This window comes from Quercus suber, unplaced genomic scaffold, assembly GCF_002906115.3.
Source record: "Quercus suber isolate HL8 unplaced genomic scaffold, Cork oak 2.0 scaffold_240, whole genome shotgun sequence".
Taxonomy (NCBI): domain Eukaryota; kingdom Viridiplantae; phylum Streptophyta; class Magnoliopsida; order Fagales; family Fagaceae; genus Quercus; species Quercus suber.
Window position 1 is genome coordinate 136357 of NW_027069697.1, and position 72089 is coordinate 208445.

The 72089-nt window shown below is 36.9% G+C and overlaps 2 protein-coding genes, 1 long non-coding RNA gene and 1 pseudogene across 14 annotated transcripts; 3 read left to right on the top strand and 1 right to left on the bottom strand.

Annotated features, from left to right (window-relative positions):
- The first annotated feature begins 9389 nt into the window (after nt 1-9389).
- On the top strand, nt 9390-13123 carry LOC112006902 (cysteine-rich receptor-like protein kinase 44). Its single transcript, XM_024039215.2, has 7 exons — nt 9390-10215; nt 10509-10631; nt 11103-11230; nt 11419-11629; nt 11756-11993; nt 12124-12274; nt 12713-13123. The coding sequence occupies exons 1-7, from the start codon at nt 9390-9392 to the stop codon at nt 13058-13060; spliced, it is 2025 nt and encodes a 674-aa protein (XP_023894983.1). The 3' UTR covers nt 13061-13123.
- A 9450-nt stretch (nt 13124-22573) lies between these two features.
- On the top strand, nt 22574-31576 carry LOC112006905 (uncharacterized). Of its 10 annotated transcripts, none has more exons than XM_065780580.1 (11): nt 23135-23403; nt 24690-24946; nt 25035-25219; nt 25311-25406; nt 25827-25926; nt 26839-26906; nt 28651-28821; nt 28905-28961; nt 29057-29125; nt 31011-31073; nt 31207-31576. In XM_065780580.1, the coding sequence occupies exons 5-11, from the start codon at nt 25866-25868 to the stop codon at nt 31276-31278; spliced, it is 561 nt and encodes a 186-aa protein (XP_065636652.1). In that variant the 5' UTR covers nt 23135-23403; nt 24690-24946; nt 25035-25219; nt 25311-25406; nt 25827-25865; the 3' UTR covers nt 31279-31576. The 10 variants fall into 10 exon arrangements, 8 of the variants coding, with proteins under 8 accessions (XP_065636650.1, XP_065636651.1, XP_065636649.1 ...); XM_065780581.1 differs by having other exon boundaries at nt 25035-25196; XR_010631757.1 differs by lacking the exon at nt 25827-25926 and adding an exon at nt 30090-30238 and having other exon boundaries at nt 22574-23403; nt 25035-25406; nt 29060-29125; nt 31207-31228.
- Nucleotides 31577-35554: 3978 nt separating this feature from the next.
- Nucleotides 35555-36361, top strand: LOC112006912 (cysteine-rich receptor-like protein kinase 29; annotated as a pseudogene).
- A 15283-nt stretch (nt 36362-51644) lies between these two features.
- On the bottom strand, nt 51645-55615 carry LOC136070537 (uncharacterized). 3 transcript variants are annotated; one of them, XR_010631759.1, is made up of 4 exons: nt 54341-55615; nt 53979-54188; nt 53419-53563; nt 51645-52317 (listed from the first exon to the last, which is right to left on the bottom strand). It is a non-coding gene; the product is annotated as an uncharacterized LOC136070537 (long non-coding RNA). The 3 variants fall into 3 exon arrangements; XR_010631760.1 differs by lacking the exon at nt 54341-55615 and having other exon boundaries at nt 54051-54332; XR_010631758.1 differs by lacking the exon at nt 54341-55615 and having other exon boundaries at nt 53979-54332.
- Nucleotides 55616-72089: the final 16474 nt, after the last annotated feature.

The following is a 72089-nucleotide window of genomic DNA, read 5'->3' on the forward strand; positions in this document are numbered from 1 at the left end:
ATATAGAGTTAAAGAGAAATGACAAAATTATATTGCATAATAAGCATGGAGAAAGATCGTATAGTTCAGAGAATCAGCATTGTAGTTCTTATAGGCCTGGTACCCCAGGGAACCATGATAGTACGCCCGGTGTCCCACGACAGTACGCCCAAAGTACCAAGTGAAGGAACCCTTTTAAATGTTTATACAATAAAAGATAAGGCTTAAATATTCTATTTCAATCTCCTTCTCATTGTGAATATTGTGAATACTTATTTTACTTATTTTGTAAGAGTAAATGGTCATTTTATGACACTAAAACACTTATAATGGTATTTTATTGCTTAGGAGGAATCGCATTTTTTGCCTTGAGGAGATTTATGTGACTTGCGCACAACTTGGTTTGTAATCAGCCCCCATTTAGCTAAGGTGAACCAAGCCCAGTCCACCAAAACAACAAGTATTTGGCTTGGGATCCTTGTCTCTACTCGGGCCTGTGTGCTAAGAAAAAAAGCACTCTCACAATCTTTTTGATGAACTGCATGATGGACAAGATCCATTGTCCAAGAAAAAAAGCACTCTCTACTCGGGTCTAGGCTTTGCTTGGTATTGGGCTTCGCATTTCTTTCAGCCCACTTCTTAATTACCCTGGCTTCCGGCCACATTACTTATCATTCCTGCCGTGACAATTTACTCTTGCTAGGCCTCTTTTCAGGCCTGCCATTCCATTCTTTCCCCCAGTGGCTTAACATGGCCACTGGTGTTCTTACTTATGGGCTCCAGTGTCCCTTTCGTTTTCCCTTGGGCCTCTCTGGCCCATTTACTTCCTTTGGACTTCCTCGACCCACTTACTAACTCTACATTCCCATGGGCTTTTACTATTTTGATTGGGCTTCCCCGGCCCAATTTCCTTATTCTCATTCTTGGGGTTCATGGGCTTGCCATTAACCCCTTACTCTCTTTGTTTACATTGCTTTAGGCCTGCCGCGACCCATTCTCACTTTTTCATACCATATACTGCCCATGGGTGCCATTTCTCTCTTTCCGGGCCTTTTAGGCCCATTTGCTTCCTCAAGACCCATTTGTTTATATTATGGGCCTGCAATCCATTATTCCTGCCACTTGGGCCTAATGGTTTTACTTTGTTTGCCATTTCTCTGTTGCCCGTATTGCTGGGTTGGGCTGCCTTCTCTCTATTCGAATCCTAAAAAATGACCCTCAACAGTCGTATTGGGTTCACAGGTCATGTCGGATTTTGTCACCCCTGCTTAAAACCAAATAAGTCGAACTACAACCTCCCCAACTCTATTTGTTACAAGAATTTCACATCAGAAACTAGCAAATTGGATATCAAGGTTTTTTCTTCATTAGAAACTAACTTGTAATCTTTGTGTAATTATAAATATTATAATTAAATAACCAAATCATATTTGTAATGAGAGATTTTATATTATTTTAATAGGATAAAAATGTTGGGCCTTTAAAAGTTTAATGGTGTGCATTGACCATCAGGCCTAGTTGCCTGAGTGGTACTCGGTACCTTATGCATCCGCTAACTTGGGAGTTCGATTCCCCGCAAAAACAAATTATCGAAAAAAAAAAAAAAAAAAAAGGTGTGCATTGAAAAGATAATAAATAGTTTAGTTTTATGAATTGTATTCGTCAAGATATAGATATTGTTGACTACCACTTTCAAAGTTTGCGTAAAACTAAGGTATTGTTAACTGCCACTTACTGTGGCACAAGTGAGACTTCACTTCCACTTTCAAAGTTTGCGTAAAACTAAGGTATTGTTGACTGCCACTTACTGTGGTGCAAGTGAGATTGTTGACTGCCACTTACTGTGGTGCAAGCGAGACTTGACTTCCCAAAACGTGTAATAAACAGATAATAAATAGTTTAGTTTTATTGCATCCGTCAAGATATAGATATTGTTGACTACCACTTTCAAAGTTTGCGTAAAACTAAGGTATTGTTGACTGCCACTTACTGTGGTGCAAGCGGGACTTCACTTCCCAAAAGGTGTAATAAACAGATAATAAATAGTTTAGTTTTATTGCATCCGTCAAGAAATAGATATTGGGTCCATTTGGATTGAACTTATTGTTGCTGAAACTGAAAACTGAAAACTGAAAACACTGTAGTAAAATAATTTTTAAATGTGTAAATAGTACCGTGGGACTCATTTTTAATGAAAAAGTTAATAAAAAATGAAATTTGTGGGTCCGTAAACAGTGCACAAATGCACTGTTCAAGGACAGAAGTCAACAAATGCGGCTACTGTTCATGTGAACAGTAGCCGCACAGTAGCGCACAGTTCCGCTTTACTCCCTCTCACGCCTGAAAAAAAGAAAAAAAAGAAAAAAAAGAAAAAAAAAAGGGTCAAAACGTGAAAATGAAAACGCGCCGTGAGAATAATCTTAATCCAAACGCCCTCATTGTTGACTACCACTTTCAAAGTTTGTGTAAAACTAAGGTATTGTTGACTGCCACTTACTGTGGTGCAAGCGAGATTGTTGACTGCCACTTACTGTGGTGCAAGCGAGACTTCACTTCCCAAAAGGTGTAATAAACAGATAATAAATAGTTTAGTTTTATTGCATTTGTCAAGTTATAGATATTGTTGACTACCACTTTCAAAGTTTGCGTAAAACTAAGGTATTGTTGACTGCCACTTACTGTGGTGCAAGCGAGACTTCACTTCCCAAAAGGTGTAATAAACAGATAATAAATAGTTTAGTTTTATTAAGGATTTTGCTAATGTTTATTTTTAGGGCACAAAATAATTTTTATTTTTGAGAAAAAAAATTTCAAGAACTAAAAAAGTATTAACAATTTTTTTAATTTTTGAAAAAATATTTTTAAAAATAAATGACTTAAAGGGTACACATTAACCAATTTTTTTTTTATTAATTACATCGGTTAACTGGACCTTTTTATTAATTGCATCTGTCAAGATATGGATATTGTTGACTGCCACTTTCAAAGTTTGCGTAAAAATAAGGTATTGTTGACTGCCACTTACTATGGTGCAAGTGAGACCTCACTTTTCTTGCAATAATACTCTCCCTCGTAGGAGCCCTTCTTTCTCGCTATAGCACGAGTGCTCTCTCCCCTCACGGGATCCACCTGGGTCTTGGTAACCCAAACTCACAAAATCTCTTCACAGTCATGGATCAAGAAGTCTTAGACGGCATCCAACATCTCAAACTCACCAAGGATGAAGAAGAAGACATTGCCATCTCAGCAATCAACAGATTGGACTTGCTTGAAGAATGTGTGTTAAGTTTATTTGGTAGACTACTAGCTGAACGACATCAGAACCTATGAGCCCTGAAAAGCACGCTCCGTTCTGCCTGGAAAATGGGCTCTGATCTACGAATTGTGGAAGTTGGGCAAAACATCCTTCAGTTTAAGTTTAACTCATTGTACCAAATGGAGTGGGTTGAGCGGAATGGCCCTTGGAATTTTGATAACAATCTCTTGCTTTTTACCAGATGGAGAAAAGGGCTGTCTGTGGCCACCATTTCCTTCACCCATTCTCCATTTTGGTCCAAGTTTGGGGTTGCATGTCAGAGGAAGTGGGAAGAGAACTAGGCAGCAAATTAGGTAAATACATCGAGTCAGACAAGCGATCTTGGTTTTTGGAGCAAGCTAAGTTTATTAGAATTCGTGTGGATTTGCCCATTGATAAACCACTGTGAAGGGGTGGTAACATAGTCAACGCAGAGGGTGAAAAATTTTGGGTTTCTTTCAAATATGAAAGATTACCCAACTTTTGCTTCCACTGTGGTCATTTTGGACATGATGAGAAACACTGTTAGGCGCCACCAATGGACTCAGGCAACACAAACCAATATGGAGACTGGCTACGGGCAAACGGTTCTGCTAAACTCAGTTCGAAAAAATCAAAAGTTACCTTCAGTGGCAGACCCGAAGGAAGAAAGGAAGATAGTTCAGATGGTAGGCACAATTTAGCTCAGGCAGCCTCCAACTCTACAGACATGGAGTCAGAACAAGTTGAGCTTCCAACCACTCCGAGAAGCTATACGCTGCCCAACGATAACACAGTGCCAGGAAACTCTGACACGTCAAATCACCTTACTGCAGACAAACAGCTGAAAAACGGGAAAGTCCCTTGAACCCTGCGCCTCAATCTTTGAAATCTCAATTTGAATTTCAAAATTACTTAGAAACGGGAAAGGATATTGGGGATGTCTCCTCCACTGTGGGCCTTCTTAAACCCTCCCCACCCGAAGCCCAAGAAGTATCAAGTCCCTTAAGACCCCCCAAAGAGGCCCACTACACTAATCACCATGCACCCCACGAGGCCCAAGTAAAGGGAATTTGAAGAAAATAGCCAGAGCCCAAAGGCAGCAAGCCTCAAATCCCAACACATATGCACAAAACCTTAGTGGGCTCTCAGGTTCTAAAAGACCATGCAAGCTGGTTTTATCAGATGAAGATGAAGAAAAGGCCCACAAGAAAATCCGTGACACACCCCTCTCAAGTGCAAACAGTGCTCAAATTGGATCGGTGGTGACTGCAAAGCAGCACCGCCGGAAGCCATGAATTCACTATGTTGGAACCGTCGGGGAATTGGGAACCCTTGGACAATTTTCACGCTTTGTGATTACGTGAAGCGCTGGAATCCCAAACTTGTCTTCCTACTGGAGACTAAGCTAAAAAATAAGCGTATGGAGAAGGTGAAGTACAAACTGGGCTTCTCAAATGGCCTGATAGTTCCTAGTAGAGGCCAAAGTGGTGGCCTAGCTCTTTTGTGGTCTAGTAATATAAATCTAGAAATCAAAAGCTACTCTAATTTCCATATTGATGCCATAATCACAGAACCAGAGAATGGCTTTTCTTGGAGGTACACTGGATTTTATGGGCACCCTGAAACTCACCTCAGGGAAGAATCTTGGAAACTCATTTCCTTTCTTAATAGTCAATATTGTTTACCTTGGTTTTGTTGTGGTGACTTTAATGAAATTCTCTCTATGAATGAAAAAGCAGGTGGTGCCCTGCGATCCTAACGCCAAATGGAGGGGTTCCGTCAAGTGGTAAATAATTGTTGCTTTTAGGATTTGGGATATTGTGGGCCAGACTTCACTTGGAGTAACATGAAGGAACGTAATCAAAGAATTTCTCTCTGTCTTGACAGGGCTTTTGCCACGTCAGAGTGGCTGGAATTTTTCAGGAACCCAAAAGTCCACCATATTGCTGAATCAACCTCTGACCATTGCATCCTTGCAATTTCTGATTCTTTCCCACAAGCTCACAGAGGAAAATGCAGATTTCATTTTGAGGCAATGTGGGCCAAAAGAGATGATTATCAAGAAATCATTGATTCGGCCTGGAGCTCGGGCTCTCTTTCCACCACCCCGGAGGACATATCATCCAATCTTCAAAAATGTGCTATGGCTTTAACTAGTTGGAACCAAAAAGTGGTGGGCAACATCACAAACAAAATTCAGGAGAAATGGAAACTTCTCAATGCCCTCACTTCTAATGATCAATAAGGAAACTTGGGGGCTGAGATCAATCAGCTCAAGAAGGAAATTAATGATCTTCTTGACAGTTAAGAAACCATGTGGCATCAACGTAGCAAAGTGCACTGGTACAGAGAGGGAGACAAAAACACCAAATTCTTCCATGCTCGGGTGTCTGACAGAAAGGAAAAGAACACTATCCTTGGTCTTTGGAATGATGATGGTCAGTGATGTGATGACAAAGCTGATATTGCAGCCACTGCTGTGGCTTATTTTGAGAAAATCTACACCACAACTAATACCACTAAAATCTATCCCCAGACACATGACAGATGACATGAACTCTGAGCTCACCAAGACCTTCACAAGAGAGGAGGTTCTCAAAGCTCTGCAACAAATTCACTCGACAAAAGCCCCAGGACCTGACGTTATGTCTGCTGTCTTTTTCCATAATTACTGGGACATAGTGGGCACTAATATTACAAATATGGTTCTGAATGTGCTAAATTCAAATGCTCCCATAGCAGAGATTAATAATACTAATATTTCCCTCATCCCAAAAACCAACCACCCCACAAGAATGACAGAATTCCGCCCTATTAGTCTATGTAATGTGACTTATAAACTCATATCAAAAGTCTTAGCTAATAGGCTTAAAACGGTTATGCCGAGCATCATCTTTGAAAACCAAAGTGCCTTCACTGCTGAACGTTTAATTTCTGACAATGTCCTAGTAGCTTATGAGTTCATGCACTATCTAAAAAATAAAAAGGGGGGGAAAAGAAAGCTTTATGTCAATTAAACTAGATATGAGTAAAGCCTTTGACCGGGTTGAATAGAATTTTATTAAGGGGATAATGATGAAGTTGGGTTTCAATAATAAGCTAATTGATCTTATTATGCATTGTGTCTCTTCTGTATCTTATTCAGTGATCATAAATGGTGAAACTTTTGGCCACATCACCCCAACCCGAGGCATTTGACAGGGTGACCCCCTCTCCCTATATCTATTCCTTCTTTGTGCAGAAGGTTTATCAGCCCTTATTAATGAAGTAGCCCGAAATCAGCAAATCTCAGGGGTCTCTATATGCAGGGGCTGCCCTGTAATCACCCATCTCTTTTTTGCCGATGACAGCCTCCTTTTTTGCAAAGCAAATGTGCAAGAATGTCAAAAACTTGTCAACATTCTCCAAAGCTATGAGGTGGCTTCTGGCCAAAAAATTAATGCAAACAAGTCCTCGGTGTTTTTCAGCCCGAATACCCCTCAACATACAAAAGAGAGCATACTGAGATTACTTGGGCCAATGCAAGATTCGAGGCATAACAAGTACTTGGGGCTTCCCTCCATCATTGGGAAATCAAAAACCCAAGTTTTTGCTGAAATCAAGGAACGAGTTGCAAAAAAGCTGGCTGGTTGGAAAGGTAAACTCCTTTCAATTGGTGGGAGGGAGATTCTCATCAAGGCAGTCGCACAAGCAGTCCCGACCTATACCATGAGCTGTTTTCAGCTCCCTAAGACTCTTTGTACTGATTTGGAAAATATGATGCGCAATTTTTGGTGGGGGCAGAAAGATAGAGAGCACAAAATTGCTTGGCTCAGTTGGAAGAAATTGTGCAAGTCAAAACTTCACGGTGGGATGGGTTTTCGGGACTTACAAGCCTTTATTCTAGCCATGTTAGCCAAACAGGGTTGGCGAATCCTTACTAACCCCGACTCCTTAGTGGCTCGAGTTTACAAAGCTAGGTACTTCCCATATGATGATATTCTCAACACCAAAAAAGGCTGCAGCCCGTCCTATGCCTGGAGAAGTATTCACAATAGTCTTAAGGTGATTCGAAAAGGAACTAGATGGAGAGTGGGAAATGGTCGTAAAATCCATATATGGGAAGATAAGTGGCTACCAACGCCTACAACGTTTAAAGTAATCTCCCCACCTTCCGACTTTGGAAACTTCCCAATGGTGTCATCTCTTATTGATGAGGACACTAAGTGGTGGAAAGTTGATGTAATCCACTCACTCTTCCTACCCTTCGAAGCCAGCACGATTTTGTCAATCCCATTGAGCTACAATCTTCCCGAAGATAGTCTAATTTGGACTGGTAATAAACATGGGACCTTTACAGTTAAAAGTGCCTACCACATTGCCTTAAGCATGGTGATACCTCCAGACGAAGGTGAATGCTCTTCAAACAGCTCTAAATCTCTGATTTGGAAAAGAATATGGCACCAAAAAGTCCCCCCAAAGCTCAAAGTTTTTGCTTGGAGATTATGTGTTAATGGCCTCCCCACCATGGAAAACTTAAGTCATAGAGGCATAGCGTGTTCTTGCTTCTACCCCATCTGTGACAAAGCAATAGAGACTACGGCCCATGCCCTTTTTCATTGTGATCATGCCAAGCTAACGTGGGCTCTTTGGTCTGGCTGCCCTATAGACCTCTCACGCCCAATCCATGATCCTATTGATATTGTTCTTGACATCATCAAGAGGGGCACTTTGCATGACATGGAGATTTTCTTTGCTACTGCCTGGTCTATTTGGTGGAATTGAAACCAAGTAGTGCATGAGGACTCAGGTTCTCCCCCAAGCCGAAGTTGGGAATTGGCCAATAGAACCCTCACTGATTTTAAGGATGCTTGTTCTCACCCCCCACTGCCCCATTCCCCTCCTGTCCTAAATTGGAAAGCTCCTCCCTCTGGTTTCTTCAAAATAAATGTTGATGGAGCCGCCTCTAATGATGGTACCAACGCTTGCATTGGGGTGATTGTTCGAGACTGCCATGGCCTTTCTATTGCAGCTTCTAGTGAAGTTCTTTAGTCCTCCTACTCAGCAAAAATTACTGAAGCCTTTGCTCTTCTACATGGTGTGTTACTTGCTTTGGAGCTGAAAATTTCCCATGCTATCTTTGAATCTGATGCCCTTTCTATTATTCAAGCTCTTAACTGTGGAGATGCTGTTGGTGAGATCGGTCTCATCCTCCGAGACATTAGAAGTTGTTCGGCCTCATTCAGTTGGTGCTCATTCCAGCACCTGAAAAGGGAAGGCAACAGAGTTGCCCATGAACTTGCAAAAGCTGCTAGACTATCAGGTTTTTCTCAATTTTGGAAGGGGGTTAATCCCAGCTGTGTAGAACACTTAACCCTAGATGATATCTGACTGGTTTTCAGCTTCTGTAATTTCCTTTCTCTGTTGTATTCCAATTTCAGCTTGATGAATGAAAGTTTATCTGATTTCCCATAAAAAATTAATTAAAAAAAAAGAAAAAAAGTGAGACCTCACTTCCCAAAAGTTGTAATAAACAGATAATAAAAAGTTTAGTTTTATTAATTGAATCTGTCAAGATATAGATATTGTTGACTGCCACTTACAGAGTTTGCAAAAAAAGCTTTCCCATGTTAATTTCAGAACATGCCGCGACAATCATAACAAGGAAGTCCCCACCAAGTTGCAATGCCGGTGCCAAGTGGTGCAAGCGAGACCTCACTTCCCAAAAGTTGTAATAAACTTATAATTTTTATTTTATTAAAGACTGACTATTTTATTAGAGCAAAGAAAACACGTACAATCATCATGTGATGTAAAGAAAACATGTAAAGTTTTACTAGAAATTATCCCCTATACCAAATCAAAGAAAAAAAAAGGGTTAAGCTGTGGAATATTGTTCATTGTAAACGTTCCCAAGAGCCAAGAGGACTTGCGCTGTTGGTCAATTCTTCTTATGCCCTTACAGTCTTGCACTCGTATTTACGTAGAAAAGTTGGACACGTTTGGCTGAAAAGTATCGAGAAACAAATGGTTGAATGTTTCAAAAAAATCAAGGACTTCCTTTTCTTCAAAGTCTTTATTCAGCCCACTAGTTTACCCCTCTCTCTAAAAGCTTAAATAATAAGTTTCTTAACCCGAGTCTTGCCTTAAATACATGGCAATGGTTTCTTCAAGACTTGTCTTCCTCGTTTCCATTTGCATACTGGTTTCTCAAGCCATTGCTCAGCCAGACTTCCAATACCATTTCTGTTTAGACGACAAGGGTAACTACACAAGCAACAGTACCTACAAAACAAACCTCAAACAAGTCCTCTCCTCCCTCTCCTCCAACACAGAAATTGACTATGGGTTCTACAATTTTTCTTATGGCAAAAGCCCTGACAAAGTATACTCACTTGGACTTTGTAGAGGAGATGCCAAGCCAGATATTTGCCGTAGCTGCCTCAATAACGCTACAAATCTTCTCACTCTGCTTTGTCCCAATCAGAAGGAAGCAATAGGATGGTATGACTATTGCATGTTACGCTACTCATTCCGTGACATATTTGGCATCATGGAAGAAATGCCTTCTTTCTATATGTGGAACCCATTTAACGTATCAGCTAATTATGATCAGTTCAGTCAGGACCTAAGGACCTTGTTGGATAGCCAAAGAGGTCAAGCTGCAAAAGGTGGTTCTCTTCGTAAGTTTGCAGCGGGAAATGCAACAGCGCCAAACTTCCAAACACTATATTCACTTGTGCAGTGCACGCCTGATTTGTCCGCACAAGATTGCAGTGATTGCTTGGCCGGGGCTATGGGAGATATACCAATGTGTTGTGATGGGAAGCGAGGTGGGAGAGTTATCAGACCCAGCTGTAATTTAAGGTTTGAGGTCTATCACTTCTATGATAATGCATCATCACCATCACTGTCTCCACCACCGCCACCAGTACCATCAGTATCTCCTCCAGCATCAAACAACACACCTGCTGCAAAAGGTACCAATGCCATTAAGCTTAAAATGTAATCCATTTGGATGCAACCTTTTGGTGAATACTTATTTGCTTTGCTGAATGTTGATTAAAGGAAAAAAAAAGACTTTAAAAAACTGTATAGAAGCAAATAAGGTCAAAAGCTTACTACTCTTTATAAAGGGATCCTTATTACTTTCCCTATAAATTCTCAAGTTTCGAAACTAATTTTAATTTTGTGACTTTCCATGTATCCATTTGAAACTTTTAACATACATCTGTCAGAATTTTTTAAGTAAACATATTTCTGGTTTTTGCAGGAAAGGAGAGTAACAAATCTCGAACGGTCATCATAGTTGTACCCATTATTTCTTTTGTGGTACTAATTATAATCTCCTTCTGCATCTACTTAAGAGTCAGGAAACCAAGGGAGAAACCACAAAGTAAGTAAAATAATTCGTTTATTTCTATTTGTTATCCCAAAATTTGAATTATTGCAAAGATAATAACAAAAAATGTCAGAAATTATGTGCTTAGTTACATAGATGTGCTTCCTAAAGTTCTCAGGTATGTGTGATATTTGTGGGAGTAAAAAATTCCACCTATATTATGAGCCTATGAGGACAAATTTCCCAGCAAGTATTAACGTAAAACACGACATACTTTGGGGATTATTTATTTATTTATTATTTTTCATAAAATGATACTTAACTACTACAAATTAATAATAATCAATGTGTTCCGTCAATAAATTGACTTGCACTAAAGCAAACAAAAAGTTATTATATACTAATAGACATGAGTTTCCTATCTAGAAGGTTTTGATAAATAATTAGTTTTTAGAGGTCATTGCTGTTGCATGGGCATATTTTAAATTGTGTTGGTTTTAAATAATGTACTAACGTCTTGTTCAGGCGAATCTGTGGATGAGATTAGTAGTGTGGAATCTTTGCAGTTTGGCTTTGGCACTATTAAAGCTGCAACAGATGACTTTTCTGATGCAAATAAGCTTGGACAAGGTGGATTTGGTGTTGTTTACAAGGTAAACCTAACATTATCAATAGCCTTAAAAGGGATAATTTAACGGGCAGGATCGGCCTCATGATTGAAGTAGGGTATTGATTCAAACACTTTCCCTCCCACCCGCACCCCAAATTCGAAACGTTTGTAGTCAGGATGCACATGTTAAGTCCAAAGGGTTAAATATGTGCTAATCTAATACGGTTTCAGGGTAAACTCTCCGATGGACAAGTTATTGCTGTGAAAAGGCTTTCAAAAAATTCTAGTCAAGGAGATCTTGAATTTAAGAATGAAGTTTTGTTAGTGGCCAAGCTTCAACACCGATATTTAGTTAGACTCCTAGGATTTTGCTTGGAAGGAATTGAAAGGCTTCTAATTTATGAGTTTGTGCCCAATGGAAGTCTTGATAACTTCATTTTTGGTACGATTTTACTTCTACCTTTATTTCAAAATTATATTCATTGTAATTTATTTTGATTACATGTCTTTTGTGGATAGATTTCCTTCACATTTTAGTCCAATATAATATATTTGATTGACTATGTAGATCCAATCAAGTGTGTACAATTGGATTGGGCAAGACGTTACAAAATCATAGAAGGCATTGCACGAGGTCTTCTCTACCTTCATGAAGAGTCTCGACTACGTATTATTCATCGGGATCTTAAAGCAAGCAATATTTTATTAGATTTTGAAATGAATCCAAAAATTTCAGATTTTGGTGTGGCAAGATTGTTTGAACTTGATCAAAGCGAAGGCAGTACAAGTAAAATTGTGGGGACCTAGTAAGTATCAAACTTTTTTTTTTGATAATCTAGTAAGTATCTTACATAGGTATAGTTTATGTTTACATTGTACCAAAAGAAACAATATGAAAGGCTAATAGTATTTTTGAAAATAATTGTGAATGTGCAGTGGATATATGGCTCCAGAGTATGCAATGCATGGACAATTTTCAGTAAAGTCTGATGTCTTTAGTTTTGGTGTGCTAGTATTAGAGATAATAAATGGACAAAAGAATAGCTCATTCCAAAGTGGAGAGAATATTGAGGACCTTCTAAGCTATGTAAGTATTTTTATTTTTGGGTCTAATGGCACATAGACCCCATAAGTATGGAGTGGTAGGTTGGACTGCATGTTCAAATCCCACCATGTGGTGGGGTGGGGGTGAGGGGATTAAATGGCTCAAATGGAGTGGAAAAAATTTGAAACAATACCCTCTTATCTTTAGGATGTGGAGTATCAAGTATTCTACCCGTTGGCCTGTACCTATTAGTATGTCACTAATATTGTCCATATAGTTACAAATTATTAATGTAGTTAGTATAGCTAGTTGGCTTTATACCAAATACATAGGAATCTAGCACAAATGAAGGATGAGGATGTTAAAGGAAATGAAGAAATACATCAAGTTGTGTAGCCCAAATATATTTCTTTTTTAAAACACAATAAATTAATGTTTTCTTGATGATTACTAAATTAGCCAGTTTAAATTATCTTGCAGGCATGGAAAAATTGGAAACAGGGTATAGTTTCAAATCTTGTCGATCCCACATTGAAGGCAGGTTCGACAACCGAAATAATGAGATGTATTCATATTGGATTACTATGTGTTCAAGAAAACGTAGTTGATAGACCAACTATGGCATCTGTTGTTCTCATGCTTAATAGCTACTCTATTACTCTACCAATACCTTCAAAACCTACATTTTTTATGAACAGTGGTACTGAATCAAACATTTGCTTGCAATTGGAGCATGATTCAAGGGTGACAGAGTCAAATCAATCTAAAAGTAGCTTTGTCAAAGCTTCGATAAATGAGGTGTCAATCACAGAGCTATCTCCTCGCTAGTGTTTAATGAATTTGAAATGTTATACTACTATTTTCCTTATTTATTTATTTTAATTGATGAATACACAAGGTATGAGTTATTGATGATACATTAACAACGTAGCATTCTTTTTTAAACCCAAACTATTTAGAGACCCAAAAGAAAATTGGTGTAATTTATCCGTTTGTTCTTTCTCTAGCTCTAGTCTTATTCAAGAAAACAGAAAGCCACATTATGATATACCAATCTTACTATCTCTAATTTCAATTTTTCTATTTGAATCATTTTATATAAAATTTAATTATAAAAAAAGGATTTGATATAAAATTAATTTTATGTATATTAAAGATATTGTCATGTGATGTCTTGTAATATTTTACTTATATAGGATGGTAATGGCCATTTTTCATGATTCCGTATTACTCGATTGAAATTCAAAGTTAGTAATTTTGGCGATTCTTAAAAAAAAAAAAGAAAAAAAGAAAAGAAAAAAAAAGGATAATGTTGGAACATTGATTTTGCGTAAGATTGAAAGTTTGGCAACATGAGGGAAAACTAAAGAAAGGGGGACAAAGTGGAGTACTTTTTTATTTTTCACTTCTTGTCCCCATTTTGTATTGAATTTTGTTGCCTTACTTAGATGAAATAATTCTAAAGAAACAGTGTTTATTTTTCATAAAATTATCAAGATAATTGAAGTAACAAACTGTTAATGATAAACAAAATAATTGAAGTATCTCTAACATTACTCCATTTAGATGCCATTCCATGTGCCCTATTCCAGCGCTTCTAAAAGCGCTGGGATAGGATCATTCCATTCCGTAATGGAGAGAGACTTGTCCCAACGCTTTTTGAAGCGTTGGAATAGGGTCCACCTATTCCAGCACTTCAAAAAGCACTGGGATAGGTCACTTATAGGGATTTGTTAATTATCAAATGACCAGTACTCCCCTAAACCTAGAAAAGACCAAAGTACCCTCCCAAAACATCAAAAAAGAGCAAAAACACCCCCGATACCTTAAAAAAGACCGATATACCCCCAAAACCTAATAAATGACTGAAATACCCCCAAAACATAAAAAATGACCTAAGCAACCCTTAAGACATTGAAAATGACCAAAGTACCCCTTGTGTCTAAAACTAGCCAAAATACCCTCGATTACTTGAATAAGACCAAAATACCGCTATAAGTTTGATAAATAACCAAAATGCCCCTAGAGAGTCAAAAAATGTCGAAAACACACCTGACACCCAGAAAAGGACTGATACAGCCCCAAAACATAAAAAATGACCAAAATACCCCCAAAACATCGAAATCAACGAAATAACTCCTAAAAGCTAGAAATGACAAAAGCACCCCCCATGCCTGAAAAAGGTGGAAAACCCCTTAATTACTTGAATAATACTAAGGGTGGCAAAATCAACCCAAATCCATTTGCCTACCCAAACCTATCCACTTAAATGAGACTCAAACCCACCCAATTATTAATTAGTTTAAATGGGTATTAACCTAATTAAATCCAATTAACATTAATGTTTATTGGGTTTTAAATGGGTACCAAATTAGATCCAATTATGATCCAAGTATCATTTCTACAAATCAACCAACTTTAAATTACCCCAAAACCACTAAAATTACCAAAATACCCCTTAAACCTAAAAAATGACCAAAATACTCCCAAAACCCAAGAAAAAGACCAAAATAACCCCAAACCCTACAAAATGACCAAAATACTATTGAAACCCAAAAAAATGACCAAAATATCCTCTGAATACAAAAAATGACCAAAATACCTCAAAAATCTAAAAATTACCAAAATCCCCCCGAAACATAAAAATTGACTGAAATACCCCCTGAAACCAAAAAAATGACCAATATACCCCCAAAACCTAAAAATTACCAAAATACCCCCAAAACCCAAAAAAATTACCAAAATATCCCCAAAGTCCAAAAAATGACCAAATACCCTCGAAACCTAAAAATTACCAAAATACCCCCAAAACGCAAAAAATGACCGAAATACCCCTGAAATTGATAAAATGACCAAAATACCCCCAAAACCTGAAAATTACCAAAATACCCCTAACATCTAAAAAATGACCAAAAGATCCCTGAAATCCAAAAAAAGACCAAAATACCTCCCGAAACCTAAAAAATGACCAAAATAACTCCAAACCTACAAAATGACCAAAATACCCCCAAAACCTAAAAAATGACCAAAATATCCCTTGAAACCCCAAAAAATGACCAAAATATCCCCCGAAACCCAAAAAATGACAAAAATACCTCCAAAACCTAAAAATTACCAAAATACCCCTGAAACATAAAAAATAACTAAAATACCCCCTGAAACCAAAAAAAATGACTAAAATACCCCAAAAACATAAAAATTACCAAAATACCCCTAAAACCAAAAATTACCCAAAAGCATAAAAATTACCAAAATACCCCTAAAAGAATCTCAAAGGTAAGCCCATGAGTATCACTTAAAGCATTTTAGGGTGCCCTGGATTTGGCTTTTGTTTGATCAACACTTGAATACTTTTTTCTCAAAGTTAGAAAACTTGCTAAGGTACCGAGGGTTCAGTAGTATTGATCTACTCTTATTCCAAATTAAAAATATGTGAAAAGTATGTTTTCCCTTATGTAAGCAACTTCACCCTTTTGTAGCATATGGCTATATTCAATCAAGAAACAGTCAAAATGAAAATTGTACAAGTGAAGAAAATAATCAGTATAAGTTGAAGAAGGTAAAATGCATGTTTCATTAAAATATGTCTTAAAGAAAAAGAAGAGAAAATTACATTATAGAAATCACAACTACAATCCAATATGAGAGTTCATCGTTTTAATTTCATTTGAAGTCCACCCTTGGAAGTCTTGTCAGCTTGGTTAGTTGCCTCGGTAGGAGTCGCCTTTTCTTTCTCCTTGGTAGCATCCTTTGTAGGCATAGTAACTGAGGCCAAAACCTGCTCAAAATCTTGGGAAGCTGCCCCACCTTATGGAATCTCCATGGTCTTATTTGAGGGCTTACCTACATCAGCAGAAGTTTCCTTAGGCGCTTTAGATTCTTTTACTTGTTCTTACTGATTGGGAGGAGAAGGATCCTGATGCTGTCGCTCTTCAATAGGGTCAGCAACTGTAGAAGCTACTTCACCTTGAACAGAAGGAGGGCCCGAGGCTCTTATGGCTGGTGGGTAGTAGATCTTTTATGGCTTTCTTAGTTCGGAAGAGGCTTCAACCCCAGCTTGGTTGAGGGCCTCTTCCCAAGTCAGAGCGTAGTAGGTTCGACATACTACTGGGACCTCTGCCCTAAGGGTGTCCTTGGTCTCGACTACTTCGACGTCATAACCGTGCTGTTCAGCCTCATCCCTAGCCTTCTTGGCCTCATTTTGAGCTTTCTCAGCCTCCTCTTTGGACTTCTCGGCCTGATCTTTCAGCTTTTAGACCTCAGCTAACTTCTTCTGAAGGGCCGCTATTTGCTCTTTAGAAGAAGACAATTGTTCCTTGGCATCATGCAAAAGCAGCCTTTGATCCTCAGCTTGCTTTTGAGCGCCTGCCAAAGCCGAGTAAGCACTTTTTCTTGCCTGCTCATCCTCATTCAATTTCCTCCTCAAATCCTGACTGGATTGGTCAGCGATTTTAAGTGACTCCACGGCTACCGCACGCCTATTGCTCTCATCGTCCAATTGACAGTAGCAAGAATTGGTTATCTCCTTAACCTTAAAGGTAGCTTGGACAGCCTAAAAGAAAAAGGGTTAGTAACCTTACAAGCAACAAATAAAGGTGTAAAAGAGGAGGAATGACTGCATACCATGCCCAAGTATCTTTTGAGGTTAAGGAAAACCTCTAGCCTTCTGATAGACCGCAACTTGGCCATATTAGTAGGGAGTAGTAAGGCCTCCTCCAAAGCCGAGGCCACATGGCATCCAGTGCCTCCATGGAAATCCCTAATGGATGCATCATCCCTTAAGGGTTTATCATGAAGCATTGGAGTTGGAAGCCAGGCCTGAGGCTCATATGGCTGAGTGTCTTTCCTCTCTGAGCCCTTTTGTCTTACTGATCCAATCTTTTGCTGCTTTGCAGTTCGTTGGGTTTTTTCCTCAGGAGTGGGGTGAGTTCTCCTAGCCTCCAGCACATCTTTACCCTTCTGCTCTCTCTTTCTCTTTGGGTTGGTAGGTTCAACTCTAGGTAGCAAAGATGGTTGAGGAGGAGGAAGCTTGGGCTGAGTTGACTTCCCAGGTGCATCCCTCCTGGGTTGGGACTCTATTAATTCCAGCTAGCTGGACTTAGGCTTGCGCTAAAGGCCCATCTCGTTAATTATAGGTGAAAAATGTGGGCCGAGGTCAGGAAAAGAAGTTTCCGGGGACAAAGCTTGATTGAAAACTTCAAATTCTTCCTCGAACTCGTTCATTTCTATCACCTCTTCCTCTTCAGAAGGCGTGGTACGAGACGAAGTGGCAGCACCGGTAGCTTTTTGTGAGGATGAAGCCCCTACTCTTGGAATACCTTTAGGTATGTCAGTTGTACCTTGGGCACTCTCTGGTGTTGAGGAAGGAAGAGCAATAGGTTGGGTGATGTAGGTACCCTCTGGGATTACAGCACCCTTAGGAAGAAGAAATCCTTCCATGGCAACGCTGATGTGACGTAGGCCTGGATCGTGGGCTTTTATCACGCACTTAGGTGCCTGGAAAGCACGTGAAATGGGCGTGATGCCGAGGATCAAGTGAGCTGCTCGAAGCTGACCATCGTCCTTGTTTATAAACACCTCGGCCTTGAGAATTTTATCTAAACCCTCCCTGTTGACCAAACTGAAATTTCGCTCGGTGGCAAGTCTATCTGCAAAATTTATGAAGTACATATCAGTAAAAGTGAAATAACACCAACCCAAAACAAGGTAAAGAGCAATTTATTTGTTCTACTCCTAGAGCCACACCTGGTTGCCCTTCTTGCGTTGGGCAGGGAAGGCCATCGTGCCATTCCCCAAACACAATTAGAAAATCCTTATTTAGCCCTTTACTGGACTCAGGGAGGCACTGTATGAGCCTAATTTCGGGCTTCCTCGTCTTCATATAGTACCTTTTTCCCTTCAAATAGTGGAGATTGTATACCCAATTGACGTCATGGTAGGTTAACCCTAAGCCCATTTTCTCATTCAAGACGTCCACGCACCCTAATATCCTAAATACGTTGGGAGCGCATTGGGTAGGGGCTAAACGGAAGAACCTAAGGTAATCCCTCATAACGGTTCCCATGGGGATCCTCATACTGCCTTCTATAAATGCGATCATGGGGATCACTACTTTACCTTCTTGCCTTTTCTCGAACCACTCCCCTTCCTCACACCTCACAATATCTGAGGTTAACATTGGGAGAGATCCTGTACTGAGCCCTAAAACTCGCCATATCTTCCTCGGAATCAACTAAGCTCTTAAATCTACCCATTTCTATAAAGGGAACGAAGGACTAAAAGGACTAAGGAAAGAGAGTGGGGCCGAGGATATAGAAAAAGAAAAAAAAAGGCGTAGAGAAGAAGAAAATACAGAATAATAAAGAAGAAAAGTTCGAGAGGACTTACAAGAAAAATGAGAGGGTCCTCGAACAAGCTGTGAGTATTTATAAGGACACAGGTACGCAGAAAGAGTATGCAGGTTCAAGGTATGTGCGCTAGAACAAATGGAATGCTGAAGTAAAAAGAGAAGTTGATTTGAAAGGTATTTATATCGAGGAAGAAACCAAAAGCGGGAAAACTCCCGTTCGGTACCCAATTAAGACATCAGCCGTTGGATTTGCATCGCATTGTAGAACGTGGGGAACATGAAGCCACCAGAATTAAATGAAGAGCGTGTCTCGTAAGCCGAAGCAACAGGAACGTGACTTAAGCGGTTATAATAGTGCATCCATAAGTAGAAATGGGACGAGAGGGATACTAGATAAATTTGATGACATCAAAATCCTCCTTTCCTCCAGATGAGTCAGAAAGAAGAATCTCGAGGGGCTATTGTAGGGATATTGAGTGTGGAAGCCCATCATAGGTTTGTATGATTGGGCCATAGGCCCAATTTGAGGACATAGGATTGTTTGAGGAGGGGGAAGCTTTACTACATAAGATTGAATGGTGTGTAGAGGTCAACTTTAACCAATAAGGCTTAAAATGGTGTGCTGAGGATACACATGTCCTTGGCTGACTATGGTTGAGGTCTGTAAAGGTTGGTCGATGGTCAGGGTAAAGTCTCGAGAAGCCTTGCGAAGGTTGATAGTTTTTATCAAAATATCGAGGAGGGAAATGTCCTAAAATATCTGAAGGGTAGGCTGCCACCACCGCATTAAATGTTGGGCAGCTGATTTCCTGACTGCATTAATGTGGAGAAGACACCTGAATAGTATAACATTGGTTGTCCCAATGCAAATAAAATCAATATGGGTGTCTGATAAGATAGGTACTCAAGTGGTAGCTCCAAATAATTGACAAGTGTAGGACCAAGATGCTTCAGATGGAACTATATAATAGGAGAGACCCTTCATTAAGAGGGGATCGAAAGAAAGAGGGAGAAAAGACTATATCATTGTAGAACCACACTTATAGCCCAATTTAAGAATAATATATAAGAACAAGATACTTCGGACTTCGCCGAGGACTGTTTTTCCTCAATACAACCCTATTTATGTTCATTCTCTTCTCATCTCATCTGTATCTATTCCAACGTCTGTCTGATCAACTAGAGCCCAGTTTTTCCAACCCATTCTTTATAAATTTATTGTTTTAGGCCTTTTTGTTCCTAAGTTCATTCATATCGTGGGCTAGGAAGCCAAACTTGGCCCTTACAATATATATATCCAAAAAAAATTATATATACACATATATACAAAAATTATATATATATATATATATATAAAGTCTTAACATTTCATTCAAACACAGAGTTTGCAATTACCAACATGTTTCCATTTAAGTTTGCTCTTTTCTTCTTTATTTTTATAAATATTTTAAATAATGAGAACCTTATTTTTAACTCTTAAACTTTTTTTTAGGTTGACACATCCACAATTGTTTTGGATTGCATAGAGGCTAGGGCACATTGGAATATTGGATCAATCCAGGTAAGAGACTTTACAAAAATTATTGTATGATTTAATCCTCACATGAAGTGATTGTTATCTAAGAAATTGTTATTAAAGATTTATTTTGTAAAAGAAACTATATTTATCGTTTGTGTAATTCTATGTAGGATTCAATTTACTATTTTTTTGATAATTACTAATTTACTACCACATCAAAAATGTTATGTACACTTTTTATTTATTTATTTTAAAGGTAGTTGCTAAATCTAAAAAATTTAAGCTTTTTTTATTTTTTATTTTTTTTTATAAATGTGTAGTAAGTGGCTAAATTTTAGGATTAGAAGTAAGTTGATAACTCTCATAAATAAATCAGAATTAGCTTTTAAAAAAAAAATTAATAACTAATAAAGGAAAGAGGCGCAAATAAAAATTTGGACACATGAATCATTTTAAATGATTTATTATTTTTCTACACTTTACAAAAAAGAAAAAGAAAAAGAAGACAGTGCATGCTCAGCGACTGTTTTAATTTTTATTTTGTGAAGTTTAATAATTTTCATTTATCATTATTTGAAATTGCTACATTTTCCAATCACAAAAATATCTAGAAGTATGATGAGATTTAGGTATTTATGGGTGAAATATTTTCTTAAATATAAATTTCATCACACCTCTAGATATTTTTGTGATTAAAAAATGTAACAAACTCTTTTGAGTATGCACTCTCTTTTTTTGTTTTTTCGTGAAGTATAAAAAAAAAAAAAACATCATTTAGCTTTTAGTTTTTTTGGTAAAGTATAAAAACTAGAAAAGCTTATTAGTTTTTAGTTTTAATTCATAGTTTTTAAAACTTTTTTTTCTTCTGCTTTTTTCATTTTTTCAAATTTTATCAAGGTACTAATTTAATAAAGGTACAAGTATTCTTAGCAGCAATAAGTTTTTTAAAGGTATAAGTTTTTTAAAGGTACAAGTATTCTTAGCAAGCTTATTAGTTTTTAGCTTGAGTATAAAAGCAGCACTAGTCAAGTTTATTTTCAAAAGACACATATAAGAGGTGTTTGGTAAAATAGTTTGAAAATTGTTGTTTGTAATTTTTTAAAATACATATAAATAAAAAGTGTATTAAAATACGTAAAATACTATTTAAAAACTAAAAAATGTCGTTTGGTTAAATGTCGTTTGAAAACACAAACCAAACGGCCCATAGTTTGCTTTTTATATTCCTTCCCTCTCTTCTCTTCTTTCAAAAATGGCGGACAGAAGGGGCAGACACCACAGAGCCTCAACGATCGCCATTACCGTCTTCTCCAAGACCTCTCCGCTCCTCCAAGCACTCTTTCGGTACTCACTCCTTCATATCTCTCCCTCTCTAAGAAATTATTGAATATTGTGTGTGTGTGTGTCTCTCTCCTCACTCTTTTTTCCATAAATATTTTTGAAATGCCTTAAGAGTAAATGTTGATTACTTTACTGTGTAGAAGTAGGAGAAGCGAAGCCATCGATTGTCAACGAAGACGATGATTCTGATTCTTTGCTCGGTATTTCTTTATTGATTTTCCCCTTTTATATCTTGTACGCCATGTGTATGTATAAGTTACTGTGTTTTTGTTGTTTTATTATGTGGTTCATTTTGAGTGGGTTTTTGTAGAGAAAGAGAAGCCGATGAAGATAGGCGGCGTCTATGTTAAGTTTCGACTCGAGATAATGATAGTCCTGAAAATTTTTATACACTCTTCTATGTCAATTTCATTATATGGTTGGGTTTATCGACCGTATTGTCAATTTTCATTGTTGGTTAATGAAAATCAACATTACAGTCGATTAACCCAACTATATAGGATAGAATGGTGAAGAAGAATACATATGGTCAATCTCGATTAGTCAGTTAAAGATCTATAGTTGATTTAAGATTCATTGGTTTTTTTGTGCAGAAGTTAATACCTATTTTGAATTTTATGCCTACACAAATAGTTTATGCTGCAAACTGGATTAATGGAATGTTTGGAATATTTTTTCTCTGCGTTGAATTTGTTTCTCGATAATATATTTTTTGCAGAGGCTTTTTTTATTAGCGGGAGTAGATGCTTGTATGAGATTTTCCCTAGTAAAGGGACTGTTTAGATGTTTATAGAATCTGCTGGTGATATTAGTTTTCATCTTGGAGTGTTTGGCTGTTGATGTGGAGATTTTAACTTAGTATAATATCTCGTATATTGTCACAAATAAAATGAACATTTACCGTTAAGAAAAAAGTTTACAAGTTTGATAAATTTAGATAATGGAGAAGAAAAAAAAAAAAAAAAACGAAAGCTGATGAAGACTATATAAGGGGAGTTATCTATTTTTATTTCATATAGTGGAATGTGCTTAGATTTTCTGGCTCTATAACTGGTAATATAGTTATTTTTCTCTTTTAGTGGTACTTTTAGATAAAACATTGCTTCCTTTTTTTTTTTTTTTTTTTTTTTTTGCTTCTGTGCTTTTAAATAGTTTCTTTATAAGGTTCGGATTAAAAAAAATCAGAAAATAGATGGTGAGATTACTTCAGTGTTAGATTTGCCTATGGAATTATGGAACATGGATATTTTGAGTTATCCTCTAGACGAGACTTTTCTTGTCTCTGTTCTATTAAGTTTATGAAATAATGATGTCTATTGGTTAATTTTACAATTCACAATATTAACTGCTATTATTTTATAGATTCAAAACCTCATTAAAGGTTAATATTACCAAAAATAGTAATATCTGTGAGAATGGATGACTTTCAGCTAACATTGACAGTCACCATTTTCATAAATTGTTTATGTCAACCACGGGTGTGTTTGGATTGAGCTTATTGTTGCTGAAACTGAAAACTGAAAACTGAAAACTGAAAACACTGTAGTAAAATAATTTTTAAATGTGTAAATAGTACAGCGGGATCCACTTTTAATATTTTTTATTACATGAACATTGCATGAACAGTGCGTGAACAGTACACACACTGTTCATGCACAGCTTTTTTGTCTCCCAAAAGTAAAAAAATGCGGCAAAAAAAAAAAAAAAAAAAAAAAGGGGAGGAAAACGCGTGCTGAAACGCAAACGCGGAATCCAAACCCCCCCACATCTCTTTACTATTTCCAAACTTGACTGAACTGCACTTTCACTGAAGGAAACTATCTTATAAGCTATCTGGCAAGCAGAGGGCCTGACTTGGAGCCTTTTGTGGTTGGATCTCTAATCCAACTACTTTGTCCAGTTACAAAGTTTGGGTGGCTTGATGATGATAGATTTAAAGAGGCGATGAACTTTTTAAGCAAGGTGATGATTTTTTTCTTCCTTTTTTGATTTTTTTTTTTTTTTTTTTTTTTTTTTTTTTAATTTTTAAATTTTTTTGGGTTTGGTTTGGTTTGGTTTTGTTTTTGTTTTCCTCCTTATTTTTTAATGATTGCTTCTAGGAAATATATACAATTGTCTTCTCCTGTGTCATATTTGTTTTATTGTTGTGTTAGGTTGTTAGTATAGGTCTTAGTATATAATAACATTTTGGTTACGTTATTATAGTGGTATTTTGTCATTAATTGTATGCACTGATTTGTTTATGTCTTTTGGGTTGATACCAATTATCTAGGTAATTAGTAATCACGTTGTCTCTTGGTCTAAACTACTAGGGTTGACTTGGGCTAGGAGGCCTATTCGAACCCAAATTCAAGTTTTGGACAATTGCCTACAGCCCTTTTATGACAAGTAATAAAATTATATTAAAGCATAGGAACCTCCTCATGTATATATATGGTGTATAGAATGGTGAAGAAGAATACATGTGGTCAATCTCGATTAATATATGATTAAGATATGTTTGCTTACAAATTATTTGCTTTCATCAGGCACCATATCATTGTGCCATTGTTTCTGGGATGAATTAGGTTAGTATCTTAAATTTCTGATTAAGATCTTCTAGTGGATGCTATACTAAAAGAGCACAAATTCTGAAACATCAAGAAGTTCTTCCTGTCTCATGATGTCATTTGAATATATATATATATATATATTTTTTTTTTTTCCTGTGTCTTGCATTTTTTAGTGAAGGTTATTTTTCTAGGATAGAATGTAAACTATTTATTTCTTGTTTTACAACCTTTATAGATAGTATGCTTGTGATCTTTTAATTGAGGAAGCCGGTTGCTTTGAGCAATGTAAATTTATTGAAAGGAGTTGGTTTTATGTCAGATCCTCTTTTGGCTGATTCTTCTTCAACAGTCCTGACTGCGTCTTGTTTGATATTTATTGGGTCCTTGTCTTTTTGGCTGGTTGGCCGTTCTTGACTAATTGGGAGTGGAGGAATGCTTAAATTTCCAAAGAAATTCTGTTCTATCTTTGGTTATGTGATAATTTTTTGTCTAGAATTGGGAACTTAATATCCTCTATTTTCAGTTGTAGCCAGTTTGTAAAATGAATGTGTTGCGGTGATGGCTGGGCTGTACTTCGACAAGTTTGTTCTTAATATTACCGACAATAATAATGAAGATAAATTTTGGTTGCTTACTTGCTTGCAGTCTTGATATTCTGCTTATACCACTTGACAGATTGTTTTATTGTAATTTCAGTTCAACTCAACTTGACCAAGTCTTAATCCCAACTAATTCATGGTTGACTATATGTATCTTTCCCTATCATTATATCGTATCAAAGGTTATACTCTCTTGTTAACCTAAGTTGAATCACTCTCTCATTTGTGCTAGGATTCTCATTCATGCATTGTGAGTTGTGACTAAGTTTTATGCTAGCTATCAATTTATAGCACCCACCACAAGCAGCTTGTGTTTCTATTTAATTAGGGGTCACAGTTGTAATTGCTGATCAGGTTTTTAATATAAACTCTTTCAGTTAAATTTTTTTTTTTTTTTCCTGTTTTTATTACAAATATGTCATCTTGGTTCATCAATTGTCAGCCCAATTATGGATTGCCTTCTACACTTCAGCATAAGATAGCTATTTATTTCAAGGGTGGGTCAGTTTTTCAAGTTTTCCAGATATCCTAACTTCACTACACAAACTTAAAAATGATGGCAAACACTGTTTGATGAAAGTCAGATGAGATTGGTATGGTACAGGTACATTTAACTTTTTTTTTGAGGTAAACAATCTTGGTATAACTCGTTAGCCTTTTATGTTTTTTCTATTTTGGTACTTTTTAGTTAAAACTATTGTTGCCTTGTGGTGTATAGATTTCAATTTCTTGGAGGCCAATTATTTAGGATCCCTTGACACTTCAAATATTTTTGGATTGTTATGCAATCACTTAAAGCCATTTTTTGAAAGAGGTTTGTATTTATTATATCCCTTTTGTAAATTAACCTTTTTCTTATTAATTATTTTAAAGCCGTCCTAAAGAGATATGTTCTTTACGTTGTATCCTGTTGCAGTATGTAAATTTACTTTCGTTATAATACTTTTTTTGATATGCAATTAAACTTTGGTTGTTACTTTGTTGGGACTAATCTCCTAGACATTTTAAATCCCATTTACTATTATATAGTGGTATGGTTGAATAAAGTATTCATAGATGATTAATGTTACAATTTATATCCCATGTTGAATTGACCACAATGTTTTTAATCATGCTATTGGCTTGTCACAATTTTTGAATCCTTTTAATTTTGCTGATCGCTTCACAAGTTGGCTTTTTGACAAAAATGCATTTCCAACTTTTCCATCTTTGTGTCAAATGGTTCTTTTGGAAGGAAAGGAATTACCGGACATTCAAAGGCACTGAACAACCTATGGTGGTAGTGAAGTTGATTTTTCTGTGCACTTTGTACAATTGGATGGCTACTATGGGTGGTAAATCCTTCTCTAGTTTGTTGGATCTTCTTGATTGAACACTTTTACATAATTTAGATGCACCTCCAGCACACTGGTGCTGTTTCCTTGTCTTTCTTTTCGTGTTGATGGGCAAGTCCAAGGGGTTCTTCCTTTGAAAGAATCCATGTGTTATTTATAAAAAAAAAAAAATCTAGTTAGCATAAAAATTATATAGTTTAGAGTTGTGATGAGTTAAAACCAAACTGTAAAGTCATGGGATGAGATGGACAAGTAGTAGGGGGAGGGGGATGTCGGCTTGTCTCTTGTGAGGAGATGCTTGTTGATTTCATTAGAGAAGTCTTTCTTTTGGTATGCTTGCGAAACAAACCATTCCAACAATCACCATGATGTTTTGATTGTTGTTTCTTTTAGGATATGTTTTGTTTCCTTGCTATTTATTTGATGGAAATTTCTTTCTTAAGAATAAATTCCTTGGTTATTTTCTTTTTTGTAGCCAATGGAAAATATGTGATGAATTTACTTAAAGATTCATAAGCGTAAGTCAAGATTATTGAACCAGTGATCTTTTCCCAAAAAAATATTTCTGGAAATTTTATCCAGCAAAGCAACAGGAGCCCTGGGAAAGCTAACTCATAAAAATTTAAAGAAAAATTATTTGTTTTCTGTAACTCTCAATACTTATCATCTTGAAAATTGTAATTTTTTTGCACATTGTAAACCAATCATGATGGGGAGTTGGGAGAATTCATTTACATAAGTGGAATGTGTTGATTACTTTAAAACTTAGGCTGTTCTTGTTCATTTTAAAATTTGCTTAAATATTTAACATTTATTGCCTGTCTATATACTAAAATAATAGTATATTGATTATATTTATTTATGGATCATTTTATTCTCATTGAAATTTTTTTCTTTTTGGTTTGGAGGCAGGTCTTGCTAATGATGATAATTATCATGCATTTTGTCATCTTCTTGGCCAATTTAAAGTGAATTATCAGGTGACTTTGACCATATGCTCACTCAATAGATGCATTCAACTGCTTCTATTGCGCCTTATGTCGTCTGTTTGGCTTAATTGCATCCTGTTGATTGGTAATTTGCTTAATCTCAAAATAATATATAATTATAAGATGCCGTTGTTTATAATATCCATTTTAATTATTTGGCTGAAAAAAAATTGAAAAGCAATGCTTTTTCACATCAAGAGTTTGTTCTCTTGTAGGAGAAGAACATTTTTTTATTCTAGATGTTGTATTTCGTGGGCATATATTTATGCTATTTTTTGAAAATTGTTTGGAGGAAGTATAAGAGAAGTGTAATCATGAAAAGGAACTTATGGCAATGCATATCTATCTTCGTTTCAGTGCAAAATTTTCTTTTTAAGATGAAATGCAAGTATATAGATTACACTTATCAAAAAAAAAAAAAAAATGTAAGTATATGGATTTCCTAACTGTTTTGCTCGAAATGCCTAGCAGGACAAACAGTGTTATGTGAGTTATTATAAATTTTCTTGATGGACAGCCTATACTGTGGTGGGTCTTATTGTTATGTCTATTGGATGGACTTTATCAGAACCATGTTGCCTATTTCCAGTCTCTACAATTGACCTAGTTTCCTTTCTAAAATTTTCCCTGAGAAAATTCTAGACCCAGCATTGTAGTAACCTTTTCAATTTAAAGGGTGGTTGTAGAACCTAATTCTTGTTTTCAAGCTTTCTTGAATGAAAATCAGTAGAACAATGTTAGTTGGAATAAAATTTTATAATAGTGTTAATTGTAGAAGGAAAAATGAGTGTGGATTTAAGACTCATTGGGTGTGTATGTGTTTCTTAAAAATAAAAGAATTGAAATGATGTTCCTAAAACTTCAATACCCTTTTGGCCAGTTGGTGGAAGTTGGTGCCTGTTTTGGTGGTTTTTTCACACTGTTGACAGTGATCTGAGGTGTAGGGATAGTCACAATTTAGTCGTCCTACCAATCTTGATGAAATTCGACTCTGCTTGGGTCATGTGAGTGGTGGCTGTGATGTTGACGTTAGAGAGGGTATAAATATCTTGGTCTGTGTGTGAGTGTGGTCACGGAAGCCTAGGAAGAGGAATGATGTCATTGCTGGAGTTGGATAACACCGAAGTTGCAGAGAAGTTATGGCATTGGCTGTGAAAGGGGGCTTTAGTTCTCTGATACAATGTTGTGCTTTGGGAAATGTGTTTAGGTTTAATTAGTTTACCCAAACATAAATACGTATTAATTTTTTGGATACATTTTAAGTGAGAAGGGGAGATTTGAACCTTGAATATTTTTGTAAACACTAAAAAATGCTATCTGACCTAAAGGTCATTTGCACAAATACATATTTTTTAGAGGTGAGTAACAATATTACAAATTTATTCTTCGCTTATACACATTTATTATGGTCTGCATTCTTTGTTGCCAGAGGTAATTATGAAGTTGGTGTTGATTTACATCCAAGGAAGTTGTTGGTCATAATTTCTTATGCAACAAAAACAAAGGAAGGGCTGGGTGGATATTTTTGTGATTGGAAAACGTAGCAGGCTCTTTTGAGCATGCGCTATCTTTTTTTAGTTTTTTGGTAAAGTATAGAAAAAGAATACATCATTTTGGTTTTAGCTTTTTGGGTGAAGTATAGAAAATAGAAGAACTTCTCAACTTTTAGCTTTTATGTAGAGTTTTTTAAAACTTCACTTTTTCTCGCTTTTTTCACTTTTTCAATTTTTTTCAGGGTACAAAATCCATCTTCAAAAGACACACAGAATTTGCTCTTATATTCCTTCCCTCTCTTCTTTGCTTCAAAATGGCGGACAGAAGGGGTAGCAGGAAGACACCACTGAGCCTCAACAATCACCATTACTGTCTTCTCCAAGACCTCTCCGCTCCTCCAAGCACTCTTTCGGTACTCACTCCTTCATCTCGCTCTCTCTCTCGAAGAAATTATTCAAAATTTACACTGATTATTGAATATTGTGTCTCCTGTAGATGATGATGGTATTCCCCAATTCTCAGGGATCACTGATTTTGATTCTCCTCCACTTGGTACTTCTCTCTTTCTCGCTCCTCACTTCTCTTTTTCATCAATATTTTTGAAATGTTTTAGAGGAAATGTTGAGTACTTTACTGTATTGAATTAGGAGAAGCGAAGCCGTCGATTACCAACAAAGACAATGATAATATTCCCGATGGTTCTGATTCTCTGCTTGGTATTTTTTATTTTCCCCATTTATATCTTGTACGCCATGTGTATGTATAAATTTCTGTATGGCAGTGTTTTTGTTGTTTTATTATGTGGTTGATTTTTATTTTTATTGAGTAGGTTTGTAGAGTAAAGAGACTGTTTAGATGTTTATAGAATTTGCTGGTGAGATTAGTTTTCTTCCTGGAGTGTTTGGCTATTGATGTGGAGATTTTAACTTGAATAATATCCCGTATCTCATCATAAATGAAATGAACATTTACTGTTATGAAAAAAGTTTACAAGTTTTATAAATTTAGATAATGAGGAAAAAAAAGAAGAAGAAAGTGAAATGTGATTAGATTTAGTTATCTGTATGGATTTCATCTAGTGGAATGTGATTAGATTTTCTGGCTCTATAACTGGTAATATAGTTACTTTTCTCTTTTTGTGGTACTTTTGGATAGTAAAACATTACTTTGATAGTTTCTTTATAAGGTTGGGAAAAAAAAAATCAGAAAATAGATGGTGAGATTACTTCAGTGTTGGCTATGCCTAAGAAATTATGGTACATATATATTTTGAGTTATCCTCTAGAAGAGACTTTTCTTGACATCTAGGTTAGTTTTATTACTTACATTCCAAAAGAGGACGCTGTTGGTGGACTTCATAAGCTCAGCCACACTAGCCTTCTTATTCCTGCAAAATCTAAACAAGTTAGGATAGCCGACTGTAAGAGATGTCGGTTAATTTAACAATTCACAATATTAACTGCTGTATTTTATTGATTCAAAACCTCATAAAGGTTAATATTACCAAAAATAGTAATAAATGGGGGCAAAAGTAGAAATTTGGGAAGTTTTTGGGTTTCACCTTTAATATTTGTGGATGTCTTTTAGCTAACATTGACAGAAACCGTTTTCATAAATTGTTTCCTTCAACCACATCTCTTGATTATTTCCAAACTTGGCCGAATTGCACTTTGTCTGAAGGAAACTATCTTATAAACTATCTGGCAACTAGAGGACCTAACTTGGAGCCTTTTGTGGTTGGATCCCTAATCCAACTGCTTTGTCGTGTTACATTGTTTGGGTGGCTTGATGAAGATAGATTCAAAGAGGTGATGAACTTTTTAAGCCAGGTGATGATTGTTTTTTCTTTCTTGATTTTTGTTTGTTTAGTTTTGTTTTTTTTTTTTTTCTTTCCTCTTTATTTTTTTAAAATGATTGCTTCGAGGAAATATATACCATTATCTTCTCATGTGGCACATTTGTTTTCTCATTCTGTTAGGTTGTTAGAATAGGACTTTTTATATAATAACATTTTGGTTACATTATTATAGTGGTATTTTGTCATCATCATTGTTTATGTTTTTTGGGTTGATACCAATTATCTAGGTAATTGGTAATCACATTGTCTGTTGGTCTAAACTACTAGGGCTGACTTGGGCTAAAAGGCATTATTCAAACCCAAATTCCAGTTTTGGACAATTGCCTATAGCCCTTTTATGATAAGTAATAAAATCATATTAAAACATAGGGACCTCCTCATGTATATATAGAGCAAGTCTTGTGTAGGGGTTGCAAAGTAAGCCCAAACTCATTTGCCCACTTAAACCCACACACTCTAATTGAACTCAAACTCACCCAATTATTAGTTGGGTTAAATGGGCATCAACCAAATTAGACCTAGTGGAGGGGTGTCCCCACATGAACCCACCACCACCCCTTCACCAACCACAACTCGCCACATGGGTGAGTTGTGGCATTTGTTGTGCCACTTTATGTGGCACAAGACTTATTCGTATATATATGGTGTATAGAATGGTGAAGAAGAATACATGTGGTCAATCTTGATTAATATATGATTAAGATATTCTTGCTTACAAGTTACAAATTATATGCTTTCATCAGGCAGCATATCATTGTGCAACTGTTTTGAAGATATTGAATCAGCTTGTTTCAAAGATGAGTCAGGTTAGTAGCGTAAATGTCTGATTAAGATCTTCTAGTTTCAACTTAATTATGTTGTTTTGTAGTGTTACTCTAGTTATGTAATGTATTATAAATCTGTCTTACTATTTCCTAAAAAGAAGTCTCCAAAATACAGGTTAAACTCTCATTAGTAAGGTGTCTTCATCATCAACTCCTACTTGGATGTCTGATCACATTACAATATTGATCATTATTGGGAAGCATAGACGTTTAGAGCGAGTGACCATACTTGGACCAGAAGGGAAAATTTTATGCCATCAATCGTGGTGGTAGAGATTTTATATTAATATTTTTAACACAAATTCGGGTCAAGGAAGGGAGTCCAAATAACCATGTAGTTGACTACCAAGTCTACCAGGTACCAAATTCAATGTTTCCAATAAGTTTCTCCTACTTGAATGGGAGTTTCATCTAAGGAAATTATTGTATATACTTTATTATTATTATTATTATTATTATTATTATTATTATTATTATTTTGTTAAGTTTATTGTATATACAAAACAGGGCTGTTCCTAACAGTCGATGACTCCAATTAGTTGTGGTTCTCAACTAACTGCGCCAATAAGTTTAAAGTTGCGCCAATAATCTTGTAATTCAATTAACACCACTTAATATTTAATTGGAAGTGTTTAATATTAAATCCCCTCTCCAACCCAAAAAAAAATTAATAAGTTTAGAGTCACAACACAAATCCCAGCCACTCCCCACCAAATTAATAAAAAAAAAATAAAAAAAAAACCTACTAACTCAAAAATAATAATGGAAAGTATTGACTAATTAAAACAGTACGTTCAGTAGAAATATATCATATATCATTTTTTTTTTTTTTTGAGAAAGAAGATGGTCAAATATTATTAGCTAGAATCGGTGAAGAGAATAGAATAAAGATGTGGAGGAACATTTTTCCACCACACCAATAAACCTCTAAAATGTCGAGCTAGGTTATGAGCAATTTTATTACTAACTCTACGTACATAAGAGAAAGAAATACAACTGTTGGTAACTAAGGAGGATTTGGCCAAAGAAATAATGTGCCCAAAGGAAGAGAGGGGTTCTTCATCAGATTTGAGGGTGTTGATCACAACCTCTGCATCCCCTTCAAGGATATAGGGACTGATACTGAGCTCCTGGGCAAACTGGATTGCTCTGGCTGCAGCCATGGCTTCCACAATTTCAGGTGAGAACGGAAGAGGGGCTTGTTTTGATAGGGATGCCACCACACTACCATTGCAATCTCTGACCACTACACCCAATCCTGCCTCGCCTAGTTTAGGGAATATAGCCCCATCAAAATTTATCTTAAAACAATCTCTTGGAGGGGGAGACCAATGAGAGCGAGCTTGTGAGTTCTCGGCAACAAGTCGTTGAGGTGGAAGTGAAACATTTATGTGCTTGAAATCTGTGAAGGCTTGTTTGGCTTAGGGAAGCACTTGTGAGATAGGAAAATCACGTGAACTCACTTTGATTTGATTTCTTCTGTGCCAAATTGTCCACATTACCATTGCCATCAACTCCAAATTCTCCCCTTCCGTATGCACGAAAGCAATTAGGTCTTTAAAGGATTGGAAGTTTTGAAGCTGTCGGAATTTGAAGCCCTGCAAACCCTCCCAAACTTCATCAATCTTCGGGCATTCCCAAAGGGCATGACATACTATTTCAGAGGTTGAATGACAGTGCTCGCATAAGTCCTCTATTAGGATTTTCCATTTCCAAAGATTTTGCTTAACGGGGATTGCATTGTGACATGCTCGTCAAAGAAAATTCCTGACTTTATTGGAAATAGAGAGGCGCCAGATCCGCTTCCAAATGTCTTCATCATGCTCGTGATCAATCCATGGGGTTGAAATATTGTTCTCTTTAGCTAAAAACTTTGTGCCCGATTTCACTGAATAGGCACCTAAAGAGTTATAAGGCCAAATAACCTTGTCTTCCTTGGGGTGATGACTAAGTGGAATGCTTAAAATTAGCTTCGCTTCTTCTGGTAGAAAAAGCCCATGGATTAGATTAGACTCCCACTTTCTTTGAATCGGGTTTATAAGGTTTGAAACCTTAGCATCTTCGAACCCCTGGTACAACCTATGAGAGTATTTTTGGATGATCAATGGAAGGCAGCTAGGCATCATTCCATACACTAATAGATTCTCCACTCCCAACCCTCCATCTAGCACCTTGGAGAAGTACATCCCTTCCTTTTAAAATACTTCGCTAGGCATGTGATCCCGAAGTAGAATCTATGGCTTCCAAAACAGAGTAGTCTGGAAGAAACCTTGGTTTAAAAACCCTATAGAATAGAGAGTTTTTATTATGTAGCAATCTCCATGCTTGCTTTGCCAAGAGTGCATCATTAAAATTTGCAAGGTCTTTGAAGCCCATCCCACCCTCATTCTTAGATTGGCAAATTGTGGACCACTTAACCCAATGAATTTTCCTTTGATCTCCATTTTGGCCCCACCAAAATCTTCTAATAAGACTTTCAATTTCTACACAAAGGCCTAGTGGGAGTTTGAAACAACTCATAGTATATGTGGGAATTGCTTGGACCACTACCTTTATCAAAACCTCTCTCCCTGCTTGTAACAAGAGCTTTTCCTTCCAACCTTGCATTTTCTTCCACACTCTCTCCTTGATGTAATTGAAGCTAGCTTTTTTATTTCTCCCTACAAGGGAAGGTAGACCTAGATACTTCTCATATTGTATAATTTCTGGCATTCCCAATGCTATCTTTATATGATTTCTAGTGTCTTCACAAGTTGCTTTGCTGAAGAAGATTGTTGTCTTACTGTGGTTAATCAGTTGGCCTGAGCATTTTCCATAAACCTCCAAAATGTACATGATTTTTTGGCACTCTTGAATAGTAGCCCTACAAAACAAAAGGCTATCGTCTGCAAATAAAAGGTGAGTTAATCCTGGGCTATATTTGCAAAGTGAATAACTCTTAATTTTTCCCTAATTTGCATCTTGGCTTATGAGCCCATGAAGACCTTCTATGCACAATAGGAATAGGAAGGGTGAGAGTGGGTCTCCTTGACGGATGCCTCTAGATGGTGTGATCATGCCTTTAAGTTCTCTATTTACCACGATCAAGTAGGATACTATTGTCACACAAAGCATGAGAAATTTAATCCAATGCTCTTAGAAACCCATCTTCACCATAATTGATTCCAGATCGTGCCACTCCACCCTATCGTAGGCCTTGCTCATATCAAGTTTTATTGCCATATATCATAATTTGGTAACAAGGAAATCATGACCTTTCTCGTAATATTTTTATCCACCAATTAAAACCTACTTAACAAACTAAATTTCACATGTTAAAGGATGGAGCGGGTTCAAGCTATCCATGCCTGGTGCCGATTGCCGAGCCCTATTTCCAAGAAGTGACCTAATCTTAGGGAAAAAAAAAAAAAAAAAAAAAAAAAAAAAAAAAAGGCAGGGCTAAGTAAGTGGGTGAGGGTCACTTGGAAATTGGGTACTGGCATATTGATTAGACACAGTCAAAGAGCTTAGGCCCAAGAGCTAGAGGCACCAACGCACCTTCCTAATGGTTGATGGTCCTTTGGCATCTTCGGAAAAAGTTGACCACGAGTATGACTCCAAATTAAAAAGTTAACATATTTCGTTATTCAATTTATTTTTGCTATTATTTCTAGGTTCTATTACACTTTTTGGTACTATTCACGGATCTCATTGTACTATTTCAGCTAACTTTTACTTTTATCTACAATATTTTCAATAAAATTTTTCAATTTCAGCAAAATAAGTGGATTATCCAAACAAAGAAACAAAAAATAGAAGAAAAAAAGAACAGGCTATTCGAGGATAATTGCTAACTCCATTTATCCATTCTACCTCCATAATGTTTCTTGGATATCATCCTAAGTGCATTAGCCAACATGAGTGTATCTCAATGTAAGAGAGAGAGAGAGAGAGAGAGAGAGAGAGAGAGAGAGAGGATATAATGTTTTTGAAAAAAATAATTAAAAGAATTAAAATTTCGAACAACTTAATTAGAATGAAAATACTAACCTGAAATTGAAGACCAAAGATTTGTTTGTCGATAGCGAATGAACACAACACAAAATTTATGTCCATTCTCTCTCTCCTCACTTAATTTTCTTCTTTCTCTTATACACAGAGTAGAAGTGTAAATTCTTACAAATCAACTTTTTTTATCTTCTCATTTTTCTTCTCAACTAAACAAGGTGAGTTGATTTTAATCATCCTTCTACTTTTCTATCCCCAATCAAACACTTATGATGAAAAATAAAATCTTTTATATCTTCTTATGCCCTTACAGTCTTGCACTCATATTTACATAGAAATATTGGACAAATGGTTGAGTGTTTTAAAAAAATCATGGGACTTCCTGTTCTTCAAAGTCTTTACTCAGCTCACTAGATCACCCCTCTCTCTAAAAGCCTAAATGATAAGTTTCTTAACCCAAGTCTTACCTTAAACACATGGCAATGGTTTCTTCAAGACTTGTCTTCCTCTTTTCCATTTGCATACTGATTTCTCAGGCCATTGCTCAGCCGAACTTCCTATACTATTCCTGCTTAGACAAGGGTAACTACACAAGCAACAGTACCTACAATACAAACCTCAATCAAGTCCTCTCCTCCCTCTCCTCCAACACAGAAATTGAATATGGGTTCTACAATTTTTCTTATGGCAAAAGCCCTGACAAAGTATATTCACTTGGACTTTGTAGAGGAGATGCCAAGCTAGATATTTGCCGTAGTTGCCTCAATAACGCTACAAATCTTCTCCCTCTGCTTTGTTCCAATCAGAAGGAAGCAATAGGATGGTATGACTATTGCATGTTACGCTACTCATTCCGCGACATATTTAACATCATGGAAGATAGTCCTTTCTATATGTAGAACACAAATAACGTATCAGCTAATTTGGTTCAGTTCAATCAGGACCTAAAGACCTTGTTGGACAGCAAAAGAGTTCAAGCCACAGCAGGTGGTTCTCTTCGTAAGTTTGCGGCGGGAAATGCAACAGCACCAAACAATCAAACACTATATTCACTTGTGCAGTGCACACCTGATTTGTCCGATCAAGATTGCAATGATTGTTTGGCTGGGGCTTTTGGAAATATTCTGCAATGTTGTGGAGGCAAGCAAGGAGGGAGAGTTATTACAGCCAGCTGTTATTTTAGGTTTGAGGTCTACCTCTTCTACGATGCCAAAGCTGATAATGCATCATCACCATCACTGTCTCCACCACCTAGGGGCGGCCCAACAAATTTGGAGGCCTAAGATGATATAATTAAATGGGGCACTTTTGTTATCACTTAAATAATATTTAACTAGTATTTAATATCATAATTTTTTTTTTTTTATAACAAAAATCTATTCCTTAAGTTTTTAATCTCCAAGATGAATGTCTTAAACATACATGGTTCTGAGTCTCATCTTGAGGGGGAGTATCAGATAACTAAGAAGGAAGGATCACAGAATAAGAAGGAAGGATCACAGAAGAAGAAAGAAAGGAAGAGCTAAACGACAGATGAACTACAAAGCTTATTTAGAATAGAAGATAAACGGCATGTAGTTTAGTTGTTAAGTTAAGTCAGATTGTATCACACGTGTTATAACTAATCTATACACGTGTTGTAACTGATTTCCCTTGATTCTTGTTAGTTGGTTAGGCCTCTGTTTTGGGAGTTTAGGTTCAGAGATGTATATATACATAGATAGTGTACAGATTCATTATCAGATTAATTAGAGAAAACTTTATCATCCTTTTCTCTCAATTCTCTTTCTGTGCTTGTTCATTCCTTCATTCTTTCTCTTATTTTCTTATACGATTAGTGCTACGTTAGGTTGGAAGGAAAGGAAGAGTAGAAAAGATTAAAGCGGTGGAAAGGAAAAAAAAGATGGGAACGAATTCTGCTATAGGCATGCATATTTATTTTTAAGAGGTGTTTGGTATATCCACTCAAATACACATTTTTAGTTTTTAAACAATATTACACGTATTTTTATATATTTTTTTTATCAACACGTATTTCTACACATATTTTTAAATAACAAAACACATGTTTTCAAACACATGTACCAAACACCTTTCACCGCTTCCTAGATATCAACTTTTTCTTTTTCCTACCAATTTCTTCTCCCCTTTCCTTTGACTCCCCCAAAAACAATTGTGCTACAGGCATGATACTTTTTGACCAAAATTTCAGGACCTTAACAATGTTTGAACAATTATTCTCATTATTTAAATAATATAACACATATTTTTATAATATTTTTTTATTTATACATATTTTTACAATACTTAAACGATGTTATTAAAAATTTCTTACCAAATAACCTCTACTTTCTTTCTAGCAATGTTAAAGACGTCAAATTTTCATAATTTTTTTTAACAATTTGTTGACTTAGCAAAATATAATTGGTGGCGTCATTATTTTCATGTGAACCATAACTATCATTACTTATAAATTTTCATCTTAAGAAGCGTGAGTACTTTGAATTTCTACTATATTTCAACTCAATTAGGCCTACCACAACAAAAAGTAAGTAAAGCTGAACCAAGTTATTTATATAACCCTTATGATTGAGCAGATCTGTGACCATGTCTGTACATGTATTCTTTTCTCAAAGCTCCAATACCAAAATATAACAAAATAAATGACAAAATTAATTTTTTTTTTTTTTTTTTTGTAATTGCTGACATGTAATAGATCAAAGTAATAAATGCAAATAAAAAATTATTTTATGACAATTGCAACTCTAGCTAGATCCCCCACGTGACTCCTGCTTGAGAGAGCTCCGTGTCTCTTTTCCCTTTCCTGTAATATGCCTTCTGAATCCACCCTCCACCGCAACTCTAGCTACATCCCACACGCGACTTCTGATAATATGCCTTCTGAATCCACCCTCCACCGCTCCAGGCACTCCTATAAAGTTCGAAAAAGGCCCACGCATTTTCTTGAAAGTAGTCATCTTTATTAGTCTTTTACCATTCCCTTGATATCAACTTTTTCTTTTTCCTACCAATTTCCTCTCTTTTCCCTTTCCTGTGATTCCCCCAAAAACAATTCCGCAACAGGCGTGCATAGTACTTTTTGTCCAAAATTCCACTCTCTTCCTACTTTCTAGCAATGCTAGAGATATCGAATTTTCGCAACTTTTTTTATTATTATATAATTTGTTCAGTCAACAAAATATAATAGTTGCCGACATTATTTTCATCTACACCATTATTATTATTATCACTTTTTATGGCACACTAATTATAAATTTTCATCTCAACAAGTTTGATGTATAAGAATTTTTACTATCTTTCAACTCAATTGAGCCTACCATAACAAAAAATGAAATAAAGCTGTAAATAAGCCTAGTTGTTTATAATCAGTTTGAGCACAGCTTGATAAAAAACTTGTTTATGTTCATTTGTTTAAAAAATAAGTCAAGTTCAAGCCTTAAGTTTAAGATTGATTATAAAAACAAACAAAGTTCAAACATAATAATATGTTCATGAACAAACACGTGAACATAAAGACTGGATTTAACTGTATATAATATTATAATTTTATATACACACTAGTCCAAAAATATATTTTTATAGACTTTAAATTGAATTGTATAAGTTTATCAATAGGTTTATATGACATACACTATTATTTGTAACTTATTGATTATAAATGGCCTATTCATATTAAAAATTCATAGAATTATAAAGAGATAAAAATATTTTAGTCATAGTTTCATAATATATATATATATATATATTGATAAAGCTGAAAATGTGCCTCATCAGTATGTTCCTCGTCAAAATGATGGATGCCCTCCGGGACCTGTTGCCAACACAAGAAGAAAGCAAAAAGGGTACCTTCGCCGACGTGAGGCCAGCTGGGAATACTCCGATGCTTAAGTCAGATTACACAATCCCAAACTTAACTTGCTCACAGTTCACTTTTCTCTGGTCTTTTGTTCTATTACCTTTTTCTTCGCACCGGGCTCACCTTTTATGTCCTTCCCTGGGTCGGTGCAGTTATGTTCGTTAAATGCTGGGTTGAGCGTTTCTCTCCTGACCGTTGCATTGAATGGGCAATGATAGGCTCAGTTATGGTGTAACGGACGACCGTTGCGCCGCTCCTGTTCTTGTAACTGCCCCTGACGTAATTGTGGAAGGCCAGCTGTCCGGCGGGTGTTCAGCTGTGCTATTAATGCACATATTCCTTGCTAATTGTGATGACGGGGTCTTGCCCCTATGTTCATCTCTACAAGGATGCATAGTAGATTGTTATCATAACTGATTATCAATCGCAGGTATCCGTCAGTTGCCCCCCCCCCCCAATTCCGTAATCGTCGTGAGTTTGGATGATATTCAGAATGTGATTGGATGCAACGATTCAGTTTTTTGCAATTTCCAATGTCAATCATCCCAGCTTAAATGCGAAGCGACTGCCCCTTTGGGAAATGGGCACGTGTTGATTCTTGGTTGGAGGTGTGTGCGAATTTTCATCATTTTTGGTGCGCTTTAATTTTGGGTTTTCTTTTTAGAGGAAACTGTTCCCCTACCTTCCTCCTATTTTGCCTGCCTCTCGAAACACCAAGTGATTTTCACCTTCAGAAATCCTGGTAAGGTTTCTTTACTTTTGCTTTAATGGTTGGTTTTGAGCATCTTAGTCAAGAGTGCCCTTTGGTCTCCTTTTTCTTTGCCAGGTTGGGAGTTTTTCTTGAGCATTCTTCTGGTCGACGTCCACCATTAGGTCTGTTTGTGTCTCGTGACTTTGCTATTAGGCCTGTTTTGTTCACTCTCTATCCTTTAATCCACCAGTCTTTAGTTAGGTATCACTTAGAGATGGATCCAATCGAGTATAGGGCAGACGATGTTAGGTTTAGCGAATTGGAGACTGGGTTGTCTTCTAACGCTGAGTCTCTGAATCAAGTGATTGATACAGCAATTTCTAAGCTACCGTCATCTTCTTCTTCTTGTCCCTTACATGCCATTTCTGAGTCTTGTTGCTTAAAGGCGAGTCATTTGAAGGGTTTTAGGAAGAGGTTTCAGTTTCCCAAAAGCACTTCTATCAGGTTGCCTCGTTTGGGTGAGAAAGCTTGCAACTTTGCTCACGAGGAGATTTGTTTTTATAAGGCTCAGTTTTTGTGTGGCCTTCGATTCCCAGTTCACCTATTCATTTTGCACCTTTTGAACGTCCTTCAAATTGCCCCTGGTCAGCTCGTCTCCAATGGTTGGAGGATGGTAATAAGCTGTATGGTCATCTGGGTATCTGCCTGTGATGGAGAAATGATTACAGTAAATGAGTTTTTGTTTTTGTACCGTTTAAAGTTGTCTACCCACTATGGTATTTTGAGCTTCTACCCTGGGATAGGAAATTCAGAATAGTGAGGGATTTCCCTTCGTCCTTTCGTGATTGGAAATCACGGTACTTTTTCATCTCTGGATCTGGTTGGGAAACCTTATCTGACGATTTATGGGGGGAAGTCCTAAGATTGCTCCGAAAAAGGGAGGTTCCAACGCTTGGTGCATATTCTTGTGATCTCTTTCTGCTCTTTTCCATGCCTTGAATGCTTATCTGACGCCGTTTATGTTTTGGTCTACAGATCTTGATCGTCCTGATCTTGAAGACCAATATCGTCACCGAGTTCGAGCTGCTCTTGTTTATGCCCGTGAAATAGAGGATTTTGACGATCTACTCGATCCTCGTCATTTATATGATTGCTGCTTAGCTCCTGAGCCGTCACAATACATTCTAGAAAAAATTCGTCGAAGAGAGAAAGTAAGTTCGTCTATCAGCTACTTCATTTCTTCTGACTTCGTTTGTTGTCAAACCGAGAGTGACTTCTTTTCATATTGTCTTTCTCTTTTAGCAGAAATGGCAACTCAATACAGCAAAGACAAATACACTCATATTACGAACTTGAAGAATGAACCCCTAGCCAACCTGACTTTGGGCTCAAAGAAGAGGAAGTTAGGTGATGAGAAGGCTGAAGTTTCTTTTCCAAATCCTTCCGTTCATGTTACTCCTCCCTCTCCAACTCCATCTTTGGAAGTGATTGCTGCCACTCCCCCGGTGACTCGTGCCAAGGGTACGAGCAAAATTGGGATGAGTGTATAGGATGACCCCGCCATAGCCTTAGGCTGTGCGCATAATGTCATCACAAGTGACGAGCTGAAGAGTTTGTCATCCGTTCCTTCGCATGAGCTCGTCAGTCAACATATCCATAAGCTGGTGCAGGTATGTCACCTCAATTTCCTTGCCTTACTTATTTGTTGTGGAATGTGTACGCCCTTCTTTTCCCTCTTTTTAGGTACTTGGAGAGTCTTTGCGCATTACGACAGACTATCTGAATGTGGAGGAGAAGGTTGTGATGGCCTCATCAAAAGCAGAATTCGTTTAGGCTGAATGTTTTCAGCTGAAGAAAGATCAGATCGCTGCGATGAACGAAAGGAACAAAGCGAATCAGAGAGTAAAAGAGCTCACTGAGTCCTTGCGTGTGGAGAAGGCACTCGTCATTCAAAAAGATGAGGAGATCCAAGCTGCCCTGCTAAAGACTGACGACGAGAAGGAGAAAGTTATTCAAAAATTCAAGCAATCAGAAGAATTCTCAGACCTCCAATTCTTGCAATACTTCAAGGGATTTGAACTTTTATGTCGCTGGACCATGAAGTAACACAGCTCGGCTGTGGATTTTTCTAGCTTGGACTTTGAGAAAATTGACACTGAAGTCCTGGAAGACGAAGCGAAGGAATTGGAGGGAGCTAAATCTGGTGTACCAGAGAAGGATAAAGCAACTGGAGAAAGGGAGGAAGACGGAGCAGCTGGAGACAAAGTTGCTTACGAAGCTCCAACCCTTCCTTTATAACTGTTTATTTTGAAAACAATATATTTTCCCTTTCTATCTTTGGGGGTTTCTTTTGCTAACAAATACTGGTTACCTCCTGCTTTAAGTAGTTCTTTCTTTTTGGAAGTGACGGGTTTCCCCTTGTTTTGGGGCCGTCTATTAAACTACTTGTTACTTTATCTATGCCATCACATGTTATTGCTTCTCTTGCTGAATCTTTTGTTCTTGCAACCTTTTTGATACCAGTTGAAGTATGTGCTTGATTTGGTCATAGAGTTAGTACTTCTATCAATTGCTTTGATTTCGTCGCATGAGGTGAATCTCACCACTGGGGGATTTTTATCCCGTGGTTGTACTCATGAACCTTATCGCTATATTGGGATTTTTTTACCTTGTTGGGGGTTTTTAACCTTGCGACTTAAACTTTAAGTTTTCACAACTTAGGTTCGGATTTTAATCTCGTCATTATTACTGACGGGATTTCTATCCTTGTGATTTAAACTTAGAGTTTTTACCACTTGGATTTCTAACCTCGTCATTAATTCTGACGAAGTTTTTTAACCTTGTGATTTAAACTTAGAGTTTTCGTCACTTAAGCTTGGATTTTAATCTCGTCATTTTTATTGACGGGATTTTAATCCTTGTGATTTAAACTTATAGTTTTTATCATTTAAGTTTGGATTTTAATCTCGTCATTCTTAATGACAGGATTTTCATCCTTGTGATTTAAACTTATAGTTTTTATCACTAAAGTTTGGATTTTAATCTCGTCATTCTTATTGACGGGATTTTTATCCTTGTGATTTAAACTTATAGTTTTTATCACTTAAGTTTGGATTTTAATCTCGTCATTTTTATTGACGAGATTTTCATCCTTGTGATTTAAACTTATAGTTTTTATCACTTAAGTTTGGATTTTAATCTCATCATTCTTATTGACGGGATTTTTATCCTTTCCCCCTCTTTTCGGTTTAAAGGAAGTTGTTTGCCTTGAGGTGTTTGTTATGATATACAATGAAAGTAATTCTGAAAACATCTGGTCTGTTTTATTCGTCCTTGCTCATAAAGATGAGTTACAAGGACATAAACTTATGAAAACACAAAAGTGCGACATGTAAAGTACCGAATAGAAAATCAATACTGAATAGAAAATAAAAAAAGTGCATAATGAAAAATTAATTTCTCGCTTATTTGTATGTAAATAAACGAGATGTCTCGAATCTCAAAACTTATTAAGGCTGAATCTTCGTTCTCTTTACTGATGATACTTCTTGAGATGTTTTGCATTCCATGGACGAGGTAAAGGCTTCCCTTTCTCGTCTTTTAGGTAGTAACTACCCCTTCTTGAGTAACGGACGACCTTGTACAGGCCTTCCCAGTTAGGGCCTAGCTTTCCGTCGTTTGGATCTTTGGAGGCTTGTGAAACCTTCCTTAGGACCATGTCTCCTGGGTTGAACCGCTTTAGCTTAACTCTCCGGTTGTACTACTTCATCATCCTCTCTTGATATAGTGTCATCCTCTGTGAAGCATCGTCTCTGACTTCAGGTAAACAATCCAAGGCTAACTTGAGGCCTTCGTCATTTCTTTGCTCATCATACCAGGCTTTTCGAATGCTTGACATTCCAATCTCCACAAGGATCACCGCTTCAGTTCTAAAAGTTATCTTGAAAGGAGTTTCACCCGTCAGGGTCCTTGCCGTTGTTCTGTATGCCCACAAAACTGCTGGGAGCTCGCTAGGCCATGCCCCCTTTGCCCCCTCAAGTCGGGTTTTGATCAGTTTGAGCAAGGTCCGATTTGTAACCTCTATCTGACCATTGGCCTGTGGATGACCAGGTGAGGAGTAATGGTTCTTTATCCCTAACTCTCTGCAGAAGTCTCTGAACTTTCTATTGTCAAATTGTTGTCCGTTGTTAGAGATGATAATGCGGGGGATTCCGAATCGGTAGATAATATTCTTCCATACGAAGTGTTGTATCTTCGCCTCTGTTATAACTGCACGAGGTTCTGCTTCCACCCACTTTGTAAAATAATCAATGGCAACGACGAGAAACTTTACCTGTTTCTTACCACGAGGTAGGGGGCCCATTATGTCGATTCCCCATGTGGAGAATGGCCAAGGCGAAGTTATGCTGGTCAAATGCTCGGCTAGGACATGTTGCACATTCCCAAACCGTTGGCATTTGTCACACTTCTGGAAGACTTGAGCTGCATCCTTCTACATTGTTGGCCAAAAGTATTCTGTATGGACAACTTGACTGATGAGTGAACGTGATCCGGAATGGTTCCTACACACTCCTTTGTGGAATTCCCTTAGGACATATTCAGCATCTCTTGAGCCAAGGCACTTCAAGTAGGGTTGGGAGAACCCCTTTTTGTATAGCTCGTCGTTCAGGATTGTAAACCTGGATGATCTGATTTTAACTTTACGGGCTTGGACTGGGTCTGATGGAAGGCTTCCAGTCTTGATGTAGGTGACTATTGGATCCATCCAACTTTCTTCTGAATGCACACAACCTATTTCAGGGCCTTCGATACTTGGGAGATACTGTACTTCCAGTAGCAAATTTGGTTGTCTCTTGTGTGTAACTGACGATGCCAGCCTAGCAACCTCGTCTGCTTCAGAGTTCTCTTCCCGGGGCACCTGGATAATCTTGACATCATCAAAGTTAGAAATTAACTGATTAGCCAAAGCCAAGTACCTCTTCATTCTGTCCTCCTTAGCCTCGTATTCATTGTTCAATTGTCCAGTCACAAGTTTTGAATCAGAGTTCAATATCAGGCTCCTTACTCCAATAGCCCTTGCCACCCGCAGGCCCATCAAGGTGGCTTCATATTCCGCTTCATTATTCGTCACAGGGAATTGGAGTCTCACCCTATACTTGATGACGTTGTTTTCTGGGGAGGAGAGAATCACACCTACTCCGCCTATGCCCGATGCTGCCGATCCGTCCGTGTGTATCATCCAGTGTCCTGATTCTGGATCTTGCTCGGTCGTAGTGAATTCAGCAACAAAATTTGCCAGTGCCTGGGCTTTGATTGTTGTCCTGGGCCTGTAGTCAACATCAAACTGGCTCAGTTCTACTACCCATTGAACCATTCTTCCTGCTGCGTCTGGTCTGCCCATGGCATTCCGCAGTGACTGGTCTGTTATTACCAGTATTGTGTGCGCTTGGAAGTAAGGACGGAGTTTCCTCGACGCAACAATCAAAGCAAAGGCTAGCTTCTCTATCCTGGGATATTTTGCTTCTGCCCCCTGGAAAGCTTGGCTTATGTAGTAGACTGGTCTTTGAACTTGGACTTCTTCTCTGATAAGTGCCAAGCTCACTACTGTTTCAGAGACGACTAGGTACAAGAATAAATCTTCCCCCTCGACGGACGGACTTAACAATGGTGGTTTGGACAAGTAGCTTTTGAGAGCTTGGAAAGTCGCTTTGCATTCGTCTGTCCAATGGAAAGCCTGCTTCAGAGTCTTGAAGAATGGGAGACATTTGTCCGTCGCTCTGGACACAAACCTATTCAAGGCTGCTATGCGTCCTGTCAACCTCTGAACTTCTTTCACACTCCTTGGTGACGTCATATCTAATATGGCTTTGACCTTTTTGGGGTTAGCCTCTATACCCCTCTGTGAGACCATGAAGCCCAAGAACTTGCCAGATGACACTCCAAATACACACTTGGCTGGATTCAGCCTCATTTGGTATTTCCTTAATACATCGAAAGCTTCCTTGAGGTTGTCTAGATGCTGCTCGGCTTTTCTACTCTTCACTAGCATGTCATCAACATAAACTTCCATATTTCTCCCGATCTGCCTCGAGAACATCTAGTTTACTAACCTTTGGTATGTAGCTCCTGCGTTCTTCAGACCGAAAGGCATGACCCTGTAGCAATATAACCCCTAGCTGGTAACAAATGCAGTCTTCTTCTGGTCTTCTTCACTCATGCGGATCTGGTTATAGCCCGAGAACGCATCCATGAAAGTTAGTAATTCATGGCCTGCTGTTGAGTCCACCAGTTGATCAATCCTAGGGAGGCGAAAGCTGTCCTTAGGGCAGGCTCGATTAAGATCTGTAAAATCCACACACATGCGCCATTTCCTGTTGGACTTTTTCACCATGACGACGTTGGCCAACCACTGTGGATAATATACCTCCCTAATGAATCCAGCTGTCAAAAACTTCTCTACTTCCTCCATAATTGCTTTGTTCCGTTCTGGGGCGAAAACTCGTCGTTTCTGTTAGACGGGCTTTTTGGCAGGGTCGACATTCAACTTATGCTCTATGACCTCGTTTTCTATCCCCGGCATATCTTTGTGGGTCCAAGTGAAGACATCTAGATTTTGCTTGAGGAACTCCACAACTTTGCTCTTCAAAGCAGTGCTAAGTCCTGTCCCCACCTTCGTCACTTTCGTCGTGTCCCCATCTACCAGGTGCACTTCTTCTAGCTCTTGGGATGATTCTTTTGATTTCTTTTCCACTACCCATGCATGGTTTTCTTTTGAGGCCAGGACTGCTTGGTAACATTCCCTAGTCAACAGTTGATCTCCACATATCTGACCTACCCCATTTGGAGTCGGAAACTTCACCTTCAAGCAGTAAGTCGACGTTACTGCTTTGAGCTTGTTCAATGTGGGTCATCCCAAGATGACATTGTAGGACGACGGGCAATCGACGACCAAGAAGTCCGCTTGAAATGTCACCTATGCTGTGTATGTTCCAACTGTAACGGATAACATGACGATTCCCCTTGGGTAAATTTTATCTCCGTTGAAACTGACCAGGGGAGAATTAAAGGATCTAAGCCTCTTGGGATCCAATTTCAATTGTTGGTAGGCCGTCATATACATTATATCTGCCGAGATTCCATTGTCCACTAGCACTCTCCTCGTGGCAAATCCTTCTACCTCCAAAGTGATGACAAGTGGATCATCATGAGGTTGCTTTATTCCACTTGCATCCCGCTCAGAAAATTTGATGTTGTCATCATATGACCGTTGATACTTCTGGGACGGATGTTTCATATGAACACTGTTGACCTGTCTGCAGTACGTTTTCTTCAAAGACTTGTATGAACCTCCTGATACTGGCCCCCTAGCTCTTGGGATTTTTATCCTTATGATTTAAACTTATAGTTTTTAGCGGATCTGGTTTTTTTTTTTTTTGTAATTGCTGACATGTAATAGATCAAAGTAATAAATGCAAATAAAAAATTATTTTATGACAATTGCAACTCTAGCTAGATCCCACACGTGACTCCTGCTTGAAAGAGCTCCGTGTCTCTTTTCCCTTTCTTGTGATATGCCTTCTGAATCCACCCTCCACCGCAACTCTAGCTAGATCCCACACGCGACTTCTGATGATATGCCTTCTAAATCCACCCTCCGCCGCTCCAGGCACTCCTATAAAGTTCGAAAAAAGCCCACGCGTTTTCTTGAAAGTAGTCATCTTTTTTAGTCTTTTACCATTCCCTTGATATCAACATTTTCTTTTTCCTACCAATTTCCTCTCTTTTCCCTTTCCTGTGATTCCCCCAAAAACAATTCCGCAACAGGCGTGCATAGTACTTTTTGTCCAAAATTCCACTCTCTTCCTACTTTCTAGCAATGCTAGAGACATCGAATTTTCGCAACTTTTTTTTTTTATTATTATATAATTTGTTCAGTCAACAAAATATAATTGTTGCCGACATTATTTTCATCTACACCATTATTATTATTATCACTTTTTATGGCACACTAATTATAAATTTTCATCTCAACAAGTTTGATGTATAAGAATTTTTACTATCTTTCAACTCAATTGAGCCTACCATAACAAAAAATGAAATAAAGCTGTAAATAAGCCTAGTTGTTTATAATCAGCTTGAGCACGGCTTGATAAAAAACTTGTTTATATTCATTTGTTTAAAAAATAAATCAAGTTCAAACTTTAAGTTTAAGTTCGATAATAAAAAAAAACAAAGTTCAAACATAATAATATGTTCATGAACAAACACGTGAACATAAAGACTCGATTTAACTATATATAATATTATAATTTTATATACACATTAGTCCAAAAATATATTTTTATAGACTTTAAATTGAATTGTATAAGTTTGTCAATAGGTTCATATGACATACACTATTATTTGTAACTTATTGATTACAAATGGTCTATTCATATTAAAAATTGATAGAATTATGAAGAGATAAAAATATTTTAGTCATGGTTTCATAATATATATATATATATATATACATAAAAGAAAATAATAAGTTAATCAAGCAGCTTGTGAAAAGACTCAAGCTTGCTCAACAAGAAAATGAGCCAAGCTTGAACATATAATTTTTTTTGGTGATGACCTCGAGCTCGGCTTGTGTTCAAAAAAAAAAAAAAATGAATGAACAAAGCTTGAATTTTAAACACTTGGCTCAGCTCATTTACAATCTTAAAAGGAAGAAGAGAATGTGTGAAAACACTGTTGACAAATTTGGTGTCTATTAATTTATTGTATATCAATATGCTAGCTAAAAGAAAAAGTAAACTTTGATCCTTTTTTTTCCATTGTAAATAAATTTTACAATAAGTTTTGAGTCACAAAATATTTTAAAATAAATTTCACAAATATCAAGATAACAAGTTATTAATAATAAATAATAAAATAGCATGAATAATATACTCATATGAGAATTAATAATATTCTATCAACTCAACGGTTCTAAAATTTATTGTTAAAATTTTGTAGTATTACTCAAAATCTTATACTTCCTAACATAGACACAAATAAGTCCACTTACTATCGTATATGCGTTGAAAGATGTAAGGGCACAACACATGAAATGCAATGTTATAGCTTCAATCTAGTTTTGTTTTGGCAAAATATAGATTGAAAATGCATTTCATCAACGATGAAAACCATAAATCCCGCTACAATCAACCCTGACTATGCTATAAACTTAGTATCCTATATTTTATGAAAAACATGTCCCAAGCCTGAAGAAATGAGGTTTGTGATATCTCCAATTATTATATAATCAATCTCCAATATCTCCAAGGTGTTATAATCAAGCTATATGCCACACTCATCACTTCCTATATGATGCGTGTCGGTTGCATATAGAGATTAGTATTTGTTCTGATATTAGTAGAGTAAGTTAAAAGCTGATTCAGTTTCATATATCTGTTATAACTGTTCAACATGCCACACTCATCACTTCCTCTCTCTCTCTCTCTGTTTTTTTGACTGAGCAATGTGCTGCGACCATTTTGGGCCTTATCTCCACATTCTATTTAGGCTTTCTCTTAACATTTTTTTTTGGTGGGCCTAAATTGCAAAAACCCATTAGAATATAAGACAGTTCCACTGTTTCTGCTTTATTTTAAAAGATAATAATGCCCTCCTTTTAATTTTTTGTAATAAGCACTTTATCTCCGTTAGTCTTTTGTAAGATGGGAGAAAAAAAAAATTACCTATTTATTTTGTATCCAAACCCAAACTAAATTGACCTTAATTCTTTTATCAAAATAAATAAATTGACCTTAATACCCGCCAAACTTTGTTAAGAAGTACAAATGTCAGTCATTTTATATTTTATTATTCAAATTGTTATGTAATTTGCTCCTTTGACTTATAAAAAAATACATCTATACATATAGATGTATAGATGTATAATTTGCTCCTTTGATTATGTGAATTTTTTAAAATACTTAGAGCATTCGCATCAGTATTTGTATTTTACATATCCATTTTTACACTAAGAACCTACTTTTTCTATTTTACACTACCACTTTTACGAAACACCCACATCAGCTCATTTATTTTACCAGTTATTTTAATAAAATATTCATTCCTCTCATTTTTTTATTATTTCCCTCAACTCCCACTAATATAAGCGCGTATCTCTCTCTCTCTTTTCATTTTTCTGAACAGCTCTCTCTCTCTCTCTCTCTCTCTCTCTCTCTCTCTCTCTCTTCTGCCTTCTCTCCTTATTTCTCAAAAACAAAAACCCAGCGACCAAAACCCAGTTCACGGCGACCCACGAAGTTCACGGCGACCCACGAACCAAGCGGAGCTTCACGGCGACCCACGAACCGAGGTTCACGGCGACCCACGAACCGAGCTCCGACGACCCACGGTCAGACAAGCACCGATCGGACAGCAAAACCCAACTCTATACCCGATCTCCAACAAAACCCAGTCTCCAACAAGCACCGATCTGATCTCCGAGCAAGCACCGGTCAGATCTCCGAGCACCGATCTCCAGCAAGCACCGATCTCCAGCGTGGGTTTGTCTGTGTTCTTTGTGTGTGGGTTTGTCTGTGTTCTTTATGTGTGGCTGTGTTTGTGTTTGTGTGCATCTGATGAGGAGAAGAGGATGAGGATGTGTGGCTGTGTTTGTGTTTGTGTGCATCTGATGAGGAGAAGAAGATGAGGAGGTGAGGTAGTTGTACACGGAGAGAAGAGAGAGAAAAATTGGTGCGAATTTATATTAATAAAATAATAAATACATGAGCTACAGTAACTGTGTATATATACACGGTTACTGTAGCTCATGGATAAATATAGATGATTATAACAGACTTTGGAAGCACTGATGTGGAGCAATTTTGATATAAAATGTGTAAAAATAGTAGTTTTTTCTATTATACATGAGTTTTCATGTACTGATGTGAATGCTCTTAAATAGTAATTAAATAAATTTTTTAACATTTTATATTACATTTTTTTTTTTGTTGGTTTAAAAATTGCTCTTCTTATCCTCCGAGAAGAAAAATTGTTGATTTTTTTTTTTTAAAGGAAAGTTAAGTTTTTTAGTTTTATTTTTTTTATTTATGTGTTATTAAAATCTATTTTTCAATTTTCTTAACCAAAAAAAAAATCTCATTTAAAAATTAAGAATTTTTTTTTTTTGAGAAGCTAAAAATTAAGAAAATTGGTTGAGCTTTTAGTCGGCATAGAATCCGAAGGTAAAGTGGGATTTGGAGTAAGGTGGTGAATCTGGTGGTGTGGTTGGTTGGTTTTGTCAAGTGACTCTTTCTCTCTCTCTCTCTCTCTCAAACATTCCCTTGTTTTTTTTTTTTTTTTTTTTTTTTTTTTTTTTCTCCCAGCTTTCATTTTCTCCACTCCATGAATAGTGTGGGTATCAAGTGATAGAGATTGACGAAGTGGGGATTTTTCTTTAGGTTGTGTTCTTATGGCTGTTCGGCAGAGGCAGAGAGCTTCACTGGGGATTAAGTCTGATTTGGGAAAGGTCACTACCTGCGCGCCAGAGGTAGGCGAGGATCTTGAGATGGTTGATGATGATGGTGGTGGTTAGAGAGAGAAGTGGGATTTTCTTTAGGTTGATGATGGTGGCTGTTGGTTGTGAGGCAGAGGAAGAGAGCTAGGGATTTCAGCCTGATTTGGGGAAGACCTGCGCGCCAGAGGTAGGTGGTAGGTGGTAAGTGCACTAAAAATGCTTCACGTGATTTATCACGTGAGCTTGAATCTGATTTCTTCCTTATTTTATTCACCAGGGTTAAAAAATAATAATATTTTATAGCTCCCGTCTATTCCCCCGTTAATTGGTGACAGAATGGGGCTTGAAGGACTAAAATAAAAAGCGTAAATTGGTTTTAGGGACTAAATGTGGAAAAAATAAAATTTAGGGACTAAAATGGAAAAACTTCAAAATGTAGGGACTAAAAGTGCATTTACGCCTATTATTTAACAAATACGATAAATTAAAACATTACATGAAATTGGTAAATTCAGTTCTTTTGTATTAAACTTTCTAGAAAACTGAGTCAAGTAGTTGTTTTCGCGTCAAATTAATACTTTTTTTGCAATGTTGGCAACAAAGTAATGCTTATTACAACACAAAAGTAGGGTATTGACTAGCTGCCAATTATCAATAGCTGTGCACACCCTAACAGGCCTCTTTGGTCTTTTCAAGGCACTTGTCTAGGTCAATAACCCGGCCTTCTACTTGTCGGCAAACAGGTTCCTCTTTTTCACATTTAAATGTTCATGTCAGTGAGTTATACACACATGAAGAAAAAAAAAGGATATTTCTTTTCCTATAGTTCATAAGAATTTGGACAAAAACTAAATGTTTGTATGACCAAAGCAGTTCCAAGGCCAACAAGCACGTTAAACATTGCCCTAGCAAAGAAGTCAGCCATGGACATTCCTGCTGACCTGCTTTGGCAACTTCCATATCAGCAATCAGATCCCATACTGAAGTTCCCAATTTTTAGTGCTGTGAGCCCAATAAGTGCAGGCAGCAATTCCAGAAGTGCTCCAAGCGATGCCAGTCAGTTAAGGAGTTCCCCAAAAGTAGTGGATATCCAGGACACAATCATAACAAATGCCATGAGCAGTACAGGCATCTGCTCAGTTTTTGGGGGCCTCTTCTTGTATTATAAAGTGAAGAACTGCAAGAGAGGAGCTGGCCAAGATTAGTATCAACTAGTGAGAGAAGTGGGTGTGTGGAAGGGGGAAATCAAGGGGATGATCAAATGGCATGAACTAGTTGCAAGTATTTAAATAGCCTAGGGGGCATAGAGCAATATTGGTTCATGCATACAATTTTCTCCATTCTAAAAGTGTCATTTGCACAATTGTGAGCTTTAAAAGAAATGAGAGGAACTACCCATACTTGAGATTTGCATATGCAATTAAAAGAGAACATCAGCACCTATCAATTAAACAAATGTACTTCATTTCTGTAAAAATAAAACAATCTCAAATATAACAAAAACAGATGATACTTCCTGAAATAAATATTGCTATAAGATAAAATAGAACATATGTAATTTATATCAGCCTTATTGCATTTACTTCCTAGTTAATTAACGAAGTAAGAAGTGAAATGAACTACAATCACTTACAGAAAAATAAACCATCAGGCCAGTCCAAATAAGTATTCACAAGGCCAAGTAGCTTGTGCTCATTTCTCTGCAACACTTATTTATATTGTATCTGTGTGTCTATTGGGGGGGGGGGGGGGGGGGGGGGGTGGGGGTGGGGGGGGAGGGTGTTAGGGGTGCTTATTTCTCCTCTAATATGAACAAGTTTGCAAACATGTCTTATCAACAAGAGCTACTTAAGTCATAACTGGCTTTGCTTACATTCAGCAGAAAGCATTTTACTGATTCTTGTAGAAAGCAGCAAATCAGCAAATGGTTGGTGATCCAAAGAGTGGCTAAAAGCGAGATAGGGATATATAAATGTTGGATATAGTAAAGGGTAATTTTTCTAAAAAATTTTATGAAATTCTAGTGGGGATAGAGCTCCAGCTATATTTGCATAGACTAATAAGAAGGAAAAGGGGGGAGGGGGAAGTTTGGTTGCCTATAACTCTTTCCTGTTTTATGCACAACCAAGAATAATAAATAAGTAATTAGATCTTTGTGTAAACAAGATAATCACTACTGAAAACAAGTTCAATATAAGCACAATACCGGTAGCATACATTAAAATGCAATGACAAATGCAACATTTCTACAGATCCATGACGGGATATAAAAACACACCCATATTTACTTGACTCATCTTCAAGGTCTATATCATGACTTGTTCGGCGGTTTCTTTCATCTGATGTTGCATTTGCATGTATCAAGCACAATTCATTGAAGATCATAAAGGCTTTATTCTGTACAACTGCACCTCCAGGTGATCCTGCATGTATATTATGTCAGTTCACTATCACACAAAAGGCAGAGATCAAATCAAAATGTGAACAAAAAACTAGTGTAACAATCACTTGCTATGACCATTTGTTTAGTATCATCCCAAGAAAATCCATTTTGACGAAGGACGATTCTTTCTGTTTATCCCTAATTTTCTACCGTCCTGCATCATGTCTCATCCTTTGTCCTAAATTTCCCCTTCCCCCCCTCTCTCTCTCTCTGTCCAACGGCATCATTTTATGTCCTACATCTAAAATACTTCACTTCTTTTCTTTTTTATTTTTATATTAGTGACGTGACAGGTTAAGATCATTTTGCAAAGTATTCAATAAAAGCTCAAAATATGTTTTAATAAATTCCATCTATATAACAAACTAATCATATAATTGCCAATGTATGCGTACATATGTCAAAGCAATAGTCCTTCAGTCTTAGTGCCACCTGAATAACAAAAGCCACAAGAATATTATAGGTACCTCTGACAATCTTGTCATTTGCTAAGAAGCTACTTTTTCTTTTCGTTTTATGGTTAGTGGTTTGCTAATAAGCCTTGCATGTACAAAAGCCAAATCAGACACATTCTTGATGTTGCACAAATACCATTATAATGGAATCTGCAAATCCCAGAATTAATCAAAACATAGACACCAGTCAATCAGGATGCAGATAATCAAAGGTCTTTAGCATCCAAAAATCCCCTTCTTTTAATTTGAGTATTGTATAGCGGTTATAGCCTAATAGCAAACTACTAAGAAGAGCAACTCACATTGACAGTGCAGAAGAATAAGATTTATTTTCAACTTCCAGCGGAAACAAAGCAACTACATCTTGATTTGATGCATGGAACTTTAAGCACATATTTATCTGTATAGAAGCCTTTCCCACTTAATGCGCAGCCTTACAAACAAATGAAAAGAATATATTTATACACTTTATTTTTATATTTTATGAATAGTTTACACTCTTTATATCGCTTGCGATCTTCAACTCATGTTGATAATTTTTACCACTTGATGTGGTTATATAGTCTGGAGTTATTTAGTGGAGCTAATGTGCTGTAGTTATCTTATCTGTAGACTAACCAATACACATCTTCTTCCTTAAGCCCACTTCCAGTCTTACATATTCAACCTTCTACCTATGACCTTTTCAGTATAAAAAAAATACAGATTTAGACCTGCTTTGGCAACAGCCATTGTTTGTATTTGGATAAACATTGAACTTGAAATCAGTACAGACCCCATCAAGCTCAATAACAGGAAGACAATGCAGTCACCATTCCCATAAGCATTTGGATAAACATTGGTTTTTGTATTATCAAAGCTGTTCCAAGCCCAACAAGCATGTCAAACATTGGCTCGGCAAAGCAGCTAGCCATGGCCACTGTTGGCTGACCTGCTTTTGCAATGGTCATATCAGCAACAAAAAGCCTGATCCAATTTTCCCATATCAAATTCATAACCCATGCTATGAACAGTACAAGCATCTGATCATTTTGGGGCTAAAGTGAACAACTACAAGGGGAGCTGGCAAAAGACTACCCTAGATCAGAGAGGAAAACAGGTGCATTAAAGAAGGACAACAATAGGATGATCAAATGATTTGCAAGAATATGGAAGGGATAGGGGCCAAAGAGCAATATTGGCTGATATAAAGAAATGAGAAAAGAAGCTCCCAAAGTTTTAAGATCTGAATATGCAATTTAAAGAAAAAATTAGCAAAATCATTTGAAGAAAGCTACTTGCAGTTGATTCCTCTAAATATAAAACATTCTGAACCTGAACATGAGTTTCATGGTATGTCCCTATGCAAGGAGATTAGAAGAGAAGTACTAATAATACATAAAGTTACAGTTCCAAAATTGCTAGCATTTTCCTTTATCAGTTTTCTGTTGCTTGCTTGATTTGGGGAATATTAGGGTGGAATTTGGAAGGGATTGTTAGCTGAGGGTGAAATATATCAAGATAATAAAATAAAATTTAAAAAAATTATTGTTTTGTTAACCTTCATTTCATTAATATAAGTCTATACATCACCACAAGCTCCCATACCCCCCCCCCCCCCCCCCCCTAAAACGTAAATTCCTTCAGTAACCATTTCATGATTTAAATTCCTTTGATTGATCTTTTTTGGTTAAATTCTCATGCATGGTTGACTGTTGCCAAAAAAAAAAAAATTGGATGGCCTTTTTTGCGACTATCTGTGCACTGGAGGTTGCTCTGGAGATTGGCATAATAGATGCTATATTGGAAGGAGATTCTAAGCATGGTTTTGAAACTCAGACAGTTCAAAAAACTTGGCAAGAGAGATGTTTAAGGCTTTTGAGGTCAGACCAAAGTCAAACTGAGGTTGAACCGTGATGATGTCATAATTAAATTAATAATGATTTAAAATGCAAAAGTAATAATTAAATTAGTAAAACATTGATATTATATATTATTTTCGTATATATAAATTTAATTATTTGGTAAAAATTCCTATAAATTATCAAGAATTTCATTTTTTTTTTTAATCCTCAATTATAAATTATACATAATCCAATAGGACTTAGCCCATTTTATAATTAATAAAAACAATTAAACAATGATAACTACTAAAGAGGAAATGACGTGAGAAGGGGTCTTTTTAAATTTCTTATACTTTTAAATTGTCTAAGCTAAGTCCAATCCGTTTTTCCTTTTTTGTTTCTTTTTTTTTTCTTCCCTTCTTCCCACCATTTGATTGATTGATTTATCTCCTCAACTGTTTATAATTCTACATCTTTATCTCTTTCTTTTTTCCTTTTTCTTTTTTTATATTACTATCTTTAATTTTTCTCATCCACACAATGCCTTTTTTACTTTCTCAATGCCTACACATTTCTTCAGGTTTTCCCTCTTCTCTCTCTCTCTCTCTCTCTCTCTCTTGATGAACCCTCTTCTCTCTTTCTTCTTCACAAATCTCCTCACAAAACTCTTCCTCTGCCTCCTTCTCAGTCTCACTCATGAAAACAATTATGATTTTTTTTTTGGTCAAAAAATCTTGCAGAGCATTGCGTCATCACCATGTTGTGGCTGCTCCTTTCTTCTTCTACTTCTTCTTCTTCTTCTTCTTCTTCTTCTTTTGGTCAAAAAAATCTCGCAAAAGCATTCACTTCCTCAAAGAATTTTTCTCTTGAAACTGAAACGTTGATGCGAGTTTAACGTTTGACAGAATCTATGGTTGAAGCTTCAACTATGGTGATTTGGTGCTGTGAGTCTGTAATGTTTTTAGTTTTTTAAAATAAAAATAGCTTTGACTTGAATCGTGAAAACTGTTCACAGTTTTTAAACCTAGGTGGTTCAACCGTGGTTTGAACGGATCCCTTCTTTCAACCGTGGTTTGAACGGATCCCTTCTTTCAACCGTGGTTTGAACGGATCCCTTCTTTTCTTCCCTAGAATGGTTTCTAGGGTTAAAAAACCATAATAGTGAAAGGTTCCTGATTAATCGGATTGGACTGTACGATCTCGGGTTTAAAAATCATGATTATGAGATGGTGATTAAGGCAGTGGGTAACCATGCTTCTTCTATGGCCTCTTATGCAAACCTATTGAATGATGCTAGGCATTGGGTTTAAAAAAATCTCACATGGCAAGTGGACCACTTCTAGTGTAAATTACTATGTAGTGAGTGATGTAAGTTCTCCAATAGCGAGTGACGTGCCATTTTTTGGCATAATTTCTCTATAGGCGGTGGCTTTTTTTGTTTTTTCTAATGTAACTTCTCAGGTAGTGATTTTTTTTTTTTTTTGGTATAAAAGGGGGAGTATTATTTAATTCTATATAATGTCAAACAATAGCAAGCATTACAGCCTTTACATTACACATTCTAGTAGTTCTTATATATTCCATATTTCATACAAAAACCATATATACAAAAGCAGGACAGGTATCATAGGTTTCCAAAAGACACTATCGTTGATTTCCCCTCTCCGCTAGAGCATCCGCACAGCCATTAGCTTCACGGAATATGTGATACACTTGGACGGTCCAATCGTGCTCCATAAGGTTCCTGCAATCACATAATATTGAGTTAATAATTGGTGGGATATCATTATTATTAGTTAACCAGGAAAGAACTCTCATAGAATCTATTTCAAGATGAATAAATCTGAAACCCAAGTTCCATGCCAGAAGAAGTCCCTGGCGAACTGCACCCAACTCAACGATATTATTGGAAGTAATACCCATATGTAGTGAAAAACCTAAAATCCAATCTCCTGAGCTATTGCACAACAATCCGCCTGCACCAGCTAAACCAGGATTACCTAATGAGTTGTCATCAGTGTTTAATTTTATAAAAGGTTCTGGCGGAGAGTCCCATTTAATAATCCTAGGAATTTTAATTTTAATATTCTTTGTTGGGCACACAAAAAAGAAGAATTCAGTAGCACACTGAACCACTTTGTGTATAATCTAATTTTTAGAATAAGATTGATTTTTAAATATACATTCATTCCTTGCCAGCCATAAGTTCCAACATAGGAAGGTAAAGTAAATTTTCCAAGGTAGTTGATAGCGGAAGATAATAGAATCTGATGTAGCGTTGGTATGTAGCCAATTTTGAAGTGAAAGGTGAAAAAAGGTTAGTGGTAAAATACCCGGAGAATGATACCATATCTTCTTAGCCCAAGGAAAATCTCTTAAAATATGAATAGTAGTTTCAGGATTGTTACACCTAGGACAACAGTTATTTATTTCCGGATGAGAAAATGACAGATGTAAACAAGTAGGCAAACGATTTCGTATGGATTTCCAAATAAAAAATTGAATATTTTTGGGACATTGTAGTTTCCAAATCCAATTCCAATAGGTTCTTGCAAAAGGAACATTAGCTTGTTGGTATAAAAATTTTGATGCAGGTCGGACCGAACAAACATTGTTATTCTGAGGCCATACAAAGGTATACAATAACCTAGTCAGTTGGGCTACAGGGATGCCTTGTATAAGTTGTTCAATATGTGTTGAGATAGGAAATTGTAAATTTTCTAACCTCCAAAGATTATTATCCTGTAAGGAACTAACTAACCTTTGTTCTTCATTAGGCAGAAAAGGGCCATGAATATAACTTTGTAGTAGCCCTCCAGGTATCCAGTGATCCTCCCAAATACGAATGTTCTGTCTGTCCCCTAATACCCAATTCATACCTCATTGAAGCCATCTTATTCCTACTAGTAATGCTTTCCAAATATGAGACACTCAAGGGTTTATGCCACTATCATACAGATTTGTATGAGGAAAGTATTTGGCTTTTAAGACTTGAGCCCATAGCATGGATGACGTCTGTTGAAGCCTCCAGGCCTGATTCATAAGCAAAGTCACATTCATATGACAAGCAGTTTTTAGACCCAGCCCTCCTGCATTTTTAGGAGTAGTGATGGTTTCCCAACTCATTGTATGACAATGTTTGTAATTGACGGTATCTTGCCGTAAAAATTTGCAATTTAATTTATCCAGTTGCCTACTAATTTTTTGCGGGAGAAAGGTGGTTTGCATGGCATGAATAGGGATAGATGCCCAGGTAGAATTGATTAAAGTAACCCGGCCCGCAACAGAAAGGTATTTAGTTTGCCAGCCTTCAATCTTTTTCTAGATATTATCCATTATATATTGATAAGCAAATGCCTTTCGATGGGTAGTGAAAATAGGAGTTCCTAAATAAGTTCTGAGTTGAGTCGTAGTGGGGATGTCAAATATGCCAGCTATCAGTTCTTTTGTTCGCCTAGACGTGTTTGGTGAAAACCAAAGACGTGATTTTTGTGTGCTAATAATTTGTCCAGAACACTTACAAAATATTTGGAGAATTTTTTTAAGATTCTAGCACTCCATAATTTTTGCTTTCAAGAAAAGAAAGATATCATCAGCAAAGAAAATATTGTAAAATTTAATTTGTCCCCTAAATGTAACAGGATGAATAGTTTGTCCTGAACTGCCTCTTCTAGAAGGATGGATAATCTTTCCAAACAAAGAATAAATAAGTATGGGGATATAGGATCTCCTTGACGTATCCCCCTAGATGGAATAATAGTTGATAAAGGTGTACCATTCCACATAATATTAAAACAAGTTAAGGAAATCAAATTCATAATAAGATGAATCAGTTTAGGGGGAATTTGAAAGAATTCAAGCATTTCCTAAATAAACGATCATTCAAGACAGTCATATGCTTTTTCAAGATCAAGTTTGAGAGCCACGTGTCCTTTGGGTCCAGACTTTCTAACCATCGTACGGATAATTTCTTGGACAATAATAATGTTGTCGCTCGTATGGCAATCCAAAACAAAACCTGCCTGGCTTGGATTGATAATGTCCATGATATAAGGTTTTAGCCTTTGCAGGATAATATGAGACACCAATTTATAAAGGGTATTGCATAAGCTAATAGGGCGAAATTGTGTGATCATATCCGGGTGATTTATTTTGGGAATAAGGATGAGATTTGTAGCACCCCAATCTTCAGGAATAGTCATAGTCTCAAAATTTTTCTTGAATGACTTGAATAATACTAGATCCCAAGATGTGCCAATTTTTTTGAAAAAAAATCACGTGATATCCATCTGGACCTGGTGCTTTTAAATGAGGGATTGAAAAAACATTTCGGTAAATTTCTTCAGGTAGTGGAGTACTAGAAAGCCATTGGTGATGTTCAATAAAGGGATTGTACTGAAGGTAATATCTAACCAAAGGAAAAAGAGTTCTAGTTTGAGGACATGTGGATGTAAACATTTTGGTAAATGCATCTCTAATGTGGGTAATTAACATCTCTCCCGATACCCATAAACCAGTGGAGTCTTTAAGAGTCGTAATACGAGACTGATTACAATTTTGCAAAGTTTTAAGTGGAAGAATTTCGTATTAGCGTCTCCATAGTTTAACCATGTGATACGAGATTTAAGTTGCCAAAAAAGTGAATGTTCAAATAACGTTGGAAACACTATAAACGTATAGACCCCCAATTACAAAATTACCAATTCAAGCTTTATATCAAACAATGTATGTGCGAAAAATGATAACAAGCTTATAACAGAATTGATAAACAATCTAAACCATAAATAATCACAATCACAACAATAATTAAATGGTAAAGATAAAGGGAAGAGAGATGCAAACACAAGGATAACACGCGATGTGTTATCGAAGAGGAAACCAAAGCCCTGGGCGTAAAACCTCTCCGCCACCCTCCAAGCGGTCAATAATTCACTAGAAAATGTAGTTGGGATACATGAACAACAATAGACCCTCCAAGCCTAATCTACCCAGGTACCTAAGCCTTCCAAGCTTCCTGCTCCAACGAGGTTGCGCTGAACTTTTTTTTTTTCTAACTTATCGGATTCTGCTACTAAACCATAGCATCAACCAATGGATATTGGTTCCTTTCAAACTGCTTCCCTTAGCACCAAATGAACCTTCTCACAGACGTGGGTGTGATAAGAAAAGGATTTGGTCAATGACCTCTCAAGGATGTATCAATGGAGAGGAAGAGAGTAGAGGAATTTGAAGAGTCTCTTAGATGAAGATTGGGGATGAGGCAATCTTGTTTTTCTCTAGGGTTTCTCTCTCAAAATTCTCTCTAGAAGCTCTCTACATTTCGTGGGAATGAGGGGTATTTATACTAGGATGAGAATGGAATGTGAAACGTCAGTTTTTCCCAAACAGGGCATTCTGGCGACTTGACCTCGCGACTGGGTTGAGTCATGAGTTCAAGCCGCGACCTAACGGCCTGGCCAGCCTGGGACTTTTGTCCTATAGTGCAACAACTGGCATGACTCTTCAGCGTCTGACATGCTTGGCACGTGTGCAACTTCTGGCGACTTGCAAGCCGCGAGTCACCCACGAGATCCAATCGCGAGTCTCTATTTCTTTGCACAATCTTGAGCATTTCTTCACACTCTCTCACTCACTACCCTTACAAGTTTTCCACCTAAATACAGGGTTACTAAGTGCTAAAATACAAGCAAATTGGCACGGAATAAAGCCAACAAGATGGTTGATAAATTTCAACCTTGCAATCTCCTCCTTTGGCTATTCAGTGACAAAACCCTAAAACAAACTCTAGACTTAACGCGTGAGTTGGGAACAGTTGGAAAACTCACTCACACCTAACTCTAGAATTTGTGAAAAAGTACTCCTGAAACACACAAACACAATAAGTTCATTGTATGCAGAAAACTTGTAATGCATATGGAGCAAGCACAATGCGATCAAGCACAATAGAATAAAGCAATAAACCATAGCAAGACAAAAAACAGGTAATCACTATAACCAAGTGATCATAATGCTCATTCACACTTGGAATGAACATCCGGAAATTCAAGTTGACAAACACAAGGCAAATCACTTGAATGACCAACACTCAACCAATGCACAGTACATGAAGTATGTGCATCTAGGAAAAATCCTACAAGGGCACAAGAGTGACAGTACTTAGAAGAAAATGCATAATATTTAGATATAAGTACTGATTTAGCAAAGCACACAGGCTGCATAAAGCAAGATACAAACCATAAAGCCTACAAAGTGCATATAAACAAACCCTAACAGCTTACAGAAGCAATATGGGTACAAACATAAACAAGAACCTTAAGAACCTACAAAGGTACCAGGTACAAACCAAACATAAAGTAAGATACGCTGAATAATATGACATGGATACTGAAATATGCTAAAGTTAGACAAAAAGCGATAAACAAAGGTCTGTTTGCTGAAATCTCCCCCTTTCGTTGAACTCCCCCTGCCAACATTATCTCCCCCTTTTTGTCATGGAATAGCTAGTCCTCATCATCTTCTAACTTTCTTTGAATTTGATCCAATTGAGCTTGGATTGAGGTGAACTTCGTATCCCACTGAATGTTGAGATGGTGCAAAATGGATGTAAGCCTGGACATCTTTGTACTCAGCTCATGGACAGATGCTACAATAGAGTCTAGCTTCTCTTCGATGGGGAATGAGCTGGAGTACGAACCACTGTGGGACGTTGAAGCTTCTGTTTTGATTCCATTCTTGCTATGGCCAATGCTAGTATTGAATGTGCACATGTTGATTGGACTTGGTTTTGTGCAGGGAAACACATTCTCTAAAGGATGGAGCCCTTTAAGCTTCAAAATCCTTGAAATGAGACAGCAAAAAGGAATGCATATCCTTAATTCTGTTCGTAGAATAGTTTTGCGAAGGATATGAAAGATATGAGCACAGATGTCAATCTCTACATTAGAAATCAGATCATGAAGGAACAGTGCACGCCCGAGGTTCATATACCCTGTGCTGGATAGGGGATACAGGTTGTGAAACATGTCGATTGTAAGCACCCTTAATTTTGGAGGAAGAGATGAAACACTGACGGAGTTCCCATTTGAGGAAAATTCTAGATCTTCTCTAAGAGCTACTCTATAAGTCCTCATCTAGATGTAGATCATCATAAACTGGTGAGACTCTAAGTATTGGTCGGTTGATGTGCAGAATCTCTGCCAGGTATGTGGGAGAGACTGAGAAACTTTTTCCCCGAACCCAGCACTTAAGTTTGTCTCCTTCAACTATTGCATTGGCATAAAATTCTTTAACCAAATTTTCATATGCATCATCAAGGTCGAAGAGAAGATAATTCCAATCGTTTCAGGAAAACCAAGATAATTCCAATCCTTTCAGGCAAACCATTGAGGGATGTCGGTGTCAAAAAGAGAATGTTGATCAACGACTCTTTCAATCAGTGGTGTAGCTTTTGTGAAATAATTTTCATGAGTCTGAAACACAGCATACGATCGGAACTTGTTAGGATCGAACACACTTGATGGGGAACGAGTCCTTTTTGGTCTAGGAGAAAAATCATCAATTTCAATGACAGGTTCCTTCCCTTTACTGCTACCTCCTTTCACAGCTGATCTCTTGAATGGAGACCTTTTGACACTGCACCATGGTTTATCACAAACAAGAGAAACCAAACATTATTAGCAATGTGTCAGATTCATACCATGGCTGATGAAGGAAACCCTAAACATTTGAGATTTAGGTTCAAACCATGACAATGAGTGTGTGTATACAACTAAAATCACAATAGGTACACAAGATAAAGAAGATCAATGTACAAACCATCACAAACATACAATAAAACCAGAAAATCAGAAACCCATGTTCGAATAAGATAAATCACAAACCACAATATCAACTTCACAAATCAAGAAAATAATGCTCAAATCAGTAAGTATGAAGTGAAAGAAAGAAAACCCATACCTTTTTGTTGAAGATTTGAGAAGAAATAATGCAGAAATGGAGGATTTTCAAAGAAATACTCAGAGTGTTTTTAGAGTGAAATGGGGAAGAAAATGAACAGTAACAAAAATTCGAGGGAAACACTAAAAAACAATTTTAAAAACTGTCTTTAAAACGCAAAACACGCGTTTTTCGCGACTAGATTAAGTTGCCAGTCAGTCGCCAGGGTAAGCCGCGAAACACTGTGAAACTAAGATTTTCATAAAAATCTTCTAAGTGTTTTTCACGACTAGAAGGTCTACCCGCGAGATAGTCGCGAGATGAGCTGCGAAAATCTCTGAGTGCCCCTCGAGACTGGACCTTCTACCCGCAAACAAGTCGCCACACTGAGCCGTGAAAATCATAAAAACTCAAATTTTGAAAAATTTTCTAAGTATTTTTCGCGACTGAGCCCTTGACTCGCCAGTGAGCTGCAAACAATTTTGGAGAGAGCTTGCGACTGAAACATGCGACTGGACATACCCACAACTGAGTCGCCAAAACAGGGCAATACTGTTTTCGAAAATTTTTGACATTTTTGTAAAAACAAAACACTTTCCAAAAACAAACTAAAACACTCAAAAATCTTTTTGTATTTGATCAACAAAGATTGAGTATGTGAAAACACATTTAAATAAGTACAATCACACAAATGAATATGACATTCATTGAACATAAACTTGTGTGTTGTGTATGGGTATAAAAAATGAGATAGTCCTTAGTCTAATGTGAAGCTTCAATGATCAATTCAATCAAGGCATACACAACTAGCACTAGATAATGTGATCCATCTCAATTATAGAAGTATGCATATATGAGTTCCCACATAAACTTGAGTACATTTCTTTGAAACTTTTCATTTAGCTCCATTTTCAACATATCATTTGATCTTTTTGAATAAACAAATCTCATTGAGAGATCGATGCCTAAAATTTTGAATATTTCAATTTGATGAGTTAGCCTTTGGCTTTTTGGGCATCATACATTTTATTTTGGTCGCTTTCCCTTTTTCCTAGTCAAATACTAGTATATGCGACAGGCTTTTGCAGCTCAATATCTATTTTTATTTGGAGATTTACATTTGGTGAGCTCTTTGAGTAAAGCAATAAAATAAAAATGGGAAGATATATAGGCACAAGTCTATGCATGTCTCAAGATCAACAAAACCATTCACTAATCATTCATGACAAGGTTGAAGATCTATTTACAATAGTTACATAGATTTTAGAATTTCTTCGACAATGATATGAGTGCATAAGAGACAAGCTAAGCTCATTAAATGCACAAAGCCATTTGTACAAAGGTACAGGGCAAAATATGCTTTGAGACAAAAACTCAACAAAGCTGATCAAACTTTTTGGATTCTCTACTTTTTATTTGTTTTTGGATTTTTGACACAAAAATAGTAAAAGATTGATCAAAAACATAACAACAATGAGAAATAACATAAAAACAATGAAGACAAAAGTAAGAAACACAATGCAAACACGAACACAATGAGATTTCATGGAAGATTAAGTTCAAGGAATGATACCGACACCAATTGTCTTACGCAAGGATTCAAACCTCGGGCCATCAAGAGGTTTGGTGAATATGTCTGCCTTTTGATTGTCAGTATTGATGAACTCTAGACATACTGTCTTATCCTCTACCAAGTCCCTAATGAAGTGATAGCGGATCTCGATATACTTTGATTTGGAGTGCTGAACTGGATTCTTTGACAAGTTTATGGCACTAGTGTTATCACAGAACACACACATAGTGTCTTGAAAAATTCCATAGTCATGCAGTAGCTTTTTCATCCATAACAATTGTGCACAACAACTTCTTGCTGCAATGTATTCAGCTTCAGCCGTTGAGAGGGATACTGAATTTTGCTTTTTGCTCATCCATGAAACCAAGTTATTTCCAAGATAGAAGCACCCATCAGAAGTACTTTTCCTATCATCAATGCACCCTGCCCAATCAGCATCTGAATATCCCGCCAAACACTCATTCGAATCTTTTGTATACCAAATCCCATAGTCAGATGTGCTATTTACATAGTGAATGATTCGCTTTACTGCTGTTAAGTGGGATTCTTTAGGAGCAGCTTGGAACCGTGCACATACCCCGACACTGAATGCAATATCTTAGCCTACTTGCTGTGAGATAGAGAAGACTGCCAATCATACTTCGATAAAGTGTTGGATCGACGTCAACACCGGCTACATCTATGCTTAGCTTTGCCAAGGAACTCATGGGAGTAGAAGTATGTTTCTTAAAGTCCAGGCTAAATCTTTTGACAAGATTTTTGGCATACTTCTCTTGAAAAATAAATATTCCATCTCTCCGTTGTTTCACTTAAAGCCCTAGAAAGTAGTTTAGCTCTCCCACCATGCTCATTTCAAATTCCCTTTTCATTTCTTCCGAGAACTCATGAGCTAGTTGATCAATTGTGGATCCAAATACAATATCATCCACGTACACTTGAGCGACAAGGAGGGATTTCTCATCTCTTTTAACAAACAATGTTCGATCTGCTTGACCTCTTTTAAACCCACGATCCAATAGGTAAGTAGTGAGACGATTATACCATGCTCTTGGTGCCTGCTTCAACCCATACAAAGCTTTCTTTAATCTTAGCATATGACCCAGAAAGTGAGGATCTTCAAACCCTTTTGGTTGCTCAACAAAGACTTCTTCATTTAGAAAACCGTTCAAGAAGGCACTCTTTACATCCATTTGGTATAACTTGAAATCCATGATGTATGCTATGGATAAGAGAATTTGAATGGACTCTAGTCTTGCTACCAGAGCAAACGATTCATCAAAATCTATGCCTTCCACTTGAGTATACCCTTGAGCCACCAATCTAGACTTATTTCGAACAACTTCACCATCTTCATCTGTTTTGTTCTTAAAAATCCACTTGGGGCCAATCACATGTGTATCTTCAGGCCTTAGAACCATTCCCATACATCATTTCTAACAAATTGATGTAACTCCTAGTGCATAGACTCTACCCAATTCTCATCTTTCAGTGCTTCTTCTACCTTTTTAGGTTCAAATTGAGCAAGATAACAGTTGTATGTCACATGGTTAGCACTATACCTTGGTCCTTTTCACAAACGAAGTCCCTCATTTACATCCCCAATAATATTATTTGATGGGTGATTGAGAGTCACTCTTGATGAAGGTTTCTTGGAAGTTGAGAGTTCCTCATCACGAGAAATTGGGGTTTGAACTTCTGGAGGTGTGAGTGGACTTGAGACTTCTTGTGTTGATCTAGTCTCTCTTCTTGATATAGGAGGTATGGACTCTTTTACGGGTGTTTCTTTCTCAGCATCATCACTTAGTGACATATCATTATCATCCTTATTCTTCTTGAGTTTGAGCCCCTTTCCATCATCCTCAGTTTCCTTTTCTAATATGGTGTTGTCTATGACCACATTGATTGACTCCATCACCGTCTTAGTACGCTTGTTGTACACTCTATAAGCTCGGCTATTTGTGGAGTAACCTAGGAATATTCCTTCATCACTCTTAGCATCAAATTTTCCCTGATTTTCCCTGTTATTTAGAATGTAACAAGTGCTTCCAAATATTCTGAAATACTTCACCTTGGGTTTCTTCTCTCTCCATATTTCATATGACGTCTTCTTTGTCCCTGCTCTGAAATAGATTCCATTACAAATGTGACAAGACGTGTTCACAGCTTCAACCCAGAATCTTTGTGGTATATTTTTGTTGAGTAGCATGACTCTTGCAATCTCTTGGATCACCCAGTTCTTTCTTTCAACCACCTCATTCTGTTGTAGAGTCTTTGGAGCTGAAAATTCCTTCTTGATACCATGCTCTTAACAAAAAACTTCAAATTTAGCATTCTCAAATTCCTTCCCATGATCACTTTTGATTTTGATTATGAGAACTCCTTTTTCATTCTACAGTCTCTTGCATAGCCTTTGCAATTTATCACATGCTTCGGACTTCTCTCTAAGGAATTCCACCCAAGAGTACCTTGAGAAATCATCAACTACCACCATAATGTATCTCTTTCCTCCTAGGCTTTCAGTTCTTGTAGGCCCCATTAGATCAACGTGAAGGAGCTCTAAACACCGTGAGGTAGCAATCAAATTCACCTTGTGATGGCTTGCCTTTATTTGTTTTCCCATTTGGCATGCTCCACATATAGTCTTCTCCACCTTTCCAAACTTTGGAAGTCCCTCAACTGCCTCAAGTTTAGAGACTTTAGATACTTGTTTGAAGTTTGCATGTCCAAACCTGTGATGCCAAAGTTTCAGCATATCAACACGAGCACTTCTACATGAGATAGGTGTTGTAGGAACTACTCCATAGCAATTATCAGTAGTCATATTTCCCTCCAAGACTTGAATCCCTTTTTCATCTATGATTATGCACCCCTTCTTTGAGAATTGGACAAGAAAGTCTTCATCATATATTTGAGTGATGCTTAAGAGATTCGCCTTCAATCCTTTGATGTATAGCACATCTTTCAGTAGAGGTAATCCTGGTATTTCAACCATCCCTTTGCTGAGAACTTGAGCATGGCTCCCATCACCAAAAGTCACATAATCAGAAGCTTTCTCTTTAAGAGTCTTAAACAGTGATTTATCTCCTGTATGATGAGAACATCCACTGTCAAGATACCATAAGCATGAGTTAAAAACCTTCAATGAGGTGTGTACAAACATACAAGCATGAGACAAGCATTCTTGACCATCAAACATAAATTCATCTTTATTTTCCATGCTTCTGCCAGATTGAATTTTCTTTTTCAGATTATCAACCTTTTCACACAATGTTCTATTTCTTCTTTTGTATTTCTCAATCAAAGAGTTAGATTCATATAAACTATTATGTAAGATGTGATTCTTATTTTCAAAGTATTTCAGCATGTGAACGAACATCCTAGCATGTTTCTTGGATTTAATTAACTCTAAGAGTTCATTTTTAGAATACCCTTCAAACATACTCATAGAGTCATTATCACAAACATCTAAACCACAATTCAACATGACCCTTTTCACAACTGCATCTATAGCCAAGGGGTCTAGGATCGCACTCAAGTAATCAAACCATAGAGAGTGCACCTACTCTGATGCCAATTGAATGTTCAAATAGTGTTGGAAACACTATGAACGTTTAGACCCCCAATTACAAAATTACCAATTCAAGCTTTATATCAAACAATGTATGTGCAAAAAATGATAACAAACTTATAACAGAATTAATAAACAATCTAAACCATAAATAATCACAATCACAACAGTAATTAAATGGTAAAGATAAAGGGAAGAGAGATACAAACACAAGGACAACACGCGATGTGTTATCGAAGAGGAAACCGAAGCCCTCGGCGTAAAACCTCTCCACCACCCTCCAAGCAGTCAATAATCTACTAGAAAATGTAGTTAGAATACATGAACAACAATAGATCCTCTAAGCTTAATCTACCCTGGTACCTAAGCCCTCCAAGCTTCCTGCTCCAAAGAGGTTGCGTCGAACTTTTTTCTTTTCTAGCTTACCGGATTCCGCTACTAAACCATAGCATCAACCAATGGATATTGGTTCCTTCCAAACTGCTTCCCTTAGCACCAAATGAACCTTCTCACAGATGTGGGTGTGATGAGAAAATGATTTGGTCAATGACCTCTCAAGGATATATCAATGGAGAGGAAGAAAGTAGAGGAATTTGAAGAGTCTTTTTGATGAAGATTGGGAATAAGGCAATCTTGTTTTTCTCTAGGGTTTCTCTCTCAAAATTCTCTCTGGAAGCTCTCTACATTTCGTGGGAATGAGGGGTATTTATACTAGGATGAGAATGGAATGTGAAACGTCAGTTTTTCCCAAATAGGGCATTCTGGTGACTTAACCTCGCGACTGGGTTGAGTCACGAGTTCAAGCCGCGAGGTAACGGCCTAGCCAGCCTGGGACTTTTGTCCTGTAGTGCAATAGCTGGTGTGACTTTTCAGCTTTTGACATGCTTGGCACGTGTGCAACTTCTGGCGACTTGCAAGCCGTGAGTCACCCGCGAGATCCAGTCGCGAGTCTCTGTTTCTTTGCACAATCTTGAGCATTTCTTCACACTCTCTCACTCACTACCCTTACAAGTTTCCCACCTAAATACAGGGTTACTAAGTGCTAAAATACAAGCAAATTGGTACAGAATAAAGCCAACAAGATGGTTGATAAATTTCAACCTTACAAAAAGGAATTCTTGATGGAGTGTGTAATCTAGGATGAGCTAGTGTTCCAGAGAATAAAGATAAGCTGAGGGTTTGCATGCTAAAGCTATCTGAATGCCTTTACGTCTAGCTAATAAGCGATTCTTTTTCCGAAATAGGTTGCCAAAATGATTTTTATTCCAGTCAATAATGTTGGTAGTTAAAAATTTTAGACGATGTTGTAACCTAGAAATGGGGGAGGAAGAAGATGGTATAAATGCCGAGGAATTCCAACTGTTCTCAACCAAAGTTGAGAAAGAAGGATTAGTTAGCTACATTTGTTCAAATTTAAAAGGTTTGGTTGATTTATATGTGAGAGGTTCAGATTCTAATAAAATGGGGCAATGATCAAATTTGGTACGAGGAAGGTGATGAATTTATGACCTAGGAAATAAAATATTCCATTTTGTATTACCTACGCCTCTATCTAATCTTTCCTTAATATTTCGATGCCAAATTGGGTTCTTCTTGGTCCAAGCAAATTTGGGACCATGAAAACGTGAATTCATAAGACCACAAGAATTAATACAATCTCCAAATGCGTTTAACCTATAAAGTTTGTGTGCATGGGTACGAAAAGCTTCATTTCCTGCTCCCTGACAATTCTAGGCAACTATCTTCATTGATGATGTGTTTGGATTGAGATAATCACTGGGGACCCTCCTTAAGGTCCTCGGCATCCTCACTATGGATCGAGTGATGCATTGATGAGTCGCTATCATAGTCTTGAGCCTGTACACATAGTTCTCAGAACCGGACCGGACCGGGAGGTCGGACCGTGAAAACCGTGAACCGTGATGAAAACCGGTTTTTTAAGCATAAAGAACCGGGTATATGTGGCAATTTCGTGAACCCCTAAAACTGGGGTTGGACCGTATGAACCGGTCAAGAACTGTGCGGTCCAACCCCTTAGCAATTTTTTTTTTTTTTTTTTTGTTTTAAAAACAACTTAACACAATTTTATTCTACTTAATTAAATTATCCATCTCTTACAAGGAATAAAAAAATTATAATTAAAATCCTTCAAAGATATTCAACTTTACTTCAAAAATTAATCATAAATTTTAATGTTTTCATGGTTATTATTTTATTTTATTAACTTTCTTATTTAATTATTAAATATATGCTTGAAAATCATTAAATTTTCCTCACATATATAGATACATTAGTCAATTTTACTAGTTTTATAAATTTAATATATATATTTAGGCTTTAATTAATTATTAAATTAATTATGACGTCATCACGGTTCGACCCCGGTTCAACCTCGGTTCGACCTCAAAAACCTTGAACCTCTCCCTTTTACGGTTCAATGAACAGTCCGGGTCTGAAAACCTTGCCTGTACATTGGTTCAAGTTCGCCGAGCCTTGGCCAAAACGTGATGTACACGATGAATGAAAGGCTTTGGTTGGAGAACATGTTGATGAAAAGTGTAGTGATCTTTTTCAACCACGTGAATTATTAATTCCTACTAGCCTCCAAAATTTCCAATAGCGAGTGACCCATTTTTGTGCATAATTTCTCTATAGTCGGTGGCCTTTTTGGCTTTTTGTAATGTAACTGCTTAGGTAGTGATCTTTTTCAACCACATGAATTATTCCTACGTGCCTCCAAAATTTCATGTACAGTAGAATAGTCCTTAAACATGGTTGTAGTAAGTGGCCTATAATTCAAAACATGTGTAACACGTTGTGTTTTGTTGCGAAAAAGCAAGAGTCTCTCTCATTTTCAGTGATAGACCAAATCAAAACTTGATGTACTACGACATGTCTATAGTATTTTTGGCTAAGTCAGTTTGGTGAGGAAAAAGTGAAAAAAACTCATATTTTATGTGTAGTTAGGTTGCAAATCACCATTCATACCAATTTCATTTTTATTTTTTTAAAACATTTACACGTAGTGATACAGTATTTTGGTTGAGTAGTGTTATATTACATAATAAATTGTCACAATATTTTTACAATTGTTAAGGTGCAATTCTTTATATGTCAAAATAAAATATAAAATATTAATAAACTATCATACC

Coding starts and splice junctions, on each gene's coding strand:
- LOC112006902 (XM_024039215.2), top strand. CDS start 9,390: ATGGCAATGGTTTCTTCAAGACTTGTCTTCCTCGTTTCCATTTGCATA. Junction 10,632..11,102: donor ACCAAGGGAGAAACCACAAA/GTAAGTAAAATA, acceptor CGTCTTGTTCAG/GCGAATCTGTGGATGAGATT. Junction 12,275..12,712: donor TTGAGGACCTTCTAAGCTAT/GTAAGTATTTTT, acceptor ATTATCTTGCAG/GCATGGAAAAATTGGAAACA.
- LOC112006905 (XM_065780575.1), top strand. CDS start 25,253: ATGTTTTTTCTATTTTGGTACTTTTTAGTTAAAACTATTGTTGCCTTG. Junction 26,907..28,650: donor AATTTAAAGTGAATTATCAG/GTGACTTTGACC, acceptor AATTTTTTTCAG/GGTACAAAATCCATCTTCAA. Junction 31,074..31,206: donor TTGTTTCAAAGATGAGTCAG/GTTAGTAGCGTA, acceptor TCCAAAATACAG/GTTAAACTCTCATTAGTAAG.